The 72,089-nt window shown below is 37.5% G+C and overlaps 1 long non-coding RNA gene and 3 pseudogenes across 5 annotated transcripts in view; 3 read left to right on the top strand and 1 right to left on the bottom strand.

Annotated features, from left to right (window-relative positions):
- The window catches only part of LOC105495925 (uncharacterized), a 17,715-nt gene extending 12,899 nt beyond the window's left edge, over positions 1 to 4,816 (top strand). For all 4 annotated transcript variants that reach the window (XR_011622422.1, XR_011622423.1, XR_011622424.1 and 1 more), the window contains 3 exons: positions 1,205 to 1,328; positions 3,700 to 3,802; positions 4,662 to 4,816. This is a non-coding gene — a long non-coding RNA (uncharacterized lncRNA). The remainder of the gene's footprint in view (positions 1 to 1,204; positions 1,329 to 3,699; positions 3,803 to 4,661) is intronic.
- A 22,242-nt stretch (positions 4,817 to 27,058) lies between these two features.
- Positions 27,059 to 27,897, top strand: LOC112429215 (MAPK-interacting and spindle-stabilizing protein-like; annotated as a pseudogene).
- A 13,309-nt stretch (positions 27,898 to 41,206) lies between these two features.
- On the top strand, positions 41,207 to 43,094 carry LOC105495924 (14-3-3 protein epsilon pseudogene; annotated as a pseudogene). The gene has a single exon (XR_011622420.1). The product of XR_011622420.1 is annotated as a 14-3-3 protein epsilon pseudogene (transcript).
- Positions 43,095 to 50,876: 7,782 nt separating this feature from the next.
- LOC105495946 (vomeronasal type-1 receptor 48-like) lies at positions 50,877 to 52,170 on the bottom strand (annotated as a pseudogene).
- Between the last annotated feature and the right edge of the window lie 19,919 nt (positions 52,171 to 72,089).

Raw genomic sequence — 72,089 nt, 5'->3', positions numbered from 1 at the left:
GAAAATATATAAGTTATGAAGATATCTAGGTACATTAAACAGTCTCTACCCCACTTAGTCCTGAACAGAGAATTTTCAGTGTAAATTGGAGAAAGTTTTGGATTGAACCACTTTTTAAGTATTCCATTAAGAAAAGTTCAGTTGAGCTGTTTGACTTAGACATCTTTGCACCTTCTCATCTTTGTCCTTGTTATCTAGTCATCTATCCCATTATCTCCTAGGCAGGGAGGTTGTGGGTGCCTCACAATGTTTCTTTGCTTCTCGTTTTTTCATATGTATGACATTTCTCCTAGCTCTGAACTGGGCCAGCTACTTTTCCCCTGAAACCGAGCAGTGGCTGTGGGATAGATGTGGTTGCTCTTTCATCTTTTTAGATCACCCATTGTTTCTATCAAAATCCTAGTACAGTATTTGCTTCTATTCTAGGTGCAAAAATCAGGAAAAAAAATCCTACAAAGAACTTGAAAGATGCTATTTCAATAAATAACTCTTGAATTTCAGAGGCATATAACCCACATCTGTGACAGGATTTGCATTGCATCTTGGCTATGATGAAAACAAATATTTCATGTCTTAGAAGATTAAGATCATACAATATCTATATGGAATTCCTTGTGAGAATTCACTAATTGGTGAGAATATTTTGTGTTAGGTTTAAACCGGCTGCAGTGAAGCTGGTGTCAGGGAATGGAAAGTGGACTTTGAACAGAGCAGAAACAGAAGAAAGATGCTCTGCTGCAGATCAGGAAAAAGCAGGGGGTGAAATGTTACAAATTCTAGAACTCAGAGAACTGAAGGTAATTACTTCCTTTTCACATTGTGAAACATTTTAACCTGTGGTAAAATATTCATAACATTAGATGATAATTACCATCTAACCATATTGAAGTCTACAGTTCAGTTATTTGAAGTATATTCAGGTCATTGCATAATTATTGTCTGCTAAATGTCTTCTCTCAAGTCTTTCTTAAAGTCATGAAATGTAAATGATGAATCCATGGATTAACAGTGGAAAGCCTGGAAGTCCATAGCCAGGAAGATATGCTGTCTGTCAGAGCCACCCACAGCATGAAAATGAGTTTGCCCTGGAAAAGGAAAAAACAGCTTTTTGCCCTCAGATTTCTCACCTTCTTCTCTTCCCATCTGAACCAAGGATTCAGGTCCATTTGTATGCATACAAAGAAAAGGGGTTTATCTTTTTCAGGAATTAAAACTGACCTGCAAGACGTCTTTTCTTAATGGAGATCTATAGAAGCTGAAGTCCAAAAGGTGACAATGAAGCTCGGCAATTACACAATCTACAGATAAAGAAAGATTGCCAAGGAAGAGTAAGATATTCATTGACACAAATACTGTTGTATGAACCATGTCCCAAAGAAAGTAGACAACTGTAATGTCCTTGAGAATATTTTCTGCAATATTTGTGGCAAATTCAGTGAGGATAAAATTGAGTTTTTTCTGCCTGCTTTGTTAGTTCAGTCTTCATATTTTCTTTTCCTTCCTATATTCTTGTTTATAATTTTTTAGGGGGAAGAAAAGTACTGGTACTGGCATTGTTCAATTTAAGGCTTGGGTCACCTCTGGATTCATTATCACCCTCTTAGATTTTGGTCATATGACATTGTATTTTTCTGCCATATGAATAGTCTTTTTTTTGTTGTTGTTGTTGTTGTTGTTGTTGAGACAGAGTCTCGCTCTGCCGCCCAGGCTGGAGTGCAGTGGCCGGATCTCAGCTCACTGCAAGCTCCGCCTACTGGGTTTACTCCATTCTCCTGCCTCAGCCTCCCAAGTAGCTGGGACTATAGGCGCCCGCCACCTCGCCCGGCTAGTTTTTTGTATTTTTAAAGTAGAGACGGGGTTTCACCATGTCAGCCAGGATGGTCTCGATCTCCTGACCTCGTGATCCGCCCGTCTCGGCCTCCCAAAGTGCTGGGATTACAGACTTGAGATGAATAGTCTTTTTAAATTAATTGTGAGATGCTGACTAATAATATTTAGCGATGAATTAAAGCCTAGTAGCATTTTATCTTGCTGCGGAAAAGATGGGAGTCTACTTCTGGGGCATGGCCAGGGTTCCTAGCACACCTGGATGCCCTCTATATACTCAGCAATTGAGGCCATCAGTGCAGGCTCAGCCCCTACAAAGACCAGGGTACTTCCTGTCCATCTCTATTGCTGGTGTGTAACTCTTCTGGGTTCCAACCAAAGCCAGTGGACTTCAGAGGGGTCTGATTGGCAGACCCTCAATCCACTTCGTTTCCATCTAATCCCCTGCATGTGTGCAAAAGCTGCTCTGCTTCTTTGCATCTCAGTCGTCCCTTTCAGAATCCAATGATGAAACTCAGGGAAATGGGCTCCAAATGTGAGGCTGACCTTCTTCCTGGGCTTTCTTCTTCTCCATCTCAGCTTCATGTCCGTTCACTTCTGTGTTAGCAATCTGATGAATTAAATTATGGGTTTTATATACTGTCTGGTGTTTCCTATTGTTCTCACAGGAGATCAGAAACTTCAGATGCACTCGTGTCTACTCAAGAGCAGAATGCTTCCTTAGATTCCTTCCGGACTCAGGTTTTGTGTTTCTAGTTTCCAAGGGCACAGCAGAAGTAGTGATGTCCTCACTAGCTTTTCACTTGCATTAAACTGTGACCTCATTTAGGGTGAGGACAGGACCCTGTTCCCATTTCAGCTTTAGCACCTCACAACACACTCCTTGCTTGAGGTCACTCCAGGTAGCATGTGTTGAAGGATGGCCTGGGTGGTCAGAAACAAGTACATTAACTTTCTCTTTAAAGTGTTATTGTTCATGTTTCCTAGAGTTCTTGGAATTTTACACGTCCTTCATATGAAATCAAGTATCAAGTGAGATCCTTAGAATCAGAACCATGAATCAAGTAGTGTGAAGGCAACACAGCAAACCTACCTTTTTAGGCCATTTTCTTTTTCTGCACTCATCTCTGTGAACCGAATCTTGTTAAAGTTGCTCAACACCAGGGTGGATGATACGCAGTTGTCACCAATTTTCAGGACATAACACCCTGACTAAGTAGCCATTTAGATCATTTCTAATTCAGTATATGTGCACAGCACTCAAATTAGCCTTATCTCTCAATAAGGATCTTTAAAGTCGATGATAAGAGTTCCGTTCCTGAATTATGGAAATGTACAGTAGTGAACTGCAGGGTTAATGACACCACGGTCTGGAAGGATCTCTCTAAGACTGATTGTCAGGATTTTGGCATTAGCCTCTGATGGAGAATCAGGTCTCCCACAGGAGGAGTAAGATGAGTAGCGATCCCTACTCTATCCTGATGGAGTTAGTTTTGATGAGTTGGTGAGGTCTGGTTTTCCACACTAAACTAAAATGAGCTTTTGCTGTGTCAAGCACAAGGCTGACCCCAGAAGCAGACATAGTAAATCTCACAGAAGCTTGTAATAGTCCTTACTTACTGAAGAATAGGACTATAGAGCTATTATGATGATTTGGAAATAACAGGTGACTTGCTAGGAGGCCAGAGTGTGATTTTTCTTTGTCCCTCAATGGAGGGTGTCAATTCTTCCTCCAGTTGTGAGGATCATTTGCTTCACTTAGGGGAAGGTTGGCAGAGGACCTTTGAATGATGGCCTTCAGATGTCAGAAGGGAAGAGAGAATCCCACATGGGCTAGTGAATCATGTGCATGTATTTCCCTTCTCACCTCAGGAAGCTGAGAATGAAAGAACGTGAGTGAGCAGAAAACAAGAGACAGCTGTCAGAGGCAGAGGGAAATGTAAAATTGATTATGGAAAAAAAAACACAGCTACATGTGAGTTCAGAAATTGAACACCAGCCTCTTGGGAAACCTCCATTGGAGTGTTTTGTTTTCAACCTTTGTACAATGTTTAGACACAGTTAACACAGAAATAGAAACAAATGGTCAGAAGACATATATAAAGAGAGAGATAATTCACACAAGGGAAAACAAAGTACCTTAGGATTTGCCAGTGACCAAAGCGTGTGAAGCAGGGAAACATCTCCTGACCCCAATGCAGGTCAGATTGTGTGGAATCTAGGTTCATACTAGCCTTTCTAGGGATTGTGTGAGTTTTTGTCATCCTTAGAAAAGCACGTTGTTGTAGGATCAACCACATTCTTCAAACTGACCGTGTCTGTTGAGAAGCCCAGCTTTTTCTGCCCTGTGAAATATGGCAAAGACATTAATACAATGAGAATAGAGCTTTATGATAAAAGATGACAAGTGAAGGATGAATTAGGTACATATTGAGAATAGGCAAGAAAATTGTCAACTCAGAAACCATCAAGAATTAAGTAAAGCAGGAGGAATCATTATAGCAATACCTTTGATCATACTGTACTTTTATAACCATGTGAAAAATGTTTTCTATATATAGATTTACATAGGGTACAGTTATGAGATAACAGGAACATTACAGATTATTTAAAATCATACTGAAAATGGTGCTTTATCTGATGAAAGTAATTCTAAACCATAGGACAATGATTTAAGACATTCAAGAGCTGCAGTGGCGGGTAGAGGATTACTATAGGTGAGAGTTAAGGAACCTTCCTCCCCACAGTTATGGAATCTTTCAGTGCTGATGCAGATGATTCCACAACACTTGGACTCACTCAACATATGATTTTTCATGTGTTGGCTTTTTCAGGTCATGCCTTCTGCCAAGAAAGGCTCTCGAAGAATCCTGTCTCCCAAGGAAGGAGTCAGACAAGGAGCAATCCCCTGCCTCCCAGATGCTCCATTTTGATTTAGTTGTGAACTTGTTAAATACTATAAAAAAAAAAGTGTTCTGAACTTGTTAAATCAAAACACGGGGCCGGGCGCGGTGGCTCAAGCCTGTAATCCCAGCACTTTGGGAGGCCGAGACGGGCGGATCACGACGTCAGGAGTTCGAGACCATCCTGGCTAACACGGTGAAACCCCGTCTCTACTAAAAAATACAAAAAACTAGCCGGGCGAGGTGGTGGGCGCCTGTAGTCCCAGCTACTCGGGAGGCTGAGGCAGGAGAATGGCGTGAAAACCCAGGAGGCTGAGCTTGCAATGAGCTGAGATCTGGCCACTGCACTCCAGCCTGGGCGACACAGCAAGACTCCGTCTCAAAAAAAAAAAAAAAAAAAAAAACACGGTTTTTTTTCTTTGATATAAGGTCGCACATCACAAAGCATTTACTCAGTTGTTTCTAGCTTTTAGTACTGGATATATGTATGTGCCTATGAAAGCTCAATAGGCTCAGACATGCCACTTCTTAACTTCTACAAAAAGAGTGTTTGGAACCTGTTTCATCAAAACGCATGTTTAATTCTGTGATATAAAACAATACATCACAAAGCATTTTTACAAATGGCTTATTTCTAGTTTTTAGGGCTGGATATTTCTATTTTTATGCAAAAGCTCAATAGGTTCAGAAACATCACTTCTTAGATTCTACAATAAGCCTGTTACAAACTTGTTGAATCAAAACAGTTTCCATTCTGTAATATAAAATAGCATATCCCAAAGCATTTTCACAAATAGATTATGTTAGAACTGGATATTCATATGTCTCTGTAAAGGTTCAATAGACTTTGAAATGTCACTTAGATTCTACAAAAGAAGTGTTTGAAACCTATTTCATCAAAATGCAGGTTTAATTCTGTGATATAAAATAGCACATCACAAAGCATTTTTACAGACAGAATGTTTGGGTTTTAGGGCTAGATATTCATATTTTTTATAAGGGCTCAATAGGTTCAGAAACAACTTTTTAGAATCTATAAAAAGAGTGAGTGTTTTGAACTGAAATCAAAACACAAGTACAATTGTGCTATATAAAATATAAAATAGGAAATAACAAAGTGTTCTCACACATAGCTTGTTTCTAGTTTTTAGGGCTGGATTTTTGTATGTTGCTATAAAAGGACTCAATATACTCAAATATGTCACTTTTTAGATTCTACCAAAAAAAGCATTTGGAACCTGTTTTATCAAAATGCAAGTTCAATCCTGTGACATAATACAGCATATCACAAAGCACTTTCACAGATTGCTTGTTACTAGTTTTTAGGCCCAGATATTCATATTTTCTTATCAGGGCTCAGTAGGTCAGAAATGTAACTTCTTAGATTCTAAAAAAATCATATTTTGACCTTATTGAATCAAAACACAGGTTCTATTCTGTGACATAAAATAGCACATTACAAAGCATTTTCACAGATAGCTTGTTTCTAGTTTTTAGGACTGGATATTGATAAGTTCCTATAACAAATTAATAGGCTAGGAAATGTTCCTTCTTAGATTCTACAAGAAGAGAGTTTGGGACCTGATTTATCAAAATTAAGGTTCAATTCTGTCATATAAAACAGCACACCACAAACAGTTTTCACAGATAGCTTGTTTCTAGTTGTTAGGACTGTATATTTGTATTTTCTTATAAAGGCTCAATAGGTTTAGAAACATCACTTTTTAGATTCTACAAAAAGAGTGTTTCAAACTTGTTGAATCAAAACACAGGTTCCATTCTGTGATAAAAAAGAAAAAACAGCAAAACACAAAGCATTTTCACAGATAGCTATTTTCTAATTTTTAGGACTGGATATTTGTATTTTCTTGTAAGGGCTCAATAGATTCAGAAATGTCACATCTTAGATTCTACGCAAAAGTGTTTCAAACTTATTTAATCAAAACATAGTTTCCATTCTGTGATATAAAGCAGCACATCACACAGCATTATCACAGACAGCTTGTTTCTAGTTTTTTGCACTGGATATTTGTATGTTCGTATAAAAGCTCAAGAAGCTCATCTATGTCTCTTATTAGATTCTACAAAAAGAGTGTTTTGAACTTGTGGAATCAAATCACAGGTTCCATTCTGTAATACAAAACACCACATCACAACGTGTTTTCATAGAGAACTTTGTTTCTAATTTTAAGGGTAGGATATTCATATGTGCTATAAGGCTAAATTAGCTAAAAAATGTCACTTCTCAGTTTCTACAAAAAGAATGTTTGGAACTTGTTTCATCAAAATACAGGTTCAATTTAGTAATAAAAAACAGCACATCCCAAAGTATTTTCACAGATAGCTTGTTTCTAGTTTTTAGTGCTGGATATTTATATTTTCTTATAAGGGTTCAATAGGTTCAGAAATGTCACTTTTTGGATTCTACAAAAAGAGAGTTCTGAACTTGTTGAATCGCAACATGGATTCCATTCTGTGATATAAAACAGCACATCACAAAGCATCTTCACAGATAGCTTATTTCTAGTTTTTAGGATTAGATATTCATATGTTCCTATAAAGGCTCAATAGACTCAAAATTGTTACTTTTTGAATTCTACAAAAAGAATGCTTGGAACCTGTTTCATCAAAATGCAAGTTCAATTCTGTGGTATAAAACAGTAAATAACAAAACATTTTCACAGATAGCTTGTCTCTAGTATTTAGTGCTGGATATTCCCATTTTCTTATAAAATCTGAATAGATTCAGAAAAAATTACTTCTTAGGTTCTGCAAATATAGTGCTTCTAACTTGTTGTGTCAAAACACAGGTTCCATTCTGTGAAAAAAAATAGCACATCACAAAATGATTTCACAGATAGATTGTTTCTAGTTTATATTGCTAGATACTCATATTTTCTCATAAGGGCTCAATAGGCTCAGAACTGTCACTTTTTAGATTCTACAAAAAAGGGTTTGAAACCTGTTTTATCAAAATGTGGATTCAATTCTGTGATATAAAACAGCACATCACAAAGCATATTCATGGATAGCTTGATTCTAGTTTTTAGGGCTGGATATTTGTGTTTTATTATTATATGAGCTCAATAGATTCCTAACCATCACTTCACAGATTCTACAAAAAAGTGTTTCAAACTTGTTGAATAAAAAGGTTACATTCTTTGAAACAAAACAGCAGAACACAAATGTTTTCACAGATAGCTTGTTTCTACTTTTTAGGGCTGGATGTTTGTACTTACTTATAAGGGCTCAATAGATTTAGTAACATCACATCTTAGATTCTACAAAAAGAAGTTTCAAACTTGTTGAATCAAAACACAGGTTCCATTCTGTGACATAACACAGCACATCACAGTGTTCTCACAGATAGCTTGTTTCTAGTTTTTGAAGCTGGTTGCAGCTATTTTATTCCAAACACTCAATAGGTTTGGAACTGTCACTTCTTAGATTTCACAAAAAGAGTGTTTTGACCTTGTTGAATCAAAACACAGGTTCCATTCTGTGATATAAATACCACATCCCAAAGCATCTTTACATATAGCTTGTTTCTAGTTTATAGAACTGGATATAATATATGACTACAGGGGCTCAACAGGCTCGGTAATGTCACTTCTAAGATTCTACGGAAAGAGTGTTTGGAACCTGTTTAATCAAAGCACAGGTTCGATTCTGTGCTATAGAACAGCACATAAGAAAGTGTCTTCACAGATAGGTTGTTTCTAGTTTTTAGGATTGGATGTTTTTATGTTCTTGTAAGGGCTCAATAGGGTCAGAAACGCCATTTTTAATTTGTACCAAAACAGTATTTGGAACCTGTTTCATCAAAATGCAGGTTCACTTCTGAAATATAAAACAGCACATCACAAAGCATTTTCACAAATAGCTTTTTTTTTTCTAGTTTTTAGGACTGAATATTCATTTGTTCCTATAAGGGCTTAATAGGCTTGGAAATGTCACTTCTTTGATCGTACAAAGAGAGTGTTTGGAACATGTTTGATCAAATGGAGGATCCATTTGGTGATATAAAACAGCAAATTACAAAAGGTTTTCACAAATACATTGTTTCTAGATTTTAGGACTGGATATTCATATGTTCCTGTAAGGGCTCATTGGGCTTGGAAATGTCACCTTTTCACATCTACAAAAAGAGTGTTTGGAATCTGTTTCATCAAAATGCACATTCAATTCTGTGTTTAAAAAAAAGAGCACATCACATAGCGTTTTTGCAGATAGCTTGTTTCTAATTTTTAAGGCGATATTTATATGTTTTTATAAGGGCTCACTAGGGAGGGAAATGTCACTTCTTAGATTCTACAAAAAGATTATTTGGAACCTGTTTCATCAAAATGCAGGTTGAATTCTTGGATATAAAATAGCACATCACAAAGCATTTTCACAGATATCTTGTTTCTAGTTTATAAAACTGGATATTTGTATGGTCCTAGCAGTGCTCATTAGCCTTGGAAATGTCACTGCTTAGATTCTACAAAAAGAGTACACTTCTACACTCTTTTTGTAGAATCTTATTTCATCAAGATGCAGTTTCAATTTTGTGATATAAAACAGCACATCACAAAACATTTTCACAAGTAGGTTATTTCAAGATTTTACGACTGGATATTCATATGTTTCTATAAGGGCTCAATAGGCTTGGAAATGTCACTTGATGGCATCTACACAGAGTGTTTGTAACCTGTTTCACGAAAATGCAGGTTCAATTCAGTGATGCAGAATAGCACATTACAAAGTATTTTCACAGATAGATTGTTTCAAGTTTTTAGGACTGGGAATTCATATTTTCTTACAAGGACTCAATAGTTTGGAAACATCGCTTTTAGATTCTATAAAAAAGGGTGTTTCATCTTTGTTGAATAAAAACACAGGTTTCATTTTGTGATATAGAACAGCACATTATAAAGCGTTTTCACAGATAGTTTGTTTCCAGTTTTCAGGGTTGGGTATTTGTATATTCCTATAAGTGCTCAATAGACTCAAATATGTCAATTCTAGAATCCCCAAAAAGAGTGTTTCAAACATGTTTCATCAAAATGCATGTTCAATCTGTGAGATAGAACAGCACATCACAAAACGTTTTCACAGATAGCTTGTTTCTAGTCTTTCCTGTGTATATGTGTATTTTTTAATAAGGTCTTCTTAAGTTTGGAAATGGCACTACTTAGATTCTACAAAAAGAGTGTTTCAAACTTGTTGAACCAAAATACAGGTTCCAGTCTGTCATTTAAAACAGCACATCACAAAACGTTTTTACATATAGCTTGTTCCCAGTTTTTAGACTGGATCTTCTCATGTTCCTATAAGAGCTAAGTAGGCTCAGTAATGTCACTCTTTCAATTATATATATATATAAAAAGTGTTTGGAACCTATTTCATTAAAACACTGATTCAACATGGGGATATAAAACAGTGCATCAAAAGCATTTTTACAAATAGCTTGTTTCTAGGTTTTAGGGCTTGATATTCTTATTTTCTTACAGGGGTTCAATAGGTTCGGAAATGTCACCTCTTTGATTCTATAGAAGAGTATTCTGAACTTGTTGAATAAAAACACAGGTTCTATTCTGTGACGTAAAACAGCACATTACAAGGCATTTTTATGTACAGCTTGCTTCTGGTTTTTAGGATGGATATTTGTATTTTTTCATACGTGCTCAATAGGTTCAGAAGCACAACTTTTTAGATCCTACAAATAGACTGTTTGAAACTTGCTAAATCAAAACATAGGTTCAATGCTGTAATATAAAATAGCACAACACAAAGCGTTTTCACAAACAACTTGTTTCTAGTATTCTGAGTGGATATTTGTACTTCCTTGTTAGATCTTAATAGGTTCACAAATGGCACTACTTAGATTCCACATAAAGAGTGTTTTGAACTTGTTGAATCAAAATAAAGGTTCCATTCTGTAATATAAAACAGCACATCACAAAGAGTTTTTACAGAAGCTTGTTTCTAGTTTTAGTTTTTAAGACTGGATATTCTTATGTTCCTATAAGAGTTCAACAGGCTCAGTAATGTCACTTCTTAGATTTTTAAAAAAGAGCATTTGAAACCTATTCTTAGAAATGCTGATTCAATTCAGAGATATAAAACAGCACATCACAAATCATTTTCACAGATAGTTTGTTTCTAGTTTTTAAGGCACAATTTTTGTATTTTCTTATAGGGGCTCAATGGCTTCAGAAACAACACTTCTTAGATTCTACAAAAGAGCGTTTTGAACTTGTTGAATCAAAACACACATTGTAATCTGTGATATAAAACAGTACATCACAAAGCGTTTTCACAGATAGCTTGTTTCTTGTTTTTATGGCAAGATATTCATATTTTCCCATAAGGGCTCAATGGGGTAAGAAATGTCACTTCTCAGATTTTACAAAAAGAGTGTGTGTAAGTTGTTGCATTAGAACGCACTTACCACTCTGTGATATAAAACGGCACATGACAAAGCATTTTCACAGACAGCTTTTTTGTAGTTCTTGGGACTGAATATTTGTATATTCTTATAAGGGCCCAGTAGGCTCAGAAATGTAACTTTTTAGACTCTACAAAAAGAGTGTTTTGAACACTGTTTTATAAAAATGCAGGATTAGTTCTGTGATATACAACAGCAAATCGCTGAGTGTTTTCACAGATACATTGTTTGTAGTTTTTAGGGTTGAATATTTGAATTGTCTCATAAAAGCTAAATAAATTTGGAAATGTCACTACTAAGTTTCTACAAAAGATTGTTTTGCACTTGTTTCATTAAGATGTGGGTTTAATCATGTGACATAAAACAGCACATCACAAAGCATTTTTACAGATAGCTTGTTTCTAAGTTTTAGGACTGGATATTCATATTTTCTTATAAGGACTCAAAGTTTGGAATGTCACTTTTTAGATTCTACAAAAGAGTGTTTGGAACCTTTTTCATCAAAACACAGTTTAAATTCTGTGATAGAAAACCGCACATCAGAAAGCATTTTTACAGATAGCTTGTTTTTAGTCTTTAGGGCTGAATATTTATCTTTTCTAAAAAAGGCTCAATAGCTTTGGAAACTTTACTTTTTAGATTCCAGGAAAAGTGTGTTTAGAACTTGTTGAATCAAAACAGAGGTTCCATTTTGTGATAGAAAACAGCACATTACAAAGCATTTTCACAGATAATTTGTTTCTATTATAAAGGGCTATCTATATTTATAGTCCTATAAAAACTCAGTAAGTTCAGAAATGTCACATCATAGTTTCTACAGAAAGAGGGTTTGGAACATGTTTCATTAAAATAAAGTTCAATTGTGTGATATAAAACAGGACATCACAAAGTGTTTTCACAATATGTAACTTCATAATTTCTACAAAAACAGTGTTTTGAATTTGCTGAATCAAAGCATAGGTTTGACAGATTTTGACATATACTTGGGCCAAGCACTTTGATAGTTTGACTTTCCTGTCTTAACAATGTCCTCAGAAGGGACTGTAACACATCTCTGGACCCATTATCTAGTCACATGTCTCTCTTTTGCCTGGACCCTGCTTTCAGTCAGCATTGTAGCATTTCTCAGCACTGCAACCAAACAATATGACTCTTTTGCCTGGGCGGTGTTTACAGGAGACATTGTGAAATATCTCTAGGCCCATAATTTATGCGATATGACTCTACTCTCCTGCCTGGACAGTGCCCAAAAGGGGCATTGTGCCACAGAGCTGGGCCTAGCCCCCAAGTTTTGTGACTTTTCTGCCAGGACACTTCCTACAAGGAGAATATTGGAATATTTCTGGAAAAGCATTTAGGCAATTTGGCTGTCCTGCTGGTCTCAAAACCACAGAGGGGATTGACATACACCTTGGTATAGCTCACAGGCATGATAATGACTCTTATATGTGGACCCAGCCAGTAAAAGAAATTTTTACTCTCAAGACTAGGTTTAGAGACATTAGTAATGTCCTCAATCTCCTTCTGGTATAAAGGTCACAGAAGATTACAATACTCATACATATTATATAAAGACCTGTGTTGTTCAAAGAGGGTCATAACATGGCCCAGCACACAGGTGAAATTCTGAGTCTCATATGCTCACCCAGCTGACAGTAAGAACTGTCACTGTCTCACATATATGAAGCCAACTGTCACACATGAAAACAGGACATATGTGGCATTGTAAATCTCATCCCTGGAATTCTCTGCCAGTGTGATTGTGATATATATCTTTGCCAAGCACCTGTGTAATTTGACTCTCCAGATTGTTTCCAGCCCATATATGGGACTGTGATATCTATCTAGGCTAACCTCTTTGTGATATGACTACTCTGCCTGGGGCCTACTCTCAGTAAGGATTGTGACATATCTCTGGATCAAGCATCCGGGTGATGTTACATTCTTGCATGCACCATGACCACAGAAATTACTGTGATATGTCACTGTATCCACCACTTAGTTGACATAACTCTCCTCTCTGGACTGAGCTCTTCATATGGGTGGGGATAGTGACATATTGCTAGGCCAGGCACACAGGTGATGGTACTCTCTTTCCAGGGTCATGCCCAAAGAAGGGCATTGTGACATATCTCTGGGCCTATTACCTAGGTGGTACGGGTCTCCTACTTCTGTCCTGCTCACATGGATAGTGACATATTTCTATGCCAGGCTCACAGGTGATGGTACTCTTTTGCCAAGGCCATGCTTCATGTAGGGAATTATGACACACCTCTAGGCCTATCACCTAGGTGATGTGACTTTCTTCTTGGGTGCTGACCACATGAAGCATTGTGGCATAAGGGTGGAACCTGCACCTAGGTGATGTAACCCTCTTGCCTAGGTTCTGTTTTAAGGGAGCCTTATGACTTATCTCAGGACCCAGCACCCAGTTTATATGGTTCTTCTGCCCAGTTTCTGCCCACATGTTAGACTGTGACAAATACATAGGGAAGCACGTAAGTGATAGGACTCTTTTTTTTCTACCTCAAGCCTGCATACTGAGGAAATTGGAACACATCTCTGAGCCCATGACATAACTGATGCGACTTTCTTCTCTTGCCTGGACCTTTACAATGGGGGGATTGTGACATATATCTGAGCCCAGCACTTAGGTAATATGACTCTCCTCATTTTTCTGAATCATGCACACAAAGGGAAATTTTGATCAATTACAGGGCCCAGCACCCAAATGATGTTACTCTTCTGCCTAAGTCCTGAATTAAGATGGAATTATGGCATATTGCTGGGCCCAGCACCCTGACAATGTGACTCTCCTGCCTGTTCCAGAGCCACAGAAGGTATTTTGGCATGTCTTAGGCCCATCCTTTAGGTGTTTTGGCTCTCATGCCTCATCTGTGTTTATTCCACATGTATTAATCTGTCATATTGCTAGATCCAGCACCCAGTTTATGTGACCCTCCTTCCTAGGGCCTGCCGAGAGAGGGCATTGTGACATACTGCTGGACCAAGCACACAGGTATTGGTACTCTTCTTCCAGGGCCATGTTTCAAGAAGGACATTGTGACATATCTCTGGGCCTGTTACCAAGGTGATGTGACTTTCTGCTTGGGCCTTGCCCACATGGAACATTGTGAAATGAGGGTGGAACCTGCACCTAGGTGATGTTACTCTTTTGCCTGGTGTGATGGTTAATACTGCATGTCAACTTGATTATATTGAAGAATGCAAAGTATTGATTCTGGGTGTGTCTGTGAAGGTGTTGCCAAAGGAGATTAATATTTGAATCAGTAGGCTGGAAAAGGCAGAGCCATCCTTAATCTGGTGGGCACCATCTAATCAGCTGCCAGTGAATATAAAGCAGGTAGAAAAATGTGAAAAGGCGAGACTGGCCTAGCCTTCTAGCTGACATCTTTCTCTTGTGCTGGATGCTTCCTGCCCTCGAACATCAGATTCCAAGTTCTTCAGTTTTGGGACTCGGACTGGCTCTCCTTGCTCCTCGGCTTGCTGACAGGCTGTTGTTGGAGCTTGTGATCATGTAAGTTAATGCTTAATAAACTAACTCCCATATACATATATGGGAGTTTATTATCATGTTATATATATATATGTGTGTGTGTGTGTGTATATATATGTGTGTGTGTGTGTGTGTGTATTCTATTAGTTCTGCCCCCCTAGAGAACCCTAACACAGATTTTGGTACCAGTAGTGGTTCTAACAGAAAATTAAAGACGGAGTTCTTTCATTGGTTTTGGGGTTTCTGGAGTTGGCTGCTTAATATGATTAGACCCCAAAATGCTAAGGACTCTACTTCTAATAGTATGAAGAACACTGATAGTCCTTGGCATGAACTGTTTACAGAGTTATGCAAAATAAATGCATTTGACACTCCTGATTTACTGCTTGTGGGGGCAAGAAGTTTAGTGACTCTACACATAATGCCTTTGACCATATGTGGAGAATCATGGAACATAATGAAGCTTGTTGGTTGCTCCTAAGTTCAGTGGACAAAGTGATGAAAGAAAATGACAACATCAGGGATGCCATCTTGTGGCTTCAGAAGCAAATACTGAGCCTCAAATCTGCTAAGATTGCCCTGAATGAGAGTCTTATCTGCTGTAGAGAAAGAGCTGAAATTGTGGAAAAACAGACACAAGCTCTTATCATGCGAATGGCTGACCTGCAATGGAAGATGCATGCACAGCCTCTCCAGGTGTCTACTATTAAAGTGAGGGTATTGATTGGAAGAGAATGGGATCCTGAAACTTGGAATAGGGATGTGTGGGAGTACCCTGATGAAGTGACGGACACTGAATTTTTAAACTCTGATGAACCTATTTTACCAGAAGGAACAGTTTCCCCATCCCCATAGTGGCAACATCCCCTTTCCAACCCATGCTGCCATCAGCATTTCCACCTTTGTCTGAGGAGATAAACCCTGGGTTGCCTGAGAATATTCTGTTCCTCTAGATGGCCTCCCCTGAGGCAGTTGCCAGGCAAGATAATGTTGATTCTCCACAGGATCCACCCCCAACACCCCTGTTTTCTTCTAGACCTATAACTAGACTAAAGTCCCTGTGGGCCCTAGAGGTGTGGTTGAGAGTGTGACCCATGAGAAGGTATGCTACACTCAAAAAGAACTGTTTGAGTTCTCTAACTTATATAAACAGAAATCTGGATAACGGGCATGGGAATGGATATTAAGGATAAGGGATAATGGTGGAAGGAACATAGAGTTGGATGAGGGTGAATTTATTGATTTGGGCCCACTAAGTAGGGACTCTGCATTTAATGTTACAGCTTGGGGAGTTGAAAAAGGTTCTAATAGTTTATTTGCTTGGTTAGCTGAAATATGGATTAAAAGATGGCCCTCTGTGAGTGAGCTGAAGATGCCTACTCTCCCTTGGTTTAATGTAGAGGAAGGTATCCAAAGGCCTAGGAAGATTGGGATGGTGGAGTGGATTAGTCACTTTAGACCTACTCATCCCAGCTGGGAAGGTCCAGAAGATATACCCCTGACCAATGCCTTCTGATATTGTTTGTGATAGGTTTGTGGGGGCAGCACCTGCATCTTTGAAGAGCCCTATAATTGCTTTTCTCTGCATGTCAGATCTAATGGTGGGAAATGCAGTCACTCAGCTACAAAATTTAAAATCAGTAGGAATCATTGGATCTCAAGGTGGCAGGGGCCAAGTGTTGGCACTCAACCAACAAAGGCAAGGTGAGCATAGCTACCATAATAGACAGCAGAGGCAAAGTGGCAGTCAGAATAGTCTCACTTGTGTAGAGCTCTGGCATTGGCTAATTAATGACGGTATTCCTAGAAGTGACACTGATAGGATGCCTACTACATTCCTACTTAATTTATATAAGGAGAAAACTTCTAGGTGGAATGAACAAAAGACTAATTTGAATTATAAAAACAGAGAATCATGGCACCTTGATCAATTTCCAGACTTGAGCCATTTACAGACCCAGAGGGGAGGCCAGATTGTCTTGAGGAAGGACCCCACTACATTACTGACAATTTAGGTAGTGAATCTTTTACCCATCCTTCCCCAAGGAGACCTCCGGCCTTTTACCAGGGTGATTGTACACTGGGGAAAGGAAAATGATCAGACATTTTGGGGACTACTGGACACTGACTCTGAACTGACGTTAATTCCAGGGAACCCAAAACGTCATTGCAGCCCTCAGTTAAAGTAGGGGCTTTCTGGCCTCCCAGAATACTGGGGTGAATTTGTTTTTTTGTAGCACCGCCAGGATTTGATGGTGCAAGTCTTGTAGTCCAGAAACATCTTCCCGACGCTGCTCCCCATCTTGTGCCCTCTCTCTCCTGGCATCCTTACCTTTGAGGAAGGAGGAACTTTTCTCTTATGTTCTTTCCAGTCTCTCCCTGACAGGGAAGCCTGGAGATTAGGGTGCCTGCTTTCCACTGCAGCTGCAAAGTATGGGGGTGTCGGCTAGGAGGTGGCTTCCTGGGTGCCCTCCCCAGGGTGCTTGGTAGGAGCATCTGCTGTGCTCTGCTCTGTGGACTTTGATCCTCCTGGGCAGAGGACACTGGCATCAAGGGGGCAGCAGGTAGCCCTGTGCCCTGGCCCTTTCCTGGCTGGCAGCTGTGGTATGGTCTACTACCATCTAAGGTGCCCAAGAAAGAAGGGGGTTGGGGCCTGGTCCTGGGGGCACCTATTGTTCCTCAAAATTCCACTGGCAGGGTACACGTTTTACTGAAAACCGTCGATGTGGAGTGCACCTTCCTTGCACGAGGTGGGGGGCTCAATGCCGGGTGCCATTGTGAACCCAGAAAAAAAGGCAGGGGTCCTTCTCCCGCTGGAACAAGTTTTTTTTTGTTTGTTTGTTTTTGTTTTGTTTTTTGTTTTTTTGAGAGGGAGTCTTGCTCTGTCACCCAGGCTGGAGTGCAGTGGCATGATCTTGGCTCACTGCAACCTCTGCCTCCCGGGTTCAAGAGATTCTTCTGCCTCGGGTTCCTGAGTAGCTGGGACTACAGGCGCCCACCACCACGACTGGCTAATTTTTGTATTTTTAGTACAGACGGGGTTTCACCATGTTGGCCAGGCTGGTCTCAAACTCCTGACCTCAAGTGATCTGCCCGCCTCGGCCTCCCAAAGTGCTGGGGTTACAGGTTTGAGCCATCGCGCCGGGCCCTGCTGGAACAATTTGTCACTAGTTCTGGGACTTCCCTTCCTCCTTTCATACCGGCCCACAATCTAGTGTCGCTACCTCTGCCCCTAGTAACAGCCTCTGCCTGGGCCCCCTCGCCCCCTCCGGCCTCGCCCCTCTTAAAAAACTGCTACCCTGATGTTTGCTAAGACGCAGGGGAGGTTCTTCCTGTCACCGACCCGCTCCCTAGGAAGCGGAGTGTTTTCTGGGCCAAGGGCTCATCGAGGATGTGACCCACTCCCCGGCCAAGTGTGAGGCCGGGGCGTGGCGGCGGATCCCACTGCTCACTGGGGCACTTTCCTTTCCAGGCAGGGAGGAGCCCTGGAGGGCACCGGGATCCCACCCAGCGCAGAACGCACTGGCCAGCGGGCCGCTTGGCAAGCGCCATGTGCCGCTGGCGACCCTCGTCAGCTCTGCATTAGTGAGAGGTTATGTAGAAGAGGAAAGCTTAGCCGATTTGTCCTCCCTCTCTGCTTACTGGTTAGGAGATAGAAGGCGAGCCCAGATCCGGGGTAGCAATTCACATTCCATTACAAAACTCTACACAGCTTCCAAGCTAGCACCAGCATATATTTGGGGAACATCGGAGGAGTTTTCTTCTTTTGTGGGTGGTCATGATCGTGGTCGTGGAGAGACATAGAAGGGAGAATAAAAAGTATAACGATGTGGTAAGTCAAAACACCTGGCTGGGATTTTTATTAACAGAAAATTAAACCCTCGATCTTCAGAGATTAAGCTTAGCCCTTTCTAAGTCAATGGAAACAAAATGCTTGTTGGATAAGAATGCTGAAAATAGTGAGAAATTTCTGTCTTAAAAAACCTTAAAATGATTTCTGCAAAGACAGAGTTTCCAGTGCACCCACATATATTTGAGAGGGTTTGTTTTGTTGTTTGTTTGTTTGTTTTTGAGACGGAGTCTCACTCTGTCGCCCACGCTGGAGTGCAGTGGCACAATCTCGGCTCACTGCAACCTCTGCCCCCAGGGTTCAAGCGATTCTCCTGCTTCAACCTCTCGAGTACCTGAGACTACAGGTGCGTGAGAGGGTTTATTTTTCCTTACATATGTAGTTGTCTCTGAATATGCAGACGATTATTCTGAAGGAAGTTTAATAGAATTGGAAGGTGAAGGAAAGAGAACTGCCAAGAGAAGGATGTGATTTTGTTTTCATTATTTCACACTCGTGAAAGGTATCCTCTAGATTTGGTGCTTTTTCAAGTAGGCAGGTATAGTTTTGAAGCCATATTTTAATTAGAGGATCTGAGGTTAAAGATCAAAGTCTTGGCTAAAACCTCTTTGAAAAAAAAACAAAAAAAAATGCTTAGTTCAGTGCTACATTCGAGATTCCACAGAACTTTTGCAGGAATGGGTATGAATTCCTTCAAAATGATCCTGTACTCCATTTCAGGTAAATGAAGTTACACTGTCTCATCATTCTTAAAAATACGGCTGGCCGGGCGTGGTGGCTCATACCTGTAATCCCAGCACTTTGGAAGGCCAAGTTGGGCGAATCACCTGAGGTCGGGAGTTCGAGACCAGTCTGACCAATATGGAAGAAAACTGTCTCTACTAAAAATACAAAATTATCAGGGCATGGTAGGGCATGCCTGTAATCCCAGCTACTGGGGAGGCTGAGGCCAGAGAATCACTTGAACTCGGGAGGCGGAAGTTGGGGTGAGCCGAGATTGCGCCATTGCACTCCAGCCAGAGCAACAAGAGTGAAACTCCATCAAAAAAAAAAAAAAATATATATATATATATATATATACAGCTAAATTGATTGCATATTAGGGTGTCTTGTTTCGCAAAGGATTTGCTGAATGTGTGATACTTTTTAAAAATGCCATTGATGCTTACTGATATATGGAATATCATTATCTGGGGTTTTCTAGATACCATTTTATTTCTCATCAGAAATTCAGACTCTAAGCCCATATGGCAGACACGTGTTTGTTATGTGATGGGGAACATGTATCTCACTGAGCTGATACAGGTGGTGCACCTGTTCCTAACTTGTTACACCATCCAACGAGTGACCTTTTGATGAAATGATCTTTTAAGTTTCTTCAGGCAGACTCCTGAGGTCTTATTTGCATCTGACACAGGCACAGTATGTTACCTTAATTTAACATTTTTTTCTCCTTTAAGAGAGATCTGCCCACCTCAGCCTCCCAGAGTGCTGGGATTACAGTCATGAGCCACCATGCCTGGCAGAAATCAAATTTGTAAAATCTCATTGGACCAGCTTATCTCTAAGAAGTCTGATAGTAGCTAGTGCTGTCTCTTGTGTCTCTTCAAAAAAACTGAAAAAACAGAAATCCTGGCTGGGGTTGGTGGCTCATGCCTGTAATCCCAGCACTTTGGGAGGCTGAGGCAGGTAGATCACCGGAGGTCAGGACTTTGAGACCAGCCTGGCCAACATGCCAAAACCTCATCTCTACTAAAAATACAAAAATCAGCCGGGCATGGTGGCAGATGCCTGAAATCCCAGCTATTTGGGAGGCTGAGACAGGAGACTTGCTTGAACCTGGGAGGCAAAGTTTGCAGCAAGCCAAGATTATACCACTGTACTCCAGCCTGGGTGACAGAGTGAGACTCCATCTCAAAAATAAATAAATAGACAAACAAACAAACAGAAATCCAGTCCAAAACATCAGAAACTATGACATGCTTATATTACAAATGAATCTGTCTAGACTATTTTTAAATAAGTTTAACCTACGGCACCCATGTTACAGACAAATTTTGATGAAAATCATTTCTTAGCCAGACCTGCCTGTATTTGCTTTAAATCAGATAAACCAGAAATTAAGTATTTCATTTTCTCTTCTGCCTGTGCCACACTTATTACCCCAATCCGTCTCCAGTTTGACAAGTCAAGAATCTAAAGTTATACTTGAATTTTTACCCTTTGTTGGTTGTTAGCTTTTTTACATAAAAACACACTCAGCGTGATAGCAGTAGGAGCAGAAGTTATAAGATCTAACAGTTATTGAGCACTAGCTACCAGCATCCTATTTTTTTTTCTTACGTCATCTCATTCATTCATCACAACTCTTTTACACAGAGATGTAGATGTAATTATTATCCTCAGGATTCGAATGAGGAAATAGAGACCCAGGGAGGTGGCCAGCTATTAGAACTCAAACTGCTAAGTGTGTCTCCAGGGCTATGACTCTGACCCCTTCCAGACTACCCGCCACAGAGTCATGATCCGTTCACCGAACAAACACTAACTGAAAACCTCCTGTGTGCAGAGTGCTCCCTATGAGGCACATCAAGGGAAATAATGGGCACACCAAAAGAGAAAAACAAGTGTGTCAGCACAGGGTTCTGGCTTCCAGAAATAGATTACAGCACATTCTAGCTAGTATTTGGCAACATAAGTTAGGCCTTCACTTCTGTGATGGTCAGGAAGAGATGGATGTCTTGTGGAGGGAGGGGCTTGCGGAGGGGGTGTTAGTACATGGAAAGAACTGACTGGGATTTGTATGCCCTTAGAAAAGGGGAGGTCAACAAGACACTGAAGCAGAAGGCTGGCAGAGTGAGATCCAGGGGCAAAGTAGAGTGAAATCTTGAACAAGTCCTGCCAAAGACTGAATTTTTACCCTGTTCTCATTGGAAAGGCTAGGGTGTGGAATGGAGATGGTCTTTCACATGGTGGGAGATGTCCTAGAAGTGGAGAAGTGGGCGTGGACTCTGACATTCTGATGGTCTTCTGTGTGGTGGATAGTGGGGGACTCTCCTGTCTTTTAAAACCTCCCTTGTGGACACTTACTTTTAACCTCATTGAAAGTGCTGAGCCCTGTTCAAAGACTCATATGTAGCTTACTTTTGAAGAGACTTGAAGCTGTAAACTTTATAAGTGTTTGGGAAATTTAGTTTTGTTGGGTAGGGCCAATGCCTTGAGAACAGAGCCATTTTTTTATGTTATGAGAGGTTATTGTTATTTTACATAATATAGAAACTCAAGGTTTTGCCTCAGAACTTGTATTGGGGTGATCCCAAGAGGTTTATAAATGTGATATGTGTCAAGTAACAGCAACAACTGTATTGACCTAATTACTAATCAAATCTAAAAATTTGTTCAAGTTCAAGTGTGATAACCTCTGGGAGATATTATTTTGTTGTTGTTTTTGAAGCAGGAGGAGTCACGTATACTGGAGGACAGTGAGAGGAAGATTTTCTATCTCTCTTAGAGTGTGTTTGAGATGGGGGTCACCAGTGTGCCTCATTTGTTGTATGATGGTACCTGAGCAGGTTATAGAATTGGAAGAGTTTGCATTGTGAGAAGCACTTGAGGGTCTCTTTCCTGTTTTTTTCCTATCTGCGGATAAGGACTATCTTGAAACAAGCAAGAAATAGAAAATTTAAGTCGCGCATGCTACCAGCTCAATTATAACTGACTTATCTTGTGTATTTAGTACTAGTATCATTATTATCATTGTTATTTTGCTAATGACAATGGGGGAGTTTTAGCAAAATAATCGTGAAAAGCAATCTGGATTAGTAGACAGGCATTCTGGCTCATTTTCTCATCTGCTGAATATCACCATCAGCAAGCTTGCATTGGGAACCATTTATTAACAATTACCCCAGTGCAAGGCTCTAGAACTGCAAAGATGGATAAAATATGGTTCCAGTTCTAAAACTCATCAGTGCCTCACAACCAGCAAGAACACATGGTGGACATCCAAGTGGAGAAGAAAGTAATGCTCTCAAAAGTGCAGGGTTTGCCATGTGGAGGAGAAAGATGTGTGAAAGGGAAAATGTACATTTAGGAAAAAAACAGTTTAAGTATAGGCATTGGAGTATAAAAATATGAGGCTTATTTGAGGACAGAGTAGGACAAGAAGTAGAGTGTGAGTAGCGAATAGAGATTGGAAGTGTTGTGTAGAGTTGTGATAGTAAGAGGTGTTGACCTTGGAAAAATGAATGGGGGATCTGTTGTGTTGGCTGCTATGAGCCATCAAATGTTTTGGAACAAGGCTGTGATGTGAGCAGCTCTGTGTTTCAGAGAGAACATGGCTAACCTAAAGGCAATGTTTCTAGCAAAGTGCAGTGTGAACTTGGAATTTCGTACCCTCTTTGACAGAATACATTTTCCCTTTTTTAAAAGAGATTTTTCAGCCCAGAATGTATGGGCTCCTTTCTATACATGATTAAATAATAATGGAAAGGTGAGAATATTTATTTTCCACAAATAAAGTGCAATTAGATAATGTTTAAACTTCCCTAATTGTGTTTTAGTAATTGGTACTTATTTAAGCTCTTTAGGGAGTGGAAATCTTTAGAGGGAAGGAACTCCTTTTTTCTCAAAAACATTGAGAGTGAACACTGGAATCTGAATGGAGATATATAAATAATAATTTTGGACAAATGGTTACTATAATGGGGAGCTCATATGAATCACTAAAATGTTACATAATTGAATAGCAAAATAAGCAGAAGACATAACTAGGCAATTCAAAAAGTAATACACTAAACATACATAAAACCAAGTTACCTGAATAGTTACCAAAATGCATATTAAAATAATGAGATGCCAGTTTTTTGACATACCAAAATGGAAAATGTATTTAAAAATAACATATATCATTAAACTGTTGACAAATGGTAAGTGTAGGGAAACAAGAGTTTTGTAATACTTTTTTTTTTTTTTTGAGACAGAGTCTCACTCTGTCACCCAGGCTGGAGTGATGTGATCTCAACTCACTGCATCCTCTGCCTCCTGGGTTCAAGCGATTCTCTTGACTCATCCTTGTAGGGTTACAAGAATGCACCACCATCCCCACTAATAGAAAAAAGGTTTTTTTCTACTAAAAAAAAAATTTGTATTTTTAGTAGAGATGGGGTTTCACCATTTTGGTCAGGCTGATCTCAAACTCCTGACTTCAAGTGATCCACCTGCCCTGAGAGCCTAAAGTGCTGGGATTACTGGTGTGAGTCTCTGTGCCTGGGCTCTAAGTGTAAGTGGTGTCATATTTGTATATGGCAGTTATTGCACTGTGCATCAGCAGCCTTAAAATGTGCTATATTTCTTAATACAGCAATTTTAACTAATAAATTTATCACTTATAAAATAATGAAGCAGTGTCATCTGTCTGGGGTAAATACTTGAGTTTTGTCATCTCATGCCAAGGAAATTGAGTATGTGGACACACAAGAAGTGGGTTTAGAAGTAGAGGTTTAATAGGCAAAAGAAAGAGAAAGGAAAATAGCTCTCTGTCCTGTGAGGGAGAGGGTTGCCCGAGTGGACTTCCGGCCTGCAGCAAAGTGCACCAGATTTTATAGACTGGCTTGAGGAGGCAGTGGCTGATTTACATAGGGCCCAAAGATTGGTTGGGCCAGGTGTGATGTTTATACAGTGCACGAGGAAGCTGGCTGTCCCCACCTAATCTTCTATTATGTAAATGGAGTCTTCGCCTGGGTGGTGCCCTGTTGCCTGCCACCATGTTGCCTGCTTCTTACTGTACACATGGTTTACAAAGGTAATGGAAGATAGAGCCACCATTCTGAACATGCCTAGTCCCCAGGTAGCACCTTTTCCTATTGGCATAGCTGCCAGCATTTATTTGTGCAAGCTTCCATCTTGCTTATCTATGTCTGCAGCTCAATTTTACACACTGCTCTATATTAGAAAAGAAGTAATTTGGGGTCTGCTTTTATTAAAATTAAAATTTATTTTTAACTCCTGCATCAATAATAGTTAATGTCGTGGGAAGCATTCATAATGTATTTGTATTTATGAACAAGCAAGATAGCAAACTCTTGTGGTTCTTTTTAAGTTATTTATACAAATGTATGGGGTACAAGTGTAATTCAATTACATGCATATATTCCATTGTGGTGAGGTCAGGGCTTGTAGGGCATGCATCACTCAAATAATGTACATTACAACCATTAAGTAATTTCTCATCTTCCACCCCCATCCTAACCCCTCACCCTATTAAGTCAGGTGTCATACTGTGCTGTACCTCAATGACCAAAACAACAAAGATACATTAATTGTTTTCTGAGACTCAGTTTTAAAAATCAACCTAAGATAAAAGATGACTCCTATGCCAATAAAACATTGTATTTGCTGCACACACACACACGCACACACACGTGTGTGTGTATATATATTTGTTTATACTCAAGAAATGTATACAGAGTCTTTCCCACTGCACAAACCTAAAAGTAAAGTCAAATGGCCCTATGCAATAAACATCATGGTAATAACTTCAAAAAGTAAGCTTCCTCCAATGAATGTAAATTCAAAATAAAAAGAAGAAACTGTTGCTCCAGATGTGCAGAAATCAATATAAAAACACAGGAAGCATGGAAAAGCAAGGTTTATGACACGTTCAAAAGAACACAATAATTTTCCAGTATTCTAGCAAAAAAATTCATTGAAATATCAGACTTTAAAAGACTTTCAAAAAATAGATTTTAAAGAAGCTCAAAGAGATGCAAGAGACATCTGAAAGCCAATACAAAAATAAATAAATAAATTCAGAGAATGGATGAGAAATGTATCAAGGAGGCAGATATCTTTTAAAAGAAATCCAAACAAAAATTATGGAGGTTTATTGAAGGAAAAAGAAAATACATTTCAAGATTCAATAATAGACGAGAACAGGAATAAAACGAATTTTCAGAACTTGAAAACAGGTCTTTCAAAATAATCTACTCAGACAAAAATAAGGAAAAAAGAATAAAAGAGCATGAACAAAGACTTTGAGATGTTTGGGACTAAATATAGCGACTAAACTTACAAATTATCAGTGTTTTTGAGGGGTAAAAAACATCAACATTTTAGAAAACCTATTTCAGAAAATAATTGAAAATAAAGTTTAAGAAAACTTCTCAAACCTAGCAACAGAGTTAGACATCCATATACAGGAAGCCCAGCAATCACAGCAAAATACATTGCAAAAGGGGTTCATCGTGGCATATGATAATCAGAATATCTAAAGTGCAAGAAATAATTCTAAAATCAGTAAAAGAATAGCATCTAGTCATTTATAAAGGAAACCACATCAGACTAACAGCAGACTTCTCAACAGAAACTTTACTGGCCAGAAGAGAATGGGATGGCACTTTTAATGTTGAAAGGAAAAGAAACTGCCAGCCAAAAATTTTACATTAAGCTAGATTAACCTTCACAAATGAAGAAGAAATAAAGTCTTGCCCTGACAAATAAATGCTGGGGAAACTAATTACCACTAGGCTGGGCCTATGAGAGAAGTTCAAAGGATTTCTAATATAAAAACAAAAGATTGATATTCACCATCATTAAAACATGTAAAAGTATAAAATACATCTTAAAAAACAAAAGAGAAAAAGAAAAAACATCAAATCACAACACGACAGAATTTTATCAAACCACAAATATAAATAGATTAAAAAATAGAAAACAACATTATGACAGAAACAAAACCTTACATGTCAATATTAACCTTGAATACAAATCAATTAAATTCCCCATTATGTGGTATAGATTTAGCAAATGGATAAGAAAAGTTGATTCAATACTATGTTGCCTACAAGAATCTCACCTTACTTGTAAGACACATATAGACTAAAAGTAAAAGGAGGAATATATTAACACAAACAGAAACCAAAAGCAAACAGGAGTATCCATATTTACATCAAATAAAACAGATTTTAAATAAAAAACAGTAACAAAAAGGATAAAGAAGGTAATCATCCAATAACAAAGAATCAATTCAGCAAGAGGATATAATAATCCTAAATATATATGCACCCAACATCAAAACACCCAGATTTTTTAAAAAATTACTAAACCTGTAGAAAGAGATAGACAGCAATACAATAATAGTGGAGAAATTAGAAATTCTACTCACAGCATTGAGAGATCATTGAAATAGAAAAGCTGAGAAATAATTATTGGACTTAAATTGGACTTTAGACCCAATGGACCTAAAAGACATTTACAGAACATGCTTCCCACTCAACCATAGAATATACACTCCTGTCATCAAAACATAGAACATTCTGCAACATAGACCATGTGGTAGGCAATAAAACAAGTCTCAACAAAGTACCCCCCAAAATCAAAATTATATCAACTACCTTTTAAAACCACAGTAGAATGAAACTACAAATCAATATGAAGAAGAATTTCAGAAACTAAAATTACAAAGAAATTAAACAACATGTTCTTAAACAGTCACCACGTCAATTAAGAAATTAAGATGGTCGGCTGCTTTCCCTGCTGTCAGTCAGCCTGCGCCCGCTTCTTCAGGGCCCAGTCCCTCAGATCCATCGCCGCTTCTAGACCCTACTGCGGTCTCGGATATTGCCGGGAAAATGTCTGGTGAATTTTCGTTGGCAGATGCACTACCTGAACACTCCCCTGCCGAAACCTCTGCTGTGAGCAATACAAAACCTGGCCAACCTCCTCAAGGCTGGCCAGGCTCCAGCCCTTGGAATAATCCGAGTGCTCCACCTTCGGTTCCATCTGGACTCCCACCAAGTGCAACACCCTCTACTGTGCCTTTTGGACCAGCATCAACAGGAATGTATCCTTCCATGCCTCCCACCGGACCACCTCCAGGACACCCAGCACTCTTTCTTCCTTCGGAATCATCATGCCCCCCACCCGGTGGTCCTTATCCAGCCCCAACAGTGCCAGGCCCTGGCTCCACAGGGCCATATCTTACACCAAATATGCCCTTTCCAGAGCTACCCAGACCATATGGTGCACCCACAGATCCAGCTGCAGCTGGTCCTTTAGGTCCATGGGGATTCATGTCTTCTGGACCTTGGGAGCCAGGAATGGGAGGGCAGTATCCTACCCCTAATATGCCATATCCATCTCCAGGGCCATATCCCGCTCCTCCTCATCCCCAAGCCTCTGGGCCAGCACCACCTGTTCCACGGGGCACCAATCCACCAGGAGCCTGAGGACCACCACACCATATCCTGCCCCTACAGGATTGTATCCCACACCGGGACTCTATCCTACTCCCAGTGATCCTTTCCAAGTGCCTTCAAGACCTTCTGGTGCTCCACCGATGCCTGGTGGTCCCCACTCTTACCATTAAGTTAACAATGGACGAACAGATGACGCTTTGCTTTTTGAAGTACACGTATATGCACATGAATGCATATATAAAAATTGCCAGTTTCACTGTTAGAGGGCATTCATGAAAGAACAACTCTTGCACCTCTCAGAGAGGATAACTGCCTCTTGTACTTGGATGTGTAGTACATCATATGTATACAATCATATAAAAGCATAGAAGTAAATCATTCAGATGTGATTTTTATTTGGTTTTCATGGAAAGTTATGGTGATAAAGTATATTGAATAGCTCTTTGACAGAATTTGTTTAAACTATGAAACTACACACTTAAAAATCTAAGATGTGGATTATTGCTAGAATCTGCGACTTCATTGGCAAATTATTTCAAGTATTTTTCTATAATCACTTTCCCCTTCTAGATAAATAAACTTTGAGAATAACCCATCATAATCCAAACAAATAATGCCTCAACATTTTGAGCTGTTCTGTCGGACAAAAAAACCTGGTCCTTTTGAGGTTATATTTTGGATATACATTTTTAAACTGTCAGTAATTATTGTCAGATGTGGAGTTCAATAGCCAGCCAGTGTTCATTTTTATCCTTGAGCTTTCAGTAAAAACTTTCTGGTTTTATTTTAGTCATTGGGTCATACAGCACTAAAGTCTGCTATTTATGGAAACTAACTTTTTTGTTTTTAATCCAGGCCAACATGTATGTAAATTAAATTTTTAGATAATTGGTTATCTCTTTGTACTACCTGAGATTTGATTATGAGATGTGCATATTGCTTTGGGAAGAGCTCGAGGAAGGAAATAATTCTCTCCTTTGTTTTGAACCTCAAACTAGATAAACCCTAGGCATTGCTTACTTGCAACAGGTAATTTTCATTCCCACAAAAACCTGAGGCAGCTCTTCTGCCCAGAGCATTCCCTGTAGCCACCGCCCCCACTTGCCCTTGGTTCTTTAGAAGAAGCACATTCCTTGATTCCTCCCTGATGTGGTAAACTGGCACACTCTAGGGGTCTAAAACATAAAACAGTTGTGTTTAGAGAACCTTAAGTCATGCAGACATGACTGTTCTCTTTGTACAAGTGTGAACCAAAATATGTATCTGTTTTTCAGAGTCTGGTTAAGCTATGTTATTGTCTACTGCATAGTTTCCTGAGTCTGTTTGTAAAGTGCTTATGGCTAACAGTTCAGTTCTGTATTTGTTGACAGGTAAATAAGTGGAGTTGAGTGCCATCTTTGAAAAAATTACCCTCTAGCTCTAACACTGAAAATAATAATAAATTGTAGATCTCTGCAACTAAGTTTAAAAAAAAAAAAGATGGTCAGCCGGGGTGGTGGCTCACACCTGCAACCTCAGCACTTTGGGAGGCTGAGGCAGGTGGATCACCTGAAGTCAGGAGTTTGACGCTAGCCTGGGAAACATGGCAAAACCCTGTGTCTACCAAAAATACAAAACAAACAAACAAGCAAACAAACAAACAAACTGGGTGTTGTGGTGTGCACCTGTGGTCCCAGCTACTCAGGAGGCTGAGGTGGGAGGATCGCTTGAGCCTAGGAGGTGGAGGTTGCAGTGAGCCAAGATCGTGCCATTGCACTCGAGCCTGGGTGACAGAGTGAGACCCCATCTCAAGTAAAAAATTAAGATGAAAAGTAAAAATTTGTGGGAACAAATTGGAAATAGAGACACAGTATAATAAAACCTGTGAGACACCACAAAAACAGTACTAAGACAACAGTTTATAGCACTAAATGCCTCCATCAAAAAAGTAGAACGCTTACATATTAAGGACCCAACATCACACTTAAAGAAACTAGAAAATTAATGACAAACCAAATTCCAAGTTAGAAGAAGAAAACAAATGACAAAAATAAGAACATAATCAAATGAAATAAAGACCAAAAACTACAAATGATCAAAAGAATAAAGAGTTAGTTCTTCAAAAAGACAAAATTGATAAATTGCTAGCTAGACTAACTGCAAAAATAAGAGAGATCTAAATAAACAAAATCAGAAGTAAAAGAATAGACATTACAATGGGTACAACAGTAATAAAAAAGATCACTAAAAACATTCAAAAACAGCTAGACACTCACAAACCTGAAAACCTAGAAAAAGAATGAATTCCTGGAAACATACGACCTCTCAAGATAGAACCAGGAAGAAACAGAGTGCCTGAAAAGACCAATAATAAGTAGCATGATTGAGCCAGTAATTTTAAAAAGTCTTGAAAAAGAAAATCTCAGGACCGGATGAATGCACAAATTCTACCAAATGTACAAAGAATTAATAATAATCCTCCTGAAACTCTTCCCCAAAACTGAGGATAATGAAATTCTTTCTAGGTAATTCTGAGGTCATTATCACCCTGATACCGAAACTAGCCAAGGACACACAACAACAACAACAACAACAACAAAAAAAAACAACGATAAGCCAATATCCTTGGGAACATAAATGCAAGAATTTTCAACAAAATACTACTAAACTGAATCCAACATAAAATCAAAAAGAGAATATATCATGATCTAGTGGGTTCTATACCAAGGATGCAATAATGGTTCAAAGTACACAAAGTAGTATACATAATAAGTTACATGAACAAAATTAAGGACAGAAACCTATGGTTATCTCAATAAATGCAGAAATAGAATTTAATAAAACTCACCATTTCTTCATGATGAAAATCCTCAATAAAATAAACATAGAAGTAACATTATAATGAATGAGAAAAATTCTTTTTAAGAACCGAAACAAGAAAAGGATGCCATTTTTACAACTCCTATTTAATATAGTATTGGAAGTCTTAGCCAAAACAATCAGACAAAAGAAAGGAAGAAAAGGCACCTAAACTAGAAAAATAAAATTAAATTATTCCTGTTCACTGATGATGTGGTGTTATATTTAGAAAGACCTAAAAACTCTACCAAAATCGTTTAAATATGATAAATGAATTGAGTAAAGTGTCAAGATACAAAATCACCATATGAAAATTAGTAGTGTTTTTATACACAAACAACGATCCAACTGAGAACCAAATCAAGAAGGCAATCTCATTTACAATAGCTCCAAAAAGCAATAAAATACATAGGAACATATTTAATCAAGTAAGTGAGAGAGCTCTACAGGTAAACTACAAAACATTGATTAGACAAAATGTAAGTGCCACAAAAAGAAAAATGGCTCATGCTCATGGATTGAAAGAATTAATATTGGTAAAAATAACCATACTGCCCAAAGCAATCTACAGATTTACTGCAATCTCTATCAAAATACCTGCATTATTTTTTACAGAATTAGATAAAAACTATTATAAGATTCATAAGAAAGGGGCCCAAAGAGCCAAAGCAATCTTAAGCAAAAAGAACAAAGTTGGAGGCATCACTTACCTGACTTCAAATTATACTGCAACACAATAGTAACCAAAGCAGCATGGTACTGGTATAAAAACAGATATGTAGATTAAGGAAACAGAATAGAAAACCCAGAAATATGTAATCCCAGCACTTTGGGAGGCCGAGGCAGGCAGATCACAAGGTCAAGAAATCGAAACCATTCTGGCCAACATGGTGAAACCCCGTCTCTACTAAAAATACAAAAATTAGCTGGGTGTGGTGGCGTGCTCCTGTAGTCCCAGCTACTTGGGGGACTGAGGCAGAGGAATTGCTTGAACCCAGGAGGCAGAGGATGCAGTGAGCCGAGATGGCGCCACTGCACTCCAGCCTAGTGACAGAGTGAGACTCTGTAAAAAAAAAAAAGAAAAAAAAAACCAGAAAGTCATATATCTTCTTTGATATTTGACTAAACTGATCAGAACATACACCAGAAGAAGAATACCCTGTTCAATAATAGTGCTGAGAAAATTGGATTACCATATACAGAAGAATAGAAACAGATCCCTATCACTCACCATATACAAAAATCAACTCAAGATGAATTAAAGAATTAAAGTAAGACTTGAAGCTATAAAAGTACTAAAAGAAGATGTAAGAAAAACTCTTCTGGGCATTGGTTTATGCAAAGTATTCATGACTAAAACCTCAAACATGCAATAAACAAAAGTAACGGAAAATAGACAAATGGGACTCAAACTAAAAAATTTTGGCACAGCAAAAAAAAAAAAAAAAAAAAAAATCAACAGGGTAAATAGGCAACCTACAGAATAAAAGAATATATTTGCAAACTATGTGCCAACATGGAACTAATATTGAGAATTTACAAATAATTCAAATCAAGTCATCATAGTAATAAAAACAAAGAATCCCATTGAAAATGGGCAAATAACTAGGTCTTTTTCAAAAAAGACATACAAATAGCCAGCGTGTGTATTTTTAAAATGCTCAATATCACTAATTAGCAGAGAAGCAGAAAGTAATACCATGATGAGATATTACATTAGCCATAAAGGCTACTATTAAAAAGAAAAAAACATAATAAACGTTGGCAAAGATGTGGAGAAACGGGAACACCCTATACACCGTCAGCAGAAACATATAAATTAACGCAATCTCTGTACAAAACAATACGGAAATTTTTCAAATAACTAAGAATAGAATTACCATTTGATTCAGAAGTCTCATCACTGGGGATCTACCCACAAAAAGAATTTATTAAAATGATAGATACATTTGCATGTTTATTGCATCATACTCACAATAGCAAACCATATATACAATAAGAGTTTAATATTCAAAATATATAAGAAATTCAAAGCAAAGGTAAATAATAATGATGATAACCCAACTGAAAAATAGAAGACTGACAAAATATTTTGCCAACAAATATATACAAATGACCAATAGGTATACGAAAGAGTGCTCAATATCACCTACCATCAGGCAGTTGCAAATGAAAACAATGATGAGCCATCACTTCAAATCTGTGAGGATTGCAAAAATCAGAAAGAAAAAACAGAGAAATAACAGGCAATGTTTGTCATTGATGTTCCTGAGATTCCTGAAACAAATCTTAATATCACCACTGCTCTCACACATTTCAGACATGATGGAAAAAGAAAACTTTTAAAATGATTTAACACGCAGTTCCTCAAAAATAAAGATATTCTTGTATCCCCCAAAGCCATGGAAGAGCAGGCATATCATGCAGTACCTTATAAGCCATAAAGACTCTGACTCTCATGGTAATCTCAAAGGAAAATCACAGAATGGGAAGTCGAGTCCTTAGGGAATTTAAGGGTATGGGACAGAAGATGCTCCTATTTGAGAGCAAGAGGAAAAAGTGGCTTTTTAGGAAACATTTCCGTTGAAGCAGAGTGCCCCATATCACATTTTAAGGTCTGGCATTCTTTTTGCCCTTTGTACCTCTGGTCTGTGTTATCTGCTTCATTCATGCCTACCTACCTTAGTATTTGACTACTGTCTCATGTCTCTTCACATTCCAGGGCTCTTTTATTTGCTCAAGGCAGGAGATCAGATGAGGGTTAGAGACAGCAAGACCTGTTTTGTTAGAAAAAAGTAACATGACTTGCTGGGATCCTCCAATTACAAACCTAACACTATGTTCAGTAAAGAGGAGAGAATATTATAAAATATTCTAAAAAATTAATTTCTAAATACTGTTTTCTGACAGAACCTTTAGAATATTTAAAACATATTTTACATTTCTGGGCCCTTAGCTCTACTATCCAACACTATTGAATTTAAAATTCGTGATGAATATTGGATTTCAATATTTGGGCAACAATATTTTATGCCACTGAATTTCTAGATTTCTACTAATCTAGAGTGAAGGATACAGATTAGCTGAAGAAAGGGGAAGGTTTCTGTTAAGATAAAACATCTTGAAGATTTTCTTTCTTTATTCCAAAAAAATCTTCAAGTTTTCCTCAAAAGTATTGATCTAAAAATAGTTTAAGTGAGGAAAAACTCCCAAAATCATTCTACAAAAGGAGCAAATAGAAACCTTAGGGTGTATTAGGAATTCCAGGGAGATGTTATTCTCACCTAGGGAAACCAGGTATCTGTATTTTTCTAACATCACATCCCTACATAAATTCCACTGAGCAGGATTCAGACATTCCCACTCCTTTTAAGATAATTCTATGGCCACATCCTTCAATGGTAGCAGTTTCTAAAAGCACACACACACACACACACACACACACACACACACAGAGCAAGTGGCCATGGGCAGAATTCTTAATTTGACTGTAGGTGTTTGAGAGTTAAGAGAGTTGACTCTGTTTTACATGAGAGACTTGAATTACCCAAGAAGATACTGTTTAATACAGAAAGATTCTCTAATGTTTTCCCTCATTCTGAGGAAAGAGAATGAAATAAGATCCACAAAGCCAGTGTAGGTACTATAGTTTTCTGAATGATGCAGCATACAATTCATGGCATAAACACAAGCATATACAGTTTTGAGTGCTGTATTTACATTATACAGAGTAAGTTGTATATAGTTCTCATATGGAGAAGTCACAATAAGTTAGAAGGTACCTCTCATATGTTAATGTGTACATCAGTAAACTGGAGATTTTGTTAAAATGCGTATTCTAATTCAAGAGACCCGGGATGAGACTTGAGTTTCTGCATTGCTAACAAACTCATCAAAGATCCCGATGATTCTAGCTAAGAAAAATATTTTGTAAAACATCTAGTAAGTGACAGAACCTGGGTTTTATCCCAGTGTATAAGACCGGTAAACAAAGATGACAACCTTCATTTTCTGAAGCAAGGTAGAAACAAATAGAAACTAATAAGAAGGGGGCACTTCCAGGTTAAATGTGATTGTTTATGCACATTGATCAGAAAGTCTCTCCAAGATACCCGCTAATGATAGAGTTCAAAGAAAAAGTAACTTTGTGGTGGAGGAATCCTTTAGAGAGCACCTTAACCAAGTGAATAAAACTATCGGGACAAATTGGTATCAGGTGCTGATACATATAGGAGGATTCAACATGACTTCTGCAAGATTACTGGCCGAAAAACCTAACCATAATCAGAATTTAATCACAAAAAACATCAATTTTATGTAAAATTCAAGCTACATATGTTTCCCATATTTTGTAATTTGTAATAGTGTATTTAAGTACTCCCTCTTTAGCATCCTAGAAGGCACATTTTTAAAAATTAATCCCTTTTCCTACCTTCTCAATTATCCCAGGCAATTACTTCCATCCTTTTTAAGTGTGCATTTAAAAGTTATGTTCTTCATAGAACTAATGGAGCATCCAGATGGAACATAAACAGTGTACTTTTCTCACTCACTGATATCTGAGGACCCAGCACCATCCCCCCAAAAATGTTTTATATCCCCACCTGCCCAGAGTGATCTGTCTACAAAAGGAAACTTTCAATGTTTCAGAGTATAAATTCAAGGTGAGAATTATTTGTGATATGTAAGAAGCCTGGATGGAGAGAATGAAGATAAGGCTCTGGTATAGAGGGGAGAGTTATTTTAAAGAGGTCCTTTCACTGTCTTGAGAAGAAAAGGAAAAAGGTAGTTAAAATAATCTTGTTAGGCAGAAACATCAGAAGTAGAAATGGAAATGACTGCAATTCTAGAGACATGACATTCTAGAAGAAAAAGTGGACACAGTTTTTGACCTGGGACACACTTATCTGAGAATCGGCCATTTTTTCTCTCTTCTCTGATTCCTTCTTAGGAGAGATTAACCGAACAAATCTCACCTTCATCTTGAGAATGTGTCTGTAAAGGCATCAGGACAAACTTTTTACCTGGTACCACCACACCCACAGGCAGAAGGACCTTAAAGCACTGAAAATGTTCTCTCCTCCTGGCCTTTGTGTAGAATTCAGAAACAACGACCAGCTATATAAAGATGAAATTGTGACTTTCTCGTTTTTCTGCCCTCTAGTACTCTTCCTTGCCACAGACTCCAGTGGTTTCTGTTACAGCTATGGGAATATAGGCCAAACTGACTAGCCCCCTACCAAACACAAGCAGAGCAGCCTCTGTGATCTCCCTTTGGGGAAAAAGCTGAAAGCTTTTCAGCTCTCCTGAAAGAATTCGGGAGCCTGTGTGCTTTACCCTGGCCTCACCTTGGAATCACATGGGGCAATTAATTAGAATGACATGAACGATTCCACCCAGAGCAACAGGTAGAATCAGCATTTTTTCATACTGGCCAGATGCTCTTAAGTGGAAGTTTGGGGTGAGAGCCACTTAGCTAAGCATTGCCTCTCAAACTTTCAGGTGCATATAAATTATTTGTTATTCCAGATCTCACTTGTAAGAAAATGTGATTATGTTGGTTTGGAAGGGAGCTCATTAGTTAAAATTTTTTTTTTTTTTTCCTGAGACAGAGTCTCGTTGTGATGTGCAGGCTGGAGTGCAGTGACGTGATCTCGGCTCACTGCAACCTCTGCCTCCAGGGTTCAAGCGATTCTCTTGCCTCAGTCTCCTGAGTAGCTGGGATTACAGGTGCCCGCCACCACGCCCAGCTAATTTTTGTATTTTTAGTATTGACGGAGTTTCACCATATTGGCCAGGCTGGTCTCGAACTCCTGACCTCAAGTGATCCGCCCGCCTCAGCCTCCCAAAGTGCTGGGATTACAGGCATGAGCCACCACACCGGGCCCTGTACTCTTTTTTTAAGCCTAGGCTTGAAGGCCATGCTGCCAGTTGGGTTGCAGTCACCACTCACAGCTCACGATGCTCACCTACCCCAACTTCCTGTGGCAGTAGTAGAGGCTGTGCCTGCAGTGGTGTGCGAAGGGAAAAGAGGGGTCTCATTTGCTGTGCCTGAGCCACTGCACAGAGGCTGTGCAACTGGTGGGAGGGCATTTCACCCTTCATCTGCAGTGTGAGGACAGTTTTCGCACTTGTTGAGAGCAAAGTTACTTTTCTCAGTCCCAAGCAGGCAGCTCTTGGACTCTGAAAGTAGAATGCTTTCTCTTTTGTCCCAGTTTTGCCTTCTTGGTTCACTGAACTCTCCCCTTTCCCGGGAGCAGCACTCTGTAGGGCTAAACTTCTGGGAAACTGCATCATTCTTGGGTCCAGCCAACCCTGGGCCACTGCAGCCCTCCAAGCTGGCACTGGCCAATGTCAGCGGCAGCTCCTGAGATGCAGAGATAGGGGAACTGAGGTTCCCAGGGCTGGAGTCAGTCCCCTGATACCTGTATTTTCCCAGTGGCATCCTGACACAACCACTTGCATCTTGGTGGAAAGTGAGTAGCATAGTATGAGTCCCCAGTCTGGTGCTATGCCCTCAAGAGTTCTTGAAGTCAACAGCCATGTTAGTGTCAGGGTTCATGAGAACAAAGGAGCTCTCCCACAACTCTGTGGCAGTCCACAGGAGAAATGCAGGCTGGAAACATTCCCCACTTACCTGTCCTCAGCGATGCTGAGGCCCTCCAGGTTCCTAGCAGCTCTCTGCTGAGCTGGCCTCTTGCTTCCTTTCCCTTTGGCTCCTCAGATTTTTTCTGTGAGTTCTCAATTAGGTTCCAGTGTTCTTTCCTTGATATTCTATTGGAGGTATAATTAATAGTTCACAATATTGTTCTTTCTAAGGAGAACTGACATCCAATGTCACAAATTTACCATCTTGAGCCCTTTCCTTTTTTAAATATTTTATCTACATGTATGTTTTCACAACTACCATGCAATGTAACATTTCTTTGATGCCAAGTTGTACAGATATGCTGTAATTTTTGTTACTGTTGATACTGAATAACCTGGTTTTGTTTCCTTTTTTGCACATTATTTAAAATATTAGATAGTGGATAAAATACCATCTCACACCAGTTATAAAGGTTATTATTAAAAAGTTAAAAGGTAACAGATGCTGCTGCCGGGTGCAGTGGCTCACACCTGTAATCCCAGCACTTCGGGAGGCCAAGGCAGGCTGATCATGAGGTCAGGAATTCAAGACCATCCTGGCCAACATGGTGAAACCCCATCTCTACTAAAAATACAAAAATTAGCTGGGCATGGTAGCACATGCCTGTAGTCCCAGCTTCTTGGGAGGCTGAGGCAGGAGGATCGCTTGAACCTGGGAAATGGAGGGTGCAGTGAGCCGAGATTGTGCCACTGCACTCCAGCCTGGCAACAGAGCGAGACTCCATCTCAAAAACAAAAACAAACAAACAAAAAAGTAACATGCTGCAAAAGTTGTAGTGGAAATGGAATGCTTGTACACTGCTGATGGGAATATAAATTAGTCAGACATTGTGGAAAGCACTGTGGTGATTTCTCAAAGAACTACAAACAGAAGCAGCATTTGACCCAGCAATTTCATTATTGGGTACATAACCAAATAAATATAAATTATTTTATCATAAAGACACACATACACACATGTTCATTGCAACATTATTTGCAATAGCAATATCATGGAATCAGCCTAAATGTGCATCAACAGAAGACCAGATAAAGAAAATGTGGTACATACACCATGGAATACTACATATCCATTAAGAAGAATAAGATCCAGCAATTTGCAATAATATGAGTTGCAGGTCATTATGATAAGTTAAATAAGCCAGGAAAGGAAATGCAAACATTACATGTTCTCAATTATTCGTGGAAGCTAATAATTAAAACAATTAAACTCATGGAGATAGAGAGTAGAAGGATGGTTATTACAGGCTGGGGAGGGTGGTGAGTGGGGGGTTGGGAAGAAGTGGGGATAGTTTATGAATACAAAAAGTAAAACAAATGAAAAAGACCTAATATAACACAACAGGGTGACTATAGTCAATAATAATTTAATTGCACATTTTAATATATCTAAGAGTATAATTGGATTATTTGTAATGCAGAGAATAAATGCTTGAGAGGATGGACACTTCATTCTCCAAAATGTAATTATTATATATTGCATGTCCGTATCAACATATCTCATGTATTCCATAAATATATACACAAATATATATTTAAAAATATTTTTGGCCAGGCGTGGTGGCTCACACTTGTAATCCCAGCACTTTGGGAGGCCGAGGCAGGCAGAACACGAGGTCAGGAGTTCAACACCATCCTGGCTAACATAGTGAAACCCCATCTCTACTAAAAGTACAAAAACTTAGCTGGGCTTGTTGGCATGTGCCTGTAGTCCCAGCTACTTGGGAGGCTGAAGCAGGAGAATCCCTTGAACCTGGGAGGTGGAGGTTGCAGTGAGCTGAGATCGCGCCACAGCACTCCAGGCTGGGCAACAGAGCAAAATTCTGTCTCAAAAAAAAAAAAGTTTATGAGGAATCATAGTAATATTTTCATTGTTTTGTTTTTTTTTTGTTATAGGTACAAAATTTCTACAAATTTAACAATACAGATTTTTATATTTACTTTTAACATTTTACAAAAAAAATGGAGTTAATAATTGAAAATGAAAGACAAAAAAAATGGCTGGAGCCTTGTGATGGGTACTCAGGTATTTTTGTATAATTTTTATATCTTTGTTTACATTTTTAATTTCCATAATGAGTTTTAAATAAAAAATTTAAGGTTATTTTTAATAAAAACCTTCAAATACTGAACATTAGCCACGTTATGTAATAAAAAATAGGCAAATATCTTCTCATAAATTATAGTAATAAATTTAGAGATTAGTATCAGATTTGGGTATCAAGATTGGTTTTGAAGAAGCAATGAATGTGCAGCTTTTGCATTAGCAATAGGCTACTCTAACTGCAGAGACAGGTGCCATCAACCAACTTTATGTTAGATTGCTTCTCCAAATATTTGTAGTTAATAATTAATTTTTAATTTTTCCTCATTCTATGATGACATCATTACTTATTTGTAACAATCTGTGAGTTAGAGTACTCTTCTGTAAATCACTTCACTCTCCTAGTGTAGTAAAACCAGGTGGTTCCTATCCATAAATACTCCTTAAAAACTGTTTTCTTTTTGCTTACGTAACCTCTATAATGTTTTTGGTTGCACTTGTGTCCTCTTGTGGTATTTAAAGTATCTTCTTCTTCTTTCTTTAATATTTATTAAATCAGCAGAAATAACTTTGGTGCTAAGAGTCTGTTACTTGGGTTGCCTAAAGTCAGAAGTTATTTTAACACTTATGGCATGCTTGTTTTTGATAGGCTTTAATGGGATATAATTTATATAATACAATGACATTTTCATTGTAAATATCAATGTTTTATTTTTTATTTTATTTTATTTTATTTTTTGAGACGGAGTCTTGCTCCATCGCACAGTCTGGAGTGCAGTGGCGGGATCGCCTCATTGTAACTTCTACCTCCCGGTTCAAGCGATTCTCCTACCTGAGCCTCTGGAACTACAGGCATGTGTCACTACGCCCAGCTAATTTGTTTGTACTTTTAGTAGAGATGGGTGTTTCACCATGTTGGTCAGGCTGGTCTCAAAATCCTGGCCTCAAATGATCTGCCTGTCTGGGCCTCCCAAAGTGCTAGGATTACAGGCATGAGCCATCGCGCCCAGCCTGTTTTTAATATTTTAACAGAGTTATATATAGATTATCACAACTAACTTTAAAATATGTTCATCATCCCTGAGTAAAATCTGTCTTGTTTTCATTCACTTTCCACCATCACCCAGGCCTTAGACATCCATTAGTTTATTTTCTGTCTATCAATGAGCTTTTTATGGACTCTTCTTATATGTGGAATTATAAATTATGTAGTCTTTTTAAAACCTAGTTTGTTTCACTTCGTTTACTATTTTTGAGGTTTATTTCTAATGTAGCATGGATTATTGCTTAATTCCCTTTGATTGCTAAGGATTTTATTGCATAAATATGACACATATTTTTTTACTGGCTGATGGATATTTCGATGGTATTCCCCTTTGGCTCTTATAAACATTGCTGCTATGAACATTCACATACAAGTCTTTGTGTGCCTTAGGTTTTCATTTCCTTTGCATACATGTGTGGAAAAATACTTCAGGGCCATGTGGCAATTCTGTGTTTAAAATTTTGAAGAATTGCCAAATTGTTTTACAAAATGACTGCATTATTTTGTCTTTCCAGCTGCAATGCATAGAAATTCCATACTTTCCACATTTGTCGACACTTGTTATTGTCTCTTTGCTATAGCCAGTATAGTTTGTTCATTGTTATCTCATTGTGATTTGATTTTTATTTTCCTAATAGCAAAATATATTGAGCATATTTTTATGTTCATATTAGCAATTTGTATATCTTCTTTGGTGAAACATATATTCAAGTCCCTTGACCGTTTTTAATTGGTAATTTGTCCTTTTATTATTGACATATAAAAGTTTGTTTTGGTTTTGTTTGTATTCCAGATACTAGAGCCTAAAAAGATAGATAATTTGAAATATTGTCTCTCATTATGCAGCTTAGATTACATATTCTTCTTGGTGTATAAAAAAATGTTTTTTCAATTTGATGAAGTTTATCAGTTTCTTCTTGATTGTGCTTTTTTGTTGTGTTTTTAAAGAAATCATTAGTTGCCAGGGAGCGGTTGCCATAGAGTTGAGCAGTTTTCCGCCTGCGCAGGGCAAAGTCCCTGATTGAGGTGCCGCCATTTTTGCTGCCCAGCAGTGGAGCGACAGTCAGAGACACTATCCGCTTACATCCGTCTCGCAGACCCTGTAAGAGCGGCTGCTGCTGTGGATGATCGAGGGGATTTGGTACCAGGCAAAGCTGGCCAAGCAGGCTGCGCAATACAGCGTGCTCTGGAACTGAACCCGCAGTATCGTCCAAGAAATGGTGTAATCAATGAAGAAAGTAGCAGGGATGGATGTGGAACTGACAGTTGAAGAAATAAACCTCCTATCTATTGCATATAAGAATGTGATTGGAGCTAGAAGAGCCTCCTGGAGAATAATCAGCAGCATTGAACAGAAAGAAGAAAAAGAAGGAGAAGACAAGCTAAAAATGATTTGGGAATATCGGCAAATGATTGAGACTGAGCTAAAGTTACTCTGCTGTGACGTTCTGGATGTACTGGACAAAAACCTCATTCCAGCAGCTAACACTGGCGAGTCCAAAGTTTTCCATTATAAAATGAAAGGGGACTACCACAGGTATCTGGCAGAATTTGCCACAGGAAATGACAGGAAGGAGGCTGTGGAGAACAGCCTCGCGGCTTATAAAGCTGCTAGTGATATTGCAATGACAGAACTTCCACCAGCGCATCCTATTCACTTAGGTCTTGCTCTCAATTTTTCTGTATTCTACTACGAAATTCTTAATTCCCCTGACTATGCCTGCAGGTTGGCAAAAGCAGCTTTTGATGACACAATTGCAGAACTGGATATGCTGAGTGAAGAAAGCTATAAGGACACTATGGACTTCAGGCATGCAGGGTGATGATGAAGAACAGAATAAAGAAGCGCTGCAGGACGTGGAAGATGAAAATCAGTGAGACATAAAAACCAACCAGAGAAACCATCCCTGACCACCCCACTCTTCCCCATCCCGTCCCTTGGAAACTCCCCATTGTCCCTAAGAACCGCCAAATCTGACTTTTACATTTGGCCTCAGAATTTAGGTTCCTGCCCTGCTTTTTTGTTTGTTTTTGTTTTTTTAACAGTTTTCAAAAATTCTTAAAGGCAAGAGTGAATTTCTGTGGATTTTACTGGTCCCAACTTTTAGGTTCTTTAAGACGCTAACAGGACTGCATAGAGGCTTTTTCAGCATTACTGTATTGTCCCCGTGCCAGATGTGGCAAGATTACCATTAGAAATGGAAATTACGTTTGAAAGCCATTAGGTGATGCTTCTAGATGATGCAAGCGTCTAAGGAAGATGTTAATCACACTATAGAGACATAAGTGGTATCATTTTTCGTTTTTCTAATTGTTTAAACCGTATTTTATACCAATGTTTGAAAGTAATTCGGTGTTAGCTTGACATGGTTAAAGATTGGGGAGGGAGTTTTGAAATGGTTTTGCTGTAAAAAGTTTTTCAAACTCTACAGAAATGTTGCTGAAAAGCATGGTGCTAATAACAGTTCAACAATCGTGGCTGCTCATTCTTGCCTACTTTTACTCTCCCACTGAAGCGGGTTAGGGTTGCAGGTGGTGTGGAAAAGCCTGCATGCATGTTCAATTATTTGTTTCTACTCCTTCTCCCTCCCCCTACCTGCTTCCCCTCACTCCTCCCCTCTGCTAGCTCAATCACTTCTGTTCAGTATATGTAACTTGAAGCTAATTTGTACTACTGGATATCTGACTGGAGCCACAGATACAGAATCTGTATTGTTCTTACTGAAACACAGCATGGAATTAACATTAAACTTAAATAAAACAAACCTAAATGTAAAAAATAAATAATCATTATCGAATACAAGATTATAAAAAATTACTTCTGTGTTTCTTGTAAAAAAGTTGTCATTTTAGCTCTTACATTTAGCTTTACAGCTCATATTAAGTATTTCAGTATGTGTTTGATTTGAGATGGGATCTGACTTCTTATTTTAAATGTTTATAGCCAATTTTCTTAGAAACATTCTTGGAAAAGATGTTTCTTCCACACTGAAATTTTTTGGAACTTTTGTGAATGTTAATTTGCCATAAATGAACGTGTTTTTAAATGGATTTTTTTTTTTTTTTTTTTTTTTTTCTGAGACGTTTGCTCTGTTGCCCAGGCTGGAGTGCAATGGTGGGATCTCAGCTCACTGCCACTTCCACCTCCCAGGTTCAAGTGATTCTCCTACCTCAGCCTCCCAAGTAGCTGGGATTACAGGTATGCACCACCACACCTGGCTAATTTTTTTGTATTTGTCAGTGAGATGGAATTTCACCATGTTGGCCAGGTTGGTCTCGAACTCCTGACCTTAGGTGATCCACCCACCTCAGCCTCCCAAAGTGCTGGGATTACAGACATGAACTACCACACCTGGCTGCATCTTCAAATATATTCTATTAATTACATGAATCTATCCTAGATAATAAGAATTCATATCAAAAAGTATAAATTGTTTTATTTTTCTTGTTAAAAACTGTTTTGTGTATTTGGTATTCTGTGCACATTTATATTGTTTTTTAAATCTTTTTTTAGAGACAGGGTCTCACTCTGCCACTCAGGCTGGAGTGAGGTGGATCAATCAAAGCTCACTGTTACCTCAAACGCATGTGCTCAAGCAATTCCACCACCTCAGCCTCCCAAGTAGGTGGGGCTACAGGCATGCGCTTCCATATCCAGCTAATTTTATTTTTTTATCCTTGTAGACACAGTACCTTCCTATGTTGCCCAGGCTGGTTTTCAACTCCAGGCCTCAAGCAGTCCTCCAACCTCAGCCTCCCAAAGCACTGGGTTTACAGGCATGAGCCACCAAGCCCAGCTTATCTATATTTGTTTTTGGGAAGAACTTGTCAATTTCCATTAGAAATAGTTAAAACTTTGAAGATATTTTGTTGAATCTGTAGATCAACCTGTGAGATATTCTAATCTTAAAAATGGTGATTTAAAACTTGATTATTTAAGGTACGTTAATTTATTCACTTCTATGATTTTTGTGAATTAAAAAATAGAGTATAACATATTTGTATTTCTTTTTAAAACTTTAACATTTCTGCTTATTGCTATTATAAATATATTTTTTATTTCATTTTCATTGTTGATTTATTTCATCTATAACTGCAATTTAATTTTGTTTTCTGACCTTTCATTTTGTGACATTAATTAACTTGTTTATAGTTCTAGGGATATTTTATTGAACTTATGTATTTTTATATAGAAAATTATATCATCTGCAAAAAAAGATCTTTATTTGTTATTTTTCAATCTGGAGAACTTTTTTTATTTTTGTTGTATACTTTATTTTATTGTATAATAGTTCTAATGTTGTGTGTTAGAAAGTATAAATTTCTTTTCAATTTTTGAAAGTTTTTTTAAACAATTGATATTATTTATTAAATATTCATTGAACTTGACACATAAGATGTCAGGCCCTAAACTTTTCTTTGTGGAAATATTTTAATTAATACTTTACTTGTTACGTGATTGTTTATATATACATATATATTCATATAGACTTTTTTTATTTTTAATTGTTACAGACACATAATAGTGGCACATCTTTATGTATTACATGTGATAGTTTGATACAAGCATATAATATATAATAATCAAATCAGAGGAATTAGAATATGCAACACCTAAAACATATTTCATTTATTTTTGTTACAAACAGTCTCTGGGAAGTATATCTTATTTCTTAATTTTACTTTCATAATTTGTGACTACCAATTTATTTATTCCTATTTTGTGGCATTCTATGTGTAATAAATGTTTAGGTGACACAAAAATAGAAATAATAATATAGAGTCTTTTGTCCAATAAATAACCCAAAGTTTTCTTTGTTGTAAGATGAAGAATATAATTATATTTTTATCCTTAATGCTTATATTTATTATTTGAGGCAATAAAAATCTCAATCTAATCCAAATTAGTAAAACTGACATATAACTTTGGCTTTTATCAAGAGGGCAGATTGAATTGACCCCATAAACTTTATGAAAATTTTTTAAAGACAGGAAATTAATTTTAATAATAGTAAATGCAAAACAATATTATATTTGAATGATAATATAGAGAAAATAACTTGATAGAGAGGTTACTACTTAGCATATATAGATGAATATGTAAAGAAACTATAATAAATATATATGTATATGTAATTTATCTTTAATAAAGATGAAAATTCTGCCTTTTTCAGCAACATTGAAGAACCATGAAGATATTATGCTAAGTGAAATAAGCCAGATACAAAAAAACAAGTATTTATGTGAAATCTTTAAAAACTCAGAGTCATAGGAAAAGAAGAATAATAATTATTACAGGCCAGGATGTGGCAGGAAATGACAGGGTATCAGTCAAAATATACATACTTTCAGCTATAAAATAAATGCTGAGAAGGTAACATATAGACTGGTGACAATAGTTAATAATACTGTATACTTCAAATTTTTTCAAAATCAAATCTCAAGTAATCTCACCATACCCACTCACATGCAAACACATAAAGTATGGAAAGTGATAAATACGTTAACTAGCTTAACCGAGGTAATTAAAAAATGTGTACATGTCTCAAAGCATCATATTCTAAATCCTAAATATATACACTTTTAGTTTATTTTATATATTGATAAATGTAAAAAAAAAAAGTTAAAGGTAATTAACAAGTATTATCTGGCCACATGTAAACTCCATTTAGAACCATTTTCAACATCTTCTGGATTAAATAAAAAATCTAAATCCATATTATGTTTTTGATATCAGGAAAGTGCTAACGAGAGAGAATGGTAATTGTAGAAAAAATCTGAATTAAGGTAAATGCTTTAACCCATATTAGCTTTATATTATATAAAACAGTAATTCTGGCTATATATTCATTGGAGTGTTTCTGAAATTTGTGCATAATACATATGTAATACATACATAGTAGTAAAAATAATCACACTTCACAAATTATTACAATGTGATGTATTGGGAAGGAGGTCTTCTACACAAAAAACCTTGAGATTTTGCACGAGATGATATTTTATGTCATAGACAATCTATGAGACATATTTTACTAATGTATGCAACTGTTGCTATTTATGCTTTTCAGGAAAATAATATATATTTTAAACATTTAATACAGATAATTAAAATTGTCGAGAAGTTAAGACAATCCATATTATGCTAAATATAGTTGAAGAAAAATATGAGAAATTCCCAGGACCAGAAGTAAATAAAAGGAATAATCCAGAGGAGTAGTCAATTTAAGAAGCACATGCTCTATTCAGACAGAACTAATCACAAGAATGTCAGATTCATGTGCGTTCAACTTCCAACAAGGCAAATGGAATCAGCAAAGAAACACACAGACTGGAGACATTCCAAGTATGATATCTTCCATATGTGAAAACTAAGTTATATATTATGTTGCACACTAATATATAACTTGCACACTAATATATAAACTACCAAGATGAAGGGTCAAAAGAAATTGTATGGTACATAAACATCAGATATTTGACTTATGTTTAAATATTTTTCAATACAATGGAAAAACAGAAAACCAAAGTAATGGGCAATGAAAAAAAAAAACTATAAGCTTCTCAAGTCATATCTGAAAAAAAAGCAAATTGAAAGTAAGCTATTACAAATGTGGTGAAGCAGTGTAATGTACAACGTATGGGTTACATATTAAAATACACTGAGTAGCCGGGCGCGGTGGCTCAAGCCTGTAATCCCAGCACTTTGGGAGGCCGAGACGGGCGGATCACGAGGTCAGGAGATCGAGACCATCCTGGCTAACACGGTGAAACCCCGTCTCTACTAAAAAATACAAAAAACTAGCCGGGCGAGGTGGCGGGCGTCTGTGTTCCCAGCTACTCGGGAGGCTGAGGCAGGAGAATGGCGTGAACCCAGAAGGCGGAGCTTGCAGTGAGCTGAGATCCGGCCACTGCACTGCAGCCTGGGTGACAGAGCCAGACTCCTTCTCAAAAAAAAAAAAAAAAAATACACTGAGCTGACAAGAGGCCAATAAAATAGAATACTAAGCAAAATTGATGTAGTTACATATTTTACAGGAGGCAAATTAATAGAGAATGAAATATATTTATACATATATGAAGATTGGATTGAGAAGAAATGAACATCTAATTGCTTTACTAGACTATATGAAAAATGAAATATTTAAAGAATTGGTGATTAAATAGCTTCTAAAACTGAAAACCTTTAAATCCTTTAAAAATTTAGAAGTGTAATATATCAAAAAGAGATTAAAGCATTCTTAAGTAAAGTGATAGTCTGGCTATTAGGATTAGTACTGCAATAAACATGGTAGTAATTAATGTTGCCTCCTTGATATACTGATTTTATTTCCTTTTGATATATACCCAGTATTGAAATTGCTGAATCATAGGGTAGTTCTATTTTTAATTTTTGGAAGAATCTACATACTGTTTTTTCTAAAACATAATAATCTGTCATTCACAGCAACATGGATGTACGTGGAGGACATTATGTTAAGTAAAATATGCCAAGCATAGAAAGACAAACACCACATGATATCATTTTTATGTAAAATTTAAAGCTGATCTCATGGAAGTAGAGTAAAATGGTGATTACCAGAGGCTGGAAAGGATGTGGGGAGGAAGAGATGAGAACAGGTTTGCCAATGAATGCAACATTATCATTTAAAAGAAAGAATAGGCAGGACATGGTGACTCACACATGTAATCCTAGCACTTTGGGAGGGAGACAGAGGCAGGTGGATCACCTGAGGCCAGGAGTTCGAGACCAGCCTGGCCAACATGGTGAAACCTTGTCTCTACAAAAAATGCAAAAATTAGCCAGTCATGGTGGCGAGTGCCTGTAATCCCGGCTACATGGGAGGCTGAGACACACGAATTGCTTGAACCCTGAAGGCAGAGGTTGTAGTGAGCAGATTGTGCAACTGCACTCCAACCTGGGTAACAGAGCGAGACTCTGTCTCAAAAAAAAAAAAAAAAAAAAAAATTTAAAAAAATTTAAAAATAACAGAAAGAATAATTTTTTGTGTTATATTACACAAAGTAGGGTGACTATAACTAATAATAATATGTTATTATATAGGTTAAGTTAGCTAGAAGAGAGAATTTTGCATGTTATCAACACAGAGGAATAACAAATGTTGAAAACAATGGCTATGTTAATTATTCTGGTTCTATTATACAATGAATAAATGCACTGAAATATCACACTGTATCCTTAAATGTGTACAATTATATGTCAATTTTAAATAAAATAAACCTTAATTTTAAAAAAGGTCAAACTTCATAACACCAACACAAAGAAAAAGCTCATAAAAGCAGTGAGAGCAAAATGTCTCACCTTTGTATAAGCCAGAAAACAGAAAAAAAAGTTGCTAAAATGTTAAAGTAAAAGCTTCTACATGGCATAAAAAATAATCAACAGAGTGAAAAGACAAACTACAGGCCAGGTGTGGTGGCTCACGCCTGTAATCCCAGCACTTTGGGAGGCTGAGGTGGTGGACCACTTGAGGTCAGGAGTTTGCAACCAGCCTGGCCAACGTGGTGAAGCCCCTCTCTACTAACAGTACAGAAAATTAGCTGGGCATGGTGGTAGGTGCCTGTAGTCCCAGCTACTGGGGAGGCTGAGGCAGGAGAATCACTTGAGCCTGGGAGACAGAGGTTGCAGTGAGCTGAGATCACGCCACTGCACTCCAGCCTGGGCAACAAGAGCGAGACTCTGTCTAAAAAAAAAAAAAAAACTACAGAATGGAAGAAAACGTGCAAACTGTGCATCTGACAAGGGGTTAACATCTAAAACATATAAGGGACTCAAATAACGCAACAGCAGAAATAATAATAATAATCACCCAATTTTAAAATGAGTGAAAACCTGAATAGATATTTCTCAAAACAAGATATATATATAGTTGACAGGTGTATGAAAACATGCTCAAAATCATTAGTCATCAGGGAAATGTAAAAGTAATATAGTTGTTACTTTACTTAAATTAGCATGGTCATTATCAAGAAGACAAAAGATAACAAGTGTTAGCAATATGTGGAGAGAAGGAAACCCTTATGCACTATTGAGACTAAAATGGTTATAAAATATAAAATAGTTACTAAATGCTGAAGTGATTAGAGGGGAGAGGAGGATAAAAAATCTTGGCCAAAAGGAATATAATTACAACTTTATCAGAGAAATAAATTTAATGCTGTTTTTTAAATAGCAAGGTGGCTATAGTTACTTATGAGATTGTACAGTCTTGAAAAGGGCAAAGATAATGGATGTTAAATGTTCTCACCACAAAGTAATAACTTAGATAATGCATTTGTTAATTAGCTAAATTTAATTATTTTACAATCTATATGTACTTTGAAACCTTTTGTTGTGCATAATAAACTTGTACAATGTTATCTTCAATTAAAAATAAATTTTAAAAGCATGCTTAGAAAAATTATTCAGCTGGGTGCGGTGGCTCACACCTGTAATCCCAGCACTTTGGGAGGCCAAGGAGAGCGAATCACCTGAGGTCAAGAGTTCGAGACCAGCCTGACCAACATGGAGAAATTCTGTCTCTAATAAAATACAAAATTAGCCCTGTGTGGTGGCACATGCCTGTAATCCCAGCTGCTGGGGAGGCTGAGGCAGGAGAATCCCTTGAACCTGGGAGCAGAGGTTGCAGTGAGCCAAAATCTCACCTTGCACTCCAGCCTGACAACAAGAGCACAATTCCATCTCAAAATATGTATATATTTTTTCAAAAGTAATAACCCTGAGTGATATGCTTGCTAATAGAAGTCACACAAGCATACACTCAGAAAAATGATGTTTTCCTGGCCAGGCACAGTGGCTCACACCTGTAATCCCAGCACTTTGGGAGGCCGAGGTGGGCAGATCATTTGAGGTCAGAAGTTCGAGACCAGCCTGGCCAACATGGTGAAACCCTGTCTACTAAAAATACAAAACTTAGCCAGGCGTGGTAGCAGGCACCTGTAATATCAGCTCCTCAGGAGGCTGAGGCAGGAGAATCGCTTGAACCTGGGAGGCGGAGGCTGCAGTGAGCCGAGATCATGCCACTGCACTCTAGCTTGGGAGACAAGAGTGAAACTCCATCTTAAAAAAAAAAAAAAAAAGAAAATGTTTTCCTGTATAAAGGTAAAATTAAAATTAAGTAGTGAGAGACATGCTTTGGGACTATTAAATCATGGGGGACCCTGAACTGAGAACAACATATAGTTCTTAGCACCAGGAAATTAAAAAAAAAAAAAATTGAGATAGGCTGGGTGCAGTGGCTCACACCTGTAATTTCAGCACTTTGAGAGGCTGAAGTAGGCTGATCACTTGAGGTCAGTAGTTCAAGACCAGCCTGGCAAACATGGCTAAACCCTGTCTTTTAAAAAAAAAAAACAAAAAAAAAAAGTTAGCTGAGCATGGTGACACATGACTACTAGCTACTTTAGAAGTCGAAACAGGAGAATTGCTTGAACACAGGAGGCAGAGGCTGCAATGAGCCGAGATCGCACCATTGTATTCCAGCCTGGGCAACAGAGTGAGATTCCATCTAAAAAAACAAAATAGATATTATGAAAGTGAAATTCCACATGTTTTATTTAAATCGGATAGCAAATTCTGTGTTTTTAAATAATTGATGACAGCAAAATAATTTTTAGGAAATTTTATCACTAACTTGTTAAAAAGGGATGGCACTTCCAGTGAACCTTTGGCAGAATACTGATGATTCTCTTATCAGATCTGATTAGCACCATACGACTGACAGTGGCATAGGCATTGACCATAAACTTGTGGACACTGTAGATGACAGGGCTGAATACCCATAACAGCATTGTGGAGGATGAGACAATTAAGTCCAGTGAGTACATAACCACAAAGAAACTCACCAGCAGCAAGATGGTCTTGGTGGCCCTTTTCTCTGGGGAGGTTCTTAATAAAAAGCTAGTGCTGTGAAGGTGCTGGGAGCGCCTCTGATGCCTGGACAAGAGAATCACGATGTATGCACTTGAGAGCAGCATGATTCCTACAAGGAAGACATCTCCGGATAACGACAGAGTAACAAACAGCCTTCTGATGATGACGTTCATTGGAGAAAGTGAGCAGTATTTACTGACATTCAGAATTAGCTGGGTCACATTGGAAAAACCTACAATGTAGATTATCATGTCACTGTTGAAAGACAAATTGAGGGACCAAAAAAATAATAAACCTAGGATATTGTATTTTGTGATTTTATGTTTAAATCTCACCAACCAGGAGGTGTTGGGGCTGATGGTGATGGTCTGAAGCATGCTCAGGAAAGAGGTGTTGCAGATAGAGAGGCCCCTCACTACCTTGTATGTGCAGAACACAGCCTTACATCTGAAGTTATTCTGAAAATTCTGACTCAAACATATCTGGAGACAATAACTTTGCTGCAATGACTAGCATCACTATCTGGACAAAGGCCAAGTGACAGATGATCAGGTCATGGTTTTTAGGCTTGCTATACTCAAAGAATGTAAAAATGTGCCAGAGAAGAAGAAATATGTTGGCTGAAATTCCAATGCCAGCTTGAAAATAGAAGACCTTGGCCGGGCGCAGTGGCTCACGCCTGTAATCCCAGCACTTTGGGAGGCTGAGGCAGTTGGATCATGAGGTCAGGAGATCCAGACCATCCTGGCTAACACAGTGAAACCCAGTCTCTACTAAAAATACAAAAAGCTGGATGTGGTGGCGGGCACCTGTAGTCCCAGCTACTTGGGAGGCTGAGGCAGGAGAATGGCTTGAACCCGGAAGGCAGAGCTTGCAGTGAGCCGAGATCACGCCACTGCACTCCAGCCTGGGCGACGGAGCGAGACTCCGTCTAAAAAAAAAAAAAGAAAAGAAAAGGCCTTTTTCAAAGATAACATATGAAATGTGTGTTCATCCTAATGATGTAGAAGAAACGTATTTTGAAGACCTGAAAAAAATAGATTTGTGTCATCAATGTTCTTTCGTCAGTGTTCAAAATTATTACCATTATCATAATTTTTATTTTACCCTCATTTTCTTGATTAACCCCATCTTATATAAATTCTTGATAATGTATCTCTTATACTATTTTCTAAACCAAATAAATATATACATATATATTTATTATGAATATACATAATAAATACATTTTCAATTATGCCTGTCTAAGGGGCACACTACCTGTATTCCTCATGTACCTTGGCCTTCATCTCAGTAATCATATCCTTGTTTTATGTTCTCTCATTTTATATTTACCACTTCAATTAGGCATATAAAATGGATAGTATTTGTACACTTGAATTGAATGCATGTTAATGTGAAAAGACTCACTAAAACAATTAAAAACACATTAGGTTGAGTCTTTCTCATGATCTATCATTTTGATACAATTTATTCATCATCACTCTTCCATGGTTTTTGACCCCTGTGATTTTACTGGACTCACCATGATAATTCATGATATTTCTTCAGCATATTAGCAATTTTTATCCTATCTGCACCCTTATATTCTCTTTGTCATGAATTGTAATGTGTAATGTGATATCTTGAAATTCAGATGTCAATATGCTTATAGGGACTGGGGTACATTATTGTGCTTAATGAAACCCTAATTTACTGTGTATAATATAGAAATAGTTCTGGCTGTCTCTGTTTAGTTCACATCCCAGAGATTTATTATATGATCTCTCTTTATCTCAGAACACATTTTTAAATATTTTCCTCTCAGTTACCAAGAAGATAAACACTTTTTTTTTTTTTTTTTTTTTTGAGACAGTGTCTTACTCTGTCGCCCAGGCTGGAGTGCAGTGGCATAACCTCTGCTCAGTGCAACCTCCGCCTCCTGAGTTCAAGCAATTCTCTTGCCTTAGCCTCCCAAGTGGCACCCACCGTGTGGTGCCCACCACCATACCAGCTAATTTTTGTGTTTGTAGTAGAGACAATTTCACCATGTTGGCCAGGCTGGTCTCAAATTTCTGACCTCCCAAAGTGCTGGGATTACAGGCATGGGCCACCGAGCCTGGCCACTACTTTTAATTACTTTGTTTCAACCATGAAGTTGCATCAAAATAGTCACATCTTCCTGAGACTTCACTTAATACAGAGATACTCTACCACGCCTAGAAAAATATTTAGTCTTCAATAAGAAAGATAATTCCTCTCAAGTTTTCTTGTGATAACTTCAATACTATAACACCTTGTAAAATTTTGCAGAACAATTTTGCAGTTAGCATTTCATATTATTTGGCCAAGATTCAGACATAATTTATCATTTTAATTTAATCCAGGGCTAAGGATAATTTAGCTTCATGACACTAAAAAAGTGAAACACCGTTAAATTGACTCATTTTTTAAATAAAAGTGTGTCTGATTCAAGGTCACTTATCATTATACAATTCCATAAATAAAAATATATGAGATGATGCAAAAATGTCGACATTGAGTATCCTTGGATAATCAAAAATTAGTGACTGAGAAAATGTTGCTCTAAAATCACCAGATATGTTTGATTTTATAAAGGAAACATCTAGTTGAGTAAATGGTTATTACTCTTTCTATGAAACTTTAGTAAGTAAATGTTGTGGGAAGTCAGGGACCACGAACGGAGGGACCAATTGAAGCCATGGCAGAAGAACATAAATTGTGAAGATTTCATGGACATTTATTAGTTTCCCAAATTAATACTTTTATAATTTTTTACACCTGTCTTTACTGCAGTCTCTGAACATAAATTGTGAAGATTTCATGGACATTTATCACTTCCCCAATCAATACTCTGATAATTTCCTATGCCTGTCTTTAATCTCTTAATCCCGTCATCTTCGTAATCTGAGGATGTATGCTGCCTCAGGACCCTGTGATGATTGCATTATCTGCACAAATTGTTTGTAAAGCATGTGTGTTTGAACAATATGAAATCTGGGCACCTTGAAAAGAACAGGATAACAGCAATTTTCAGGGAACAAGGAAGATAACCATAAGGTCTGACGGCCTGCGAGGCCGGGCAGAACAGAGTCATATTTCTCTTCTTACGGAAAGCAAATAGGAGAAATATCACTGAATTCTTTTCTTAGCAAGGACTAGCCCTGGGAAAAGAATGCATTCCTAGGGGGAGGTCTCTAAAATGGCCACACTGGGAGTGTCTGTCTTATGTGGTTGAAGATAAGGTATGAAATACACCCTGGTCTCCTGTAGTGCCCCCAGGCTTGCTAGGATTAGGAAATTCCAGCCTGGAGAATTCTAGTCAGACCGGTTTTCTGCTCTCAAACCCTGTTTCCTGTTAAGATGTTTTTCAATGACAATGCATGCCCAGCGGGACTTGGAACCTCAACAGTAATTCTAATTTCACCCTGGCTTTGTGATCTTGCTCTGCCCTTCTGCCCTTGTGATATTTTATTGCCTTTGAAGCATGTGATCTCTGCGACCCACTCCCTATTCGTACACCCCTCCCCTTTTGAAATCCGTAACAAAAACTTGCTGGTTTTGCGGTTTGGGGGGCATTACAGAAGCTGCCGACATGTGATGTCATCCCCGGAGATCCAGCTGTAAAAGTTCCCTCTTTTGTACTCTTTCTCTTTATTTCTCAGACTGGCCAACACTTAGGGAAAATAGAAAAGAACCAACGTTGAAATATTGGTGGCTGGTTCCCCCGATAAGTACACACATTTATCTTAGAAACAAACAGCGAAAGGTTTCCACCTTACATCTACACCATCAGCACAGTTGAGTTCTGCTGTCAAGTTGGAATCAGAAAAAAACACAAAGTAATTTTAAATTAAAGACTTAATGGTATCCAAATTTTAAGGATCACACTTCAGTACTAGAAAAATATATTTGAACATGAGATAATAATATATGTACAGATGAGTTATTAACTATATATCTATATAGTTTTATTAATGTAACCCATATATTATGAACCACACACCAAAAGAAGATATAGGACAAATAATTAGATTAAATAACATAGATAAGAATTTTAATATTTTATTTTTTCACCCTAGAAAACATCCAGTTTATGCTAATTCATTCTCCTTACTCTGTAAATAACCTAAACACACTGGAAACAGAATAATCTTCTGCATGATCAGATGGTGTGTTTTTCCACTGAGGCTCTTGAGAGCATTGATGCTGATCCCAGATGAGATCAGCAATCTTGGTTGTCACAATCACGGTTGTCATAAATTAGAGCATACAAATAGAGTATGATTGAATTGATTGTATCTTCAAAAATTCTTATCACCTGCCAGAGCTAAACAATTGATAATTGCCTTTAACATATTGCAGAAGTCATTTTTAATACAAATATTAAACTTAACTGTGTTCTATGTTTTTATTTGATAAACCTGACAACTACACCACAGAAGAATTATGGAATTTGCATTAATATGATGTCAAACTGGGTGAAACAAAGTAGGAAAAAAAAGTCCATAGATGCTACTTTTAGGTTGTTTAGAGTGCAAAGAAAAATTTGGTTTTATGTGACCCATTAAAAATTTCAAAATCGGGCCGGGCGCAGTGGCTCACGCCTGTAATCACAGCACTTTGGGAGGCCGAGGTGGGTGGATCACAAGCTCAGGAGATCGAGACCATCCTGGCTAACACGGTGAAACCCTGTCTCTACTAAAAATTAAAAAAAATTAGCCAGGCATGGTGGCGGGCACCTGTAGTCCCAGCTACTTGGGAGGCTGAGGCAGGAGAATGGCGTGAACCCAGGATGCGGAGCTTGCAGTGAGCTGAGATCGCGCCAGCCTGGGCGACAGAGAGAGACTCCGTCTCAAAAAAAAAAAAAATTCAAAATCTGAATGCACAGCTTAGCTCTCACCATTAGATAACCTAAGGCTGCTGAGGCTGGCAGTGATGCTCCTGAGTACTCTCAGTAAACACATAACGCAGGTCAAGTTTACTCTCATTATACTGCCTTTCACATGTGTAATGTAGTGATTAACTCTACAAAATGTGATAAATGACGAAAGGAGATATTTGTTTACAGTTTCATGGTGACCAGAACCAAATCCTGTATGTGCTACCACACCACAATAAAACAAAATAATTTTATGGTCATTCACTGAAGCTAATTAATGTAAAATATCAAACAGTAATCATGCTTTGAGATGATTCTAAACATTATAATATACTTAAGTGTTTTCAACTTTAAAAGAACAAACAAATATGACTAAATTCTTATGAATTAGTTCAGATTTCTTGTGTTTCAAAAAATAAAATTTTAGCTAGGTGTATACAGTAAGTTAAACTGAGAAAAAGCTAGTATAATAACATAAAATACAATTACGATTTAAATACAGTATTACAAAATTAACAAAGTATTTATAAGATCAATACATTATGGCCCCGGTATTCATAAAGTTGCTTTTTTTCATTTGGAATCATATTAGATACTTAGATATGATTCACTGAGACATGACTGAAATTATGAAAAGAATGATCCTAACTCTTCATTGGGAAAATTTTGCCTCATCCCACCACTCACCTGAGTCTTGAGCTCTCACTGTTAATAATGCTGACAAACAGTCACCCAGCTGAGTCTTTGGAGTGAGTCCATGTTTGAGGGATGAGGCTCACAATGTGTGGTTTTAAGGAAGCAAGGCCGTCAGCCCATCCCCTCCAGGCCTGTAATTTTCACGTCAAATATAAAGATAGTACCAGCTCTGGTTTTGTGATTTTAAGAAAGGAACCACCAAGGGAAAATGAAACTTTTTGATTCCTAGAAAATACATTAGAAACAGCTGTGCTCCAACTTTTCCACGTGTAAGCTTATTTCCCCAGGTATATTCAGCCCAGTGGGTTGTATGGTGTCTGTTCTTATAAACGAAAGAGTAATCTCCCAATTACCCAACCTTCGAAATTAGTAAAACACATTGTCAAATTTCCCACTGCATTATTACTGGTTCAAGTAATTCATGGTTGCCCTCACTAATGTTCCCCAGCAATCTCTGATTTTCATGGTAAGAAGTAGACCAAAAGCACCCTTGTGAGAATCAGAAAAATGCCACCTCTGTCAGACCTATATGGGCAAAGTGCTCCATTTTCCTGAAGATACAGTTCTGAGTCAGGGCACTAGACATGGGAGCAAAATGTAGGCTGCTTTATACCTCTCACTACTTTGTCCAGGTACATTTATAGAGTATAGAAGTGCACATCTATTTCAAGCAGTGAGTGTTTAGATACAAACTCTCCATGTCAAGAAATTTTATTTTTTTAGATATGGAGTATCAATGGGTTATTCTACCACCCTGACCCTCAGATTTCTTTGTGGCTTCCACTCACAGGAGTGCTTTACACACTCAGTAGTAAGGCACACGTTTTATAGCAAAGGCCATATTTTTGCTTCTGTGACACCCATCAAACACCATTATATTAAAACTAAAGTTAACATTAATCATAATTATCACTGCCTATTTGCTTTCTTAGTTTAATATTGTATGTTAAATTGTTGTATGTTAAAATAGTGAGTTCTATTTCTACAAATCTGTGGATCTTAGCACAGTGCAGGCGCTCAGCTCTTTAGTTTCAGCATGGCTGTGCTCTCATGCATCCATCTTTAATTCTCTAAAAAGAAGGCCCTCCATTTGGCCTAAGTCAGGACCAAACAACTCAGACTTCTATTGTCCACAAGTTTAATTCTTCCTGCTCTCTTCATCCCAGTCTAACGTATCATCAGCTGCCATCAATATAATTTTATTTTCAATTCAATTTAAAAACAATCTCATATCCATTTTTTTAGACCATAATTTAGTTGCCTTTTGGAAGCCTTTCAATTCCATTTAAATCTTTTTGTCTACTCATCGAAGAAAAACTGTCAAGAAATAATCTTCTGAATGCAAAAGCTATCAATAAAAAATAAAGGCAACATAAGGCCTTTCCAGGTAAACAAAAACTGAGTTGATTTCAGCTAGGTAAAAATACAAAAATTAGGTGGGTGTGGTGGTGAGCGCCTCTAGTCCCAGCTACTTGGGAGGCTGAGGCAGGAGAATCACTTCAGCCTGGGAGGTGGAGGTTGCAGTGAGCTGAGATTGTGCCACTGCACTCCAGCCTGGGCAACAAAAGGAAACTCTGAGAAAAAAAGAAAGAGAGAGAGAGAGAGAACCAAATAACCAAAGAGAACAATTTGAATCTACATGAAATGACAAAAGCACCAGTAAAGATAATCATGTCATTATAAAACACATCATGCATACATTTTTTTATTTCTTATTTTTAAAAATGAATGCATAACAATATAAATAAAATTGTATTGTTGGACCAATTACAAATACGTGTAATATACTTAGCAATAACTAAACAAAACAGGTGAGTGATAACATGTCTTGCAATAAAAATTAGCTGAATATTCTGGAACAAATGAGAAAATTCAGAAATGAGAAATAAAAAGGTTAATATCAAATGATTTTTAGATGTATCTTTGCTCTTTTTTCTTTTCTCATCTCATTTTTAAAAATAAAATTATATAAAATAATAAGTGTAAGATAATAAGTTTATAGCATGTGTCAATGTAAGTGTAAAATTTATATCACAAAATGAGAAGCAGAAATAGAAATACATAGAACTGATGTTTGTATAACTCATCAGTATTAAGTTATTATAAATATAAAACAGATTCTGATGAATGAAGATGTATATCAGAAGCCCTAAAACAGCAAGAGATAGCCACAAATATATATTAAAAATGATTGTTAAAATTGCGACATTATATAAAAATGCTTTCTTAATGCAAAATAAGGCAAAATAGTAGAAAAAGAAATAAAATATACATATGATATATAGAAAACAAAAATAATACAGAAAAAATAAATCCAACTACATAAATAATACGAAATATAAAAGGATTAATTAATTAAATATGAAAAACTAAGATTGTTAGACAGAATGTAAAAATAAGAATCCCTGCTCCTCGGGAGGCTGAGGCAGGAGAATCGCTTGAATCCAGGAGGCGGAGGTTGCAGTGAGCCAAGAATACCCTACTGCACTCCAGCCTGGGCGACAGAGCAAGACTCCATCTAAAAAAAAAATAAATTGACAAAAATAAAGCAAGAAAGATATAATCTAAAAATAACAGAGATTTAAATACTTCACTCTCAATAATGAATTAAAAAACAGTCAACAGGTCAAAGACTAAATAGACTTGAAGGAAGCAAAACCACTGAGATCTAGCAGACACATATAGTTCGTTCCACATAGCAGGAATAGACTATACATTTTTAGTAAGTTTACATGGAATGTTTTTTCTTGCTCTGTTGCCCAGCTGGAGTGCAGTGACGGGATCTCAGCTCACTGCAAGCTCCACCTCCCGGGTTTAGGCCATTCTCCTGCCTCAGCCTCCCGAGTAGCTGGGACTACAGGTGCCCGCCACCTCGCCCCGCTAGTTTTTTGTATTTTTTAGTAGAGACGGGGTTTCACCGTGTTAGCCAGGATGGTCTCGATCTCCTGACCTCATGATCTGCCCATCTCGGCCTCCCAAAGTGCTGGGGTTGCAGGCTTGAGCCACCGCGCCTGGCCAGAATGTTTTTTAGAATAAACTATACTCTAGGTAATAAAATACACAATAAAATTAAAAGAATTGGCCGGGCATGGTGAGCCATGGTGATCTTGGTTGCGGTGAGCCAAGATCGTGCCATTGAACTACAGTCTGGGCAACAAGAGCAAAACTCTGTCTCAAAAAACAAACAAACAAAAATTAAAATAATTGTGTAAATGCAAAGTATTTTCTCTCACTGCAATGGAATAAAATTAAAAATTAATTACATCAGGAAATTTGAGTATGTGAAAATTAAGCAATGAAATTCTAAATAGCCAACGTGTCAAAGAAAAAATTAAAAATTGGAAAATATTTCAGATGAATAAAAATGTTTACTCAACAAAACATGCAAGATGCAGCAAGCATGCTGTCCAAAGGGCTATTTATAGCAGTTAATTTCTTCATGAAAAAAGGCATTTCAAATCAATAACCTTAGGCAAAGGGATTTCTTTGGGACAAAAAGTAGTCATACTGAAATGCCTACCAGGAGATAATGGAGAGTGCAATTCTTTGGGAATAAGATCTTTGAAAAGTGTCCACATAGTTAAGAGAATCTAGCAGGGAATGTACAGGATTAGGGCCAGCTGCCGGCTCAGAAAAGACCTAGAATGATCCTAATTTCTGACATCTATTTGACCTTCAATCTCTGGACAAGCAGAAAGTAAAGGGGAAGGCCAAGTTGAAAACGTTCTGGTTAAGTGGAAAAGGTATTTTACAAGAGACACACAGAACACAGCTTCAAGGACTTGAAATTTTTTGCATTGGTAAATTTATTTATTTAGGTTAGTAAGTTATTCTGTAGCTGACACGTAATTCCAAATATAGGGTATAGCGTTATGTTTTAAAACATATGTACATTGTGTTTTGATAAAATTAGGGTAATTAGCATGTTCATCATCTCAAACCATTATCATTTCTTTATAGTGATAAATTTCAAGTTACTGTTTTCTAGCTATTGTAAAATAGATATGTTGTTATTATGCCATAGTTGTTAGAGTCACCCAACTGTGAATAGAACACCAGAACTTAATTTTTCTATCTAACTGTAGCTTTGAACCCAGTGAATGACCTCACTTAATCTTTTTCTTCCCAGACCCCTCTCCAGACTCTCGTAACTACCAGTCTATGCTTAACTTCTGCAAGATCAACTTTTCTATATTCCACTTATTAGTGAGCTCATGCAATATTTGTCTTTCAGTCTATGGTTTATTTCATTGAACATTATATTATCTAGGTTCACACATATTGCTACAAATGACAGCATTTTGTTTCTTTCCATACCCAAATAATATTCCATTGTGTATATATACCACACTTTCTTTATCTGTTTATTTATTGATGGCCACATTTTTATTTCATCTCTTGGCTACCGTGAATGGTGCTGGAATAAACATCATAGTGCGAATATCTTTTTGACATACTGATTTTAGTTACTTTGGCTATATACCAGTAGTTCAATAATGAACCATATGTTAGCTCTATTTTTAACTTTTTGAGAAATCACCATACTTTTTTTATAACGATTGTACTAAGCTACATCCCCACCAACAGTGTCAAAGAGTTTTCCTCTAACTGCCTCCTCGTGTGTTTTTGTTATATTTTGTCTTCTTGATACTAGCCACTGTTACTAGGGTGGGATGGTATCTCATTGTGGCTTTAATTTTCATTTCCCGGCTGGGTGCTGTGGCTCATGCCTGTAATCTCAGCACTTTGAGAGGCCAAGGTGGGCAGATCACAAGGTCAAGAGACGGAGACCATCCTGGCCAACATGGTGAAACCCCGTCTCTACTAAAAATACAAACATTAGCTGAGTGTGGTGGCATGCGCCTGTAGTCCCAGCTGCTTGGGAGGCTGAGGCAGGAGAATTGCTTGACCCCGGGAGGAGGAGGTTACAGTGAGTGAAGACTGTGCCACTGCACTCCAGCCTGGGTGATAGTGCGAGACTCTGTCTCAAAAAACAAAAACAAAAAAAATTCGTTTCCCTTGTAGTTAGTAATGTTGAGCATTTTGTTATAAAGCTGCCAGCCATTTGTACACTTCTTTGGGAAAATTATCTATTAAGGTATTTTGCCATTTTTAAATTGAATTATTTATTTTGTTTTGTTGTTTGTTTGCTGGTGAGTTGTTTGAATCCTTTATATACTCTGGATATTCGTACAGTTTGCAAATGTTTGCTCCCATTCTGTAGCTTGTCTCTTTCATATTTTGTAAAGATTTGAGAAGTATTTGTAATAATTCTTCCTTAAATGTGTGTCAGACTTTGACAGTAAAGTCATTCATCCCTGGGCTTTTCCTGACAGTCTTTACTTCCAGTTTGATCTTGTTACTAATTACTTGTCTTTTTATGTTTGCTAATTTTTCATGATTTAATCTTGGTAAGTTATATGTCTCCACAGATTTATCTATTTTTTTAGTTTTTCATTTTATTGACATACAGTTGATCTTAGTAGTGTCTTGTGATCCTTTGTATGTCTGTGGTAGCAGTTGTGATTTATCCCTTTTTATATCTATACCCTTTATATTTTATTTATTTGAGTCTTCTCTGTTATTTTCTTAGTCTACTAGGAAGTGTTGATTTTATTATTTCAAAAAACCAACTGCATCTTTCGTATTTTCTATTTTTAATTCTCTATTTTGTTTATTTTTACTTTGATTTTTGTTATTTCTTCCCTTCTACTACTTTTTTGAGATTTGTTTTGTCTTGTTTTGCTGGTTCTTTGAGATATATTATTAGATTGTTTATTTGAAATATCTTTTTCATGTAGGTGTTTATTGTTATAAACTTATCTCATAATTGCTTTTGCTATATCTCAAATTTTTTTGATATGTGGTGTTTTCATTTTCATTTGTCTCAAGAAACTTATTGTTTTTAAATTTTTTTACTTACCCACTCATTGTTCCAGGACATGTCATTTAATTGCTATAAATTTGTATAGATTTTACCATTCCTTTTGTTATTCATTTTTAGTTTTCTTATGTTTTGGTCAGAAAATATAGTTAATATAATTTCAATCTTTATAAATTTACTAAGACCTTTATTGTGACTTAACATATGGTCTATCCTAAAGAATATTCCATGTCCTGTCCAGAAAATTTTATATTTTGCTGATGCTGGAGGAAATGCTCGGTAAATGTCCTGTAGGTACATTTGGCATAAAGTGCAGTTTAACTCTATTTTTCTGTTTCTTTATTTTCTGTCTGGATGACTTTTTTATTGCTGAAAATGTGGTGCTGAAATTTCCTATTATTATTGTATTACAGCTAATTTCTCCCTCTAACCTTATTAATATTTGCTTTACATATTTTGATGCCTCAGTGTTTAGGACTTTTTTATTTTTAACAATTTATTTACAATTGTTATAAACTCTTGTAGTATTGACCTCTTTATTATCTTATAATGGCATTTTACAATTCTTGACTTAAAGTCAATTTTATCTAATATAAGTGTATCTACTCTTGCTCTTTCTGGGTTTTCATTTCATGGTATACCTTTTTCCATCACTTTAAGTCTATGTGTCTTTGTAGATTAAGTAATGTTTTTATAGAAAGCATATATTTGGTCCTGTTTTTTTTATCCATTCAGCCATACTTCACTTTTTAATTGAATAATATAATCTATTTACATTCAAGGTTATTATTTATAGGTAAGGGTTTTCTACTACCATTTTGTTACTTCTTTTCTGGTTGTTCTGTAAATTTTTTTCTTTCTTCGCCTCTTCCTTTGTGGTTAAGTGATTTTCTCTAGTAGCATGTTATGATTTTATGCTATTTCTTTTAATGTATCTATAGATTTTTGTTTTACAGATAACATAATGAATGCTTAACAAAAACTCCTTATGGTTATAGCATGCTCTTTTAAACTAATAACAACTTAACTTTAATTACAAATACAAGTAATATAAAACACTCTACACTTTAACACCATCCCCCTGGCACTCTTACTTTTTGATATTTTAAATTACATCTTCTTATATTACCTATCTCTTAACCAATTGTCATAATTATTCTTGTGGCTAGTACTTTTGTATTATGTCCATACTTAAAATATAAGCAGTTTACTTACCACGATTATAGTATTATTCTGAGTTTTTTCTGTATTCCTATTAAGGCTTCTACTCATGATTTTATGATTTTAGATGTTTCTTTGTTACATGTCAATGTTTATTCCTTTTAGATTAAAGAATTGTCCTTAGCATTTTCTGTAAGACACATCTGGTGTCAAGAAATTCCCTCGGCTTTCATTTATCTGGAAAAGTCTTTATTATTTTTTGTGTTTGGAGGCTAGCTTTGGTGGGCACAGTATTCTCTTTTCTATTTTTGAGACAGGGTGTCTCTGTCATCTCAGATAAAGTGCAGCAGCAAGACCATAGGTTGCTGCAGCACTGAATTCTTGGTCCCAAGTGATCCTTCCACCCCAGCCTTCCAAGTACCTGGGACTACACGGTTGTTTTAAATTATTCATAAAGCGATCCATAAATCTATGTTTCTTTAGGCTTGTTTTCTGAAGGTTTATTTTGTTCTATTGATTGAGCCATATTTCCCTGTTTTATATGCCTTATAATCTTTTTATGAGAGTTAATAATTTGCAGAAAAAAAAAAAAAAAACCCAGGCACTTTATTCACTGTTATAGACAGGCTTACTGCAGGAATAAACTCTCACTAATCAGTGTGGTGTAGAGATGCTAGAAACTCACAAAAGCTTCCTGGGTTTTTAGTGTAAATTTTTATTCCAGTTTCTGATAAATATACTTCTCATGTATCAATTTACAGCCAGTTTTGTCTCAAAAGCCTAGGGTTTCTATTTTGTTTCTCTGACTGTAACTTGCTGCCTTCAGGTCCCTGGATTACTATAGAATTTTTGCAAATCTAACCCAACATGGTGCCTGCTGCTGATTTTCGCGGCCTCCATTCTGTTATCCAAATTTTGCTTCATTTATATCAGTGTTTCGAGTTGAATAAAACAGGAGTCACTACCTCAGTTAGTACAACAATGAGCTACAATGATCCAAGTTATTTCTAGTTATTCCATTTTATATGAAGTAGAAATTGTGAATTGACTGCCTTCCTTCAGATTACAGTGCACTGCACCAGATCGGGATAGAGAAAAAGCATGTGAAAAATGTCACCGAATTTTCTAGCATTTGAGGTGCAGTTTTTTTTTTTTTCATAACTAAGCATTCAGTTGGTTGCTACAGTTTCTCAGTTGATTGCTAGAATTGCCACAAAGATATTTTGTGGATATGTTGCTGCTAATCTCTTATTTCCACAGAGAACTAGGGGCCTGAAACTTCCTAGTATGCTGTCTTTCTGGCATTACCTCTTTAGAAAAAAAAGGGGGGCTTATTTTTTTAAATTGACTCACTGAATTATTGAGGCTGACAATGCTAAATCTGAAGAGCAAAGTGGCACTGGATACTTAGGGAAGTGTTGATGTTTTAGTCTCAAGTCTAAAGTTATTATGTAACTAGGATATTTTTCCTTGGGAGAACTCAGTATTTCCTCTTAAAGCCTCCAATGGGTAAAATGAGTTTCTGCCACATTATGAGGGTAGTCTGCTTTGTTCAATTGAAGAAAATGCTAAATATTTAAATGTTAATCTCGTCAGAAAGATACCTTTACACTAACATCTAGACCGGTGTTTCACAAACAAAAAAACTTAGTACCAAAGCTTAGCCATGTTGATACATAGAATAAACCATCACAGACACTAAAACTATTGTTAGTTTCAAGTTATTACAAACCCTTCTTCAGTGAAGGGACTGGTATAGAGCTTAATGTGTTCTTTAATAGAATTTCTCTAAGTATATTCTCATATATATTCTCATAGGAAGAACTGTTGAGTCATTATGTTTCTGTTTAATGTTATTGCCCTATTTACCCATGTTTGAATTTGTCCAGAGTTTTAATCTTTTTTTCATTCTGATTAATATCATTGCACCAAGACACATCACATCACTATCTTCAAGTTCTGCTGGTGATTGGTAATTGGAAAACTGTTATTTATTTTCAAATAGAAAAGTTATAAATGTATTGCACTTTTTGATTTAAGATTGATAAACCCAGACTAATAGTATATAAACAATGGATAATCCATAGTGAGAATTGACCCATTAATATAAACATGCAGAAAAGAAATAAAAAGTGCTTAAAATAGATGTCAACTTTGAATCAAATATAAGTGGAGTTAATAGAAAAAAATAGTTCTAAGAATCTTTACACTGTTGATATTTGAGAATATCTGGATATTCAGCCAAATGTCCTAATGGAAAACAAAATTATCAACATGAAAACAGAGGTAGTAAAAAAGATTAAAATCCTTTAAAAAAGGAGTGCTGAGAAAAACCTTTATATCACAGAAACTCACAAATATTTGATAATATTGAAAGCACAAAGGATAAAGTGTTAGAAATTTATTCAGACTTTGAAAACAAAATGACAATTTTTTAAGGCATAGACTTTTCAAGGCAAGAAAAGATGCTTACTTCATAGTGTAAGTTATACTACAAAAAGTAAAGCTTTACATGGTCATTTTACAGCCAAAACTACAGTTCCAAAGAGGACTGTTTTATGGCTACAGTTTTCTCACTGTTTTCTCCATGCCATGTCATTTCACATGTACTTTCTAGGTTCTGATGAGAAGTTTGAAATTATTTAATGCGATGAAAACCTGTTTTTTAACTGAAGGGTTTGAGGTTCTTTTTAGCTTATCAATGCAATGGTTAAATCATTTAATTGAGATAAAAGACATAAATCAGGCAGTTAGCATCACTTGTCTTTCTCTCTTTTTTTTTATGAGTTTCCAACACAAAATGTGGTAAATATAACATTAGTTAGAATAGGTAAAGCATGAACATGAGTAGGTTGCCTGTTGTAAGCATCATAGAAAGAAACAAATCAGATTTGTGAAATCTCTTAAGAGAAAAAGTATCTGACAAATAAAATTTTCAGGAAACCTAATGGTAAGTGAGTAATTCTAAATTAAGATTTTGGTGACACACATATACCACAACTTATTTTTCCATGCAAAAGCTTCTATTTGAGTGTGAATGTTAAGTGTGGAAAAATAATAGAATAACCTCTGTGGACTAAAAATCCAAAATGACCTTTCCTTTCCAGATTGAGATTACAATCTTGAAAACTTTCTCTTATAATATTTTTTTATTTTACTGGGTGCAGTTTATGCCTACAGTTTTTAGTTACCTAACTGTAGCCAAGATTGGAGATCATGGCAGCTTTTTAATTAAAACATTTTCCACTGATTTTGGGTGCAAATTTATTTAATGTGTTTACAGAATAGTTAATTATGAGACCTGCCCTTTTAATGTCTTTCATACTATTACTGTTGCAGGAAACTGAGGGACAGAGAGACCGACATGAAGAACAGGAGGATTGTTTATTTTAGGTATGCAACGGCTCAGTGGATTCACATTCAAAATGCTGAGTCTTGAACAAAGACAGAGCAGGGTTTTTGTAAGAAAACTTACAGAGGCAAAACAAAAGCAGTTAATCATACAGTGACAGGTCATGTAATCTATAGCGTAACTGTTGACTTAGCATAACTTGTGGCCTTGCATAGCTAGTGACCTTGTAACTGTGTCAAAAGAAAAACAAGAACTGGCTAAATACAGACATTTGTAAAACATAATTATGCTTAAGAAACCAGGGAAAGGAGTAACAGTGAAAGAATTTGTCTTTCTCTTCTCTTTTTTCCTTCAACGTTGTTCTGGCAGTTGGTAGGGGGATGGTGTCTGAAACCCATTCCTTTGGCCTTGGCTTTCCAGACAGTGTTGTCTTATAACTGTCCTTGAAGTGAGCTGCTAAGCGGAGGAACAGTTGTTCTTTTCTTTTTAACCCTTACCTTTCCTGGTAGTTTTCTTAGAGTGAATGAACACATTTATTTTTCAATTTCTGCCTCATTATCATCAGCACCAGAAACTCCAAGATGTCTCAAGCATAAAGTAAGGGCCCTAGAGTACACTGGCTCTTCCCATGTTCTGTGCTGGGTCTAGAATATGCTGGCAAATATTATAGTTTCTATAGTTATTAAATTTAAAAAATAAAACTGGCTGGGTGCGGTGGGTCACACCTGTAGTCCCAGCACCTTGGGAGGCTGAGGAGGGTTGATCACAAGGTCAGAAGATTGAGACCAGCCTGGCTAACATGGTGAAACCCCATTCTACTGAAAATACAAAAAATTAGCCAGGTATGGCAGCACACACCTGTAGTACCAACTACTCGGGAGGCTGAGGCAGGAGAATCACTTGAACCTGGGAGTTGGAGGTTGCAGTGAGCCAAGATTGTGCACTGCACTCCAGCCTGGGTGACAAAGTGAGACTCCATCTCAAAAAAAAAAAAAAAAGAAAAAAAAAAAACAAAAAAAAAACACTAAACTAAAGATATATACTTTTGATAGGATTTAGTCAAGTTTATGACAAAGACACAGAGCATTTGAAACACTTTTGTTTGATAATGTTTTTAAAAACATATTTTTAAATTGATGCATAAAATTTATTTATCCTGTAAAATATGATGTTTTAAAGTACATTGTCAAATGTATACATTGTCAAAGCTTAATGCTAGGTACTTAGCAAGTGCTTCATCTCACATCATTGACATTTTTGTGACAAGAACATATAAAATTGACTGTCTTAGCATTTTTTAAAATGCAATACTGTTGGGAACAAGCCCCCCAAAATGTAGCCATAGACTGGCCCCAAAACTGGCCATAAACAAAATCTCTGCAGCACTGTGACGTGTTCATGATGGCTATAACACCCACACTGGAAGGTTGTGGGTTTACCAGAATGAGGACAAGGAACACCTGGCCCACTCAGGGTGGAAAACTGCTTAAAGGCATTCTTAAGCCACAAACAATAGCATGAGTGATCTGTGCCTTAAGGACATGCTCATGCTGCAGTTAACTAGCCAACCTATTCCTCTATTTTGGCCCATCCCTTCATTTCCCATAAGGGATACTTTTAGTTAATCCAGTTTTCCATAAGGGATACTTTTAGTTAATCAAATATCTATAGAAACAATGCTAATGACTGGCTTGCTGTTAATAAATATGTGGGTAAATTTCTGTTTGGGTCTCTCAGCTCTGAAGGCTGTGAGACCCTTGATTTCCCGCTACACATCTTTATATTTCTGTGTGTGTGTCTTTAATTCCTCCAGCACCGCTGGGTTAGGGTCTCCCCAACCAAGCTGGTCTCGGCAAGTGGTGTCCATCATGGGGGTTCAAATCCAGGTTGAAGGGTTGCTGGAGGGATGGTTGGAGAACGTGGAACTGGCTGGAGGACACCTAAATACTCTTAAAGCAGTTTCCATGGTGAATAAGAAGGGGAGCTTGGAAGCATCAGGGTAGCAATGGGACAGGTGTGGGCTATGGTTCATTCCACCTTGGAACTTTTTCACACCAATGATGAGGAGGAAGCGAAATATAATGAAGTAACAGAAGAGGTTACAGATCAGATTTATTTGCCAGCTAAAGCTAAAGCAGCAAAGGAGGGAGAGGTTCATCCCTACCCTTCTGCGCCCCCTCATTATTATTTTGAAGAAAAGGAACCTCCAGATCTTTCTTTTCTGGAGGACACTGTGGGAAAAGTAGTTGCCCCAGTGACTGTTCGAGCAGCGCCTCGAACAACTGCTCTTAGTTTTATTGAGGCAGGAATTCAGGAAGCTAGACAAGAGGGAGATTTAGAGGCTTGGCAGTTCCCTGCTAGGATACACCCCCCAGATCAACAGGGAAATAATATAGCTACATTTGAGCCTTTTCCTTTTAAATTACTCAAAGAATTTAAACAAGCTATAAATCAGTATGGGCCAGGTTCTTCTTTTGTAATGGGACTATTAAAGAATGTTGCTGTTTCCAGGCGAATGATTCCTATTGACTGGGATGCTCTTACTCGAGCTTGTCTAACTCCTGCTCAGTTCTTACAATTTAAAACTTGGTGGGCAGATGATGCTTCCATTCAGGCTGCCCACAATGCCCAGGCCCAACCTCGAATTAATATAACTGCAGACTAACTTTTGGGTGTTGGTGGCTGGGCTGGTTTAGATGCACAACTGGTCATGCAGGATGATGCCATAGAACAGCTTAGAGGAGTGTGCATTAGAGCTTGGGAAAAAATCACTTCAAGTTGAGAAAAATACCCTTCCTTTACTGCTATAAAATAGGGACCCAAATAACCATACATTGATTTTATAGCTCAGTTACAGGAGTCTCTTAAAAAGATGATTGCAGATTCAACTGCTCAGGATATAGTGTTGCAGTTATTAGCTTTTGACAATGCTAATCCCGATTGCCAGGCTGCTCTGCGACCTATCAGAGGGAAAGCACATTTAGTTGGTTATATCAAGGCCTGTAATGATATCAGAGGTAATCTGCATAAAGCTACTCTGCTAGCACAGACAATGGCAGAACTGAGAGTGGATAACAGAAATACTCCATTTCCTGGAGCTTGTTTTAACTGTGGGAAGCATGGTCATACTAAAAAAGAATGTAGAAAAAATCAGTGAGTCAGGTCACCAGATAGGGGAAAAAAGAAAACTGCTGAGCCTGAAATATGTCCAAAATGTAAAATAGGAAAACATTGGGCTAATCAGTGCCACTCTAAGTTTGATAAAGATGGGAACCTGATTTCAGGAAATGCCACGAGAGGCCCGTCCCAGGTCCCATTCTAAACATGGACATTTCCAACTTAGGCCATTCCCTCACCCCTGTACAATGTCTGTCACCCGCCACAGCCTGTAGTCCCACAGTGGATTTATGCTGCACAAAAGCTGTGAATGTTCTGCCTGGGGAACCCCTGCAAAAGGTCCCAACCAGAGTCTGTGTTGCCAGTGGGGATGATAGGATTACTTCTAGGCAGATCTAGTTTCAGTTTAAAAGGGGTACAAATACATACAGGAGTCATTGATTCAGATTACAATGGGGAAATTCAAATTGTTGTATCTACTTCTGTTCCCTGGAAAGCAGAGCCAGGAGAACGTATAGCACAGCTCCTGATTGTGCCATATGTGTGAATGGGAAAAAGTGAAATTAAACGAACAGGAGGATTTGGAAGCACAAATAAATAAGGCAAAGCAGCTTATTGGGTAAATCAAATTACTGATAAACGTCCTACCTGTGAAATAACTATTCAGGGAAAGAAATTGAAAGGTTTGATAGATACAGGAGCAGACATTTCAATCATTTCTCTACAGCACTGGCTGTCCGCATAGCCAATTCAACCCGCTCAATTTTATGTAGTTGAGTTGGTAAAGCCCCTGAAGTATGTCAAAGTAGTTATATTTTGCATTGTGAAGGGCCTGATGGACAACCTGGAACTATTCAATTTATTATAACTTCTGTACCTATAAATTTATGGGGGGTAATTTATTACAACAATGGGGAGCACAAGTTCTAATTCCAGAACAATTATATAGCCCTCAGAGTCAACATACAATGCATTAAAAGGGGGCATGTCCCTGGTATGGCACTAGAAAAAATTTTGCAAGGTTTGAAAAACCACTTCAAGTGGAAAGGCAAAGTTCCTGCCAAAGATTAGGATATCATTTTTGATGGCGGCATTGTTAAGCCTCCAGAATCTATACCTTTAAAATGGTTAACAGATAAGCCAATTTGGATAGAACAATGGCCACTAAGAGAAACTGGAGGTTTTAGAGAAATTAGTTACTGAACAATTAGAGAATGGGCACAGAGCTCCAACATTTTCCCCTTCGAATTCTCCAGTTTTTGTAATTAAGAAAAAATCAGGTAAATGGAGAATGTTAACTGACTTAAGAGCCATCAATTCAGTTATACAACCTCTGGGAGCATTACAGCCAGGATTGCCTTCTCCTGTTATAATTCCAAAATATCGGCCTTTAATAGTCATAGATTTAAAAGACTATTTCTTTACTATCCCTTTAGCTAAGAAAGACTGTGAAAGGTTTGCATTTACAATTCTTGCAGTAAACAACCTGCAGCCTACTAAGTGCTTTCATTGTTTCACAGATGGGTCTAGTAATGGTAAAGCTTCTTATTCTGGATCAAAAGGTAAAGTTTTCCAGATGCCCTATACTTCAGCTCAAGAAGCAGAGCTTGTAGCTGTAATTGAGGTACTGACTGTTTTTGATACGCCTATTAATGTGATTTCTGATTCTTCATATGTGGTTCATTCCACACAGTTAATTGAAAATGCTCAGTTACAGTTTCATACAGATGAACAACTGATGACTTTATTTACCCAATTGCAAACAGCAGTTAGAAGTAGAATGCACACTTTTTGCATCACTCAC

This window comes from Macaca nemestrina, chromosome 4 (genome assembly GCF_043159975.1).
Source record: "Macaca nemestrina isolate mMacNem1 chromosome 4, mMacNem.hap1, whole genome shotgun sequence".
NCBI lineage: Eukaryota > Metazoa > Chordata > Mammalia > Primates > Cercopithecidae > Macaca > Macaca nemestrina.
The sequence above is the reverse complement of the archived record's forward strand: the minus strand, read 5'-3'. Positions and strand labels throughout refer to the sequence as shown.